The sequence below is a fragment of the Alexandromys fortis genome, unplaced genomic scaffold (genome assembly GCF_014885135.2).
Source record: "Alexandromys fortis isolate MF-2015 unplaced genomic scaffold, M_Fortis_MF-2015_v1.1 scaffold_162, whole genome shotgun sequence".
In the NCBI taxonomy this organism is placed as follows: domain Eukaryota; kingdom Metazoa; phylum Chordata; class Mammalia; order Rodentia; family Cricetidae; genus Alexandromys; species Alexandromys fortis.
In genome coordinates, this window is record NW_026068033.1 from 3,558,798 (window position 1) to 3,630,886 (window position 72,089).

Here is a 72,089-nt window from a genome sequence, read left to right on the forward strand (position 1 = left end):
GAATACTAACAACTGAAATTTTCAAAATGATAGAATGGTTCTCCTCAGAAGAAAATTCACTTTGACTACGTCAGACAATGGTCCACAGAAAATTCTCTAGACAGCACACACACTGCCTCTCAAAACATCTATGCACGCTCATTTTGGCGAGATACATTTTAAAACTGTAAATCCTCTGTCATGACGGGATCTCTTACATGAAAACTGAAAGGAAGCAATGAAAGCTGCTGCTAGCTTCCAGGGACTTCTGAGTACCAGAGTTCCCTGCATACACATGTATTCACAAGCACACGAGTAACCCAAGTGCTGCAAAGGCCCTTTATCTCTGGGATATTTTTGCCATGGTTTCCATAACCTGGGATACTTCTTGTAAAATTTATCTTGACAAGCTAACAGATTTTCCCAGAGAGTTGCCAAGAATAATCTTAAAGAAAAAAAAAAAAAGCTTAACCCAGTTTTCTTGTGTATTTAAGAAAAGACAGGATGTACATTTATACCCTTGAGGGAAAGCCATCCACCCCTTTTTTCTTTCCAATGTGAGTTTAAACATGTTTGGTAGAAGAAAAATAATTCAACTAGATTAAGCCTGCCATTTTACTTTGCCTGACGATCATGGAATTCCTGAAAGCTGAGAAATGGAACCCCCTAAACATAAATTATTAAAAATTCTAAGATTAGCCGGGATGTGGTTGTGCATGCCTTGATTCTAGCACTTGAGAGGCTGGTAGGGTGTTGTGAGTTCAAGGCCAGCTGGGTCTACAAAGAGAGTTTCAAGACATTCAGAGTTGTTATACAGAGAGACCCTGTTATACGAAGAAACCCCCCAAAAATCACCCATTCCTGTTACCCCTGCAGCTTCTTCTGCTACACCCCTCCACACACGGTGTCCCCTCCCAACTGCATTCTCCACACATGGTGTCCCCTCCCAATTGCTCAACCCTCCACACACAATGTCCCCTCCCGACTGCTCAACTTTCCACACAGAGTGTCCCCTCCCAACTGGACACCCTTCACACAGCGTCCCCTGCCAACTGCACACCCTTCACACACAGTGTCCCCCTCCCAACTGCAAACCTCCACACACAGTGTCTTCTCCCAACTGCACACCCTCCACACACAGCGTCCCCTGCCAACTGCACACCCTTCACACACAGTGTCCCCTGCCAACTGCACACCCTTCACACACAGTGTCCCCTGCCAACTGCACACCCTCCACACACAGCGTTCCTTCCCAACTGCATACCCTCCACACATGGTGTCCCCTCCCAACTGCATACCCTCCACACACGATGTCCCCTCCCTACTGCACACCCTCCACACATGATGTCCCCTCCCGACTGCACACCTCTCATGCCCAGTGTCCCCTCCCAACTGCACACCCCTCTTCTGTTTTACTTGACTTAATGTGTCTCATAAGTGCTGCCCATATGTGCATGGGTGGAGAACCATCCACTAGAGCAGGGACACAAAAGAAGACGGACCCTTCCCAGTTTCCATCAACTTCCAATAGTTCCTTAGATAGGGGTGGAGGTACTCATGAGTCCCTCCCCCACCCATGTTAAAATGCTGCCTGGCTTGATCTCCTGCAGGACTTGGGCAGGGAACCACAGCTGCTCTGAGTTTGTGAGCACAATACCCCTGCCATAGCTTCCAGCTGTTCTCAACACCTGGCTCCTGGAATCCATCTGCTCCTTCACCACTGTGCTCCTCAAGCCCGACCTGAAAGTCTTTCCTTGAATCTTTCCAAAGCCTGCCTGCTTTATTTAAGTGCTGTAATGTGAGTACTTTTCCGAGGCCCAATAAATAAATAAACATGGCTGCTGTCAACCCAGGGGGTCTGAAGAGCTGTGGGTGGAAAGGATGCCTCCAGTGAGCTTCGGGTAGATAGCCTTCCTTCCTGACACTTGCCTTCCTTCTCTGGAATGCAAAGCAAGACTGCAAAGCACATGATCCTGACCGGAGATGAAGGAGCTGAAGCCAGGACTCTGGCAGTCCAGTGTGGTGGCACTCTTTGTGAGCACTGTTCTGTCTTCAGGTACCACCCACACTCAATCTCCAGCCTTCTGAGATTGCGGTTACTACACATTTGATGGCTGGGTAAAAGAACTCTACAGATGCTCCCTGGAACAGGCAGCTTAGAGAGAGCCAGACGAACATCTGGAGAGGCCCATGGCCTCTGAGAACAGGCTGAGGAGCCCACAGTGGCGTCCACTTGCCTGACTCTATGGAATGTGGAGATTGCCCAGGCATCCATGTAGAAACTAGAAAGGCATGGATTCTGAAGGCTGCATGTCTCTGGCTGGGGCGATGCTCAGTGGAGATGGTGCCAGCCATGCAGCATGTAGATAGCAGTTCACGTGGACCACACCACATAAATGCCAGGCTGGTGAGGTAACTTGTCTGTAATCACAGCCCTCGGGTGACAGAGGCACGGGATTCCTAGGGGTAAGCTGACTAGCTAGACTAGCCAAATAGGCAAGCTCCCAGTTCAGGGAAGAGACCCTGCTATGGTCAATATAGTTGGAATAACCAAGGAGGACATCCAGGGTCAATCTCTGGCTACTACTACTACTACTACTACTACTACTACTACTACTACTCACACACACACACACACACACACGAGCCCATTCACATTCATTCACATGTGTGTCCAGACACAAGGGAGCATGCATACACATACACATACAACACACACATCCAAAACAATGAAGGCTGTGCTTTGTGGCAGAGTGCAGAAAGGAAGGTAGGGTGGCTTTTTTAGTGATTCAGGGAGTCCTATAATCAGTCTAAAGAAGATGTGGGGGCCTTTGGGTCTCTCTGAGAAGCAGCTGCTGGAACATTTGAGCATGTCCCAGCTGTACCTCACAGTGCTGCAGCTTGGTCCCCCACCACCCAAGTTGGAGTGTGAGGGCTGTCAGTAGAGCAGACAGAACAAGCAACACATCTCTTACCCCGTGGTGCTCTTTAAAAGAACTGAAGCCCTCACAGGAAACATCAGCTGTTTTGACAGATTCTTACACTCACTTTTCAGGGTAGCACAGTTTTCTATTGTGTGGCAGGTGGAAGCCGTGGGCCCTCAGGGGTGTCCTTCATTTTTCATTTCATCTCAGATTGTTTACTCCATTCCTCCTTAGACTTAAAACTTTTGATTATTACGGATGCTTCTGTATTCACTTCTATCTATTCATTAAAAGTTTATTACCTGCATTAATTTATTATTTACATTGTTTATCCAAGGTTTTTGTTTCGTGGGCTTAGTTTGTTTTGCTTTGCCTTGGTTTTTGGCAGTCCTTAAGGATCCACACAAGGCAACCACCACCCTCATCCTGCTACACCTATCTGTTTATTTGGTTATTTATTTGTGTGCTTATTTATTTATTGTGTGTGTACTATTTAGGTATGCATGTGGGTGCCCATGATACACAGTGTCCATGTGGCAATCAGAGGACAGCGGGGTGCCAGTCTCTCATTTTACCTTGTGATCCTTGGGATTGTATTTGGGTGGCCAGACATGGCAGCAAGTGCCTTAACCACTGGGCCATCTCACCAGCCCCTTGTCTCATTGGGAATAAAAGCCAAGAATGAGACTTAGAAGGACCCTCAGCAAGCCTTAGGGAGGACCATCCCAGAGGCCACCCGAGGTTTGAGACGTGACAAGTGTATGGTGTGTGACAGCCATAAAGACCCCTGAGATTTCTCTAGACCTGCCCTGTTCTACCACCCTAACTTCTGTGTGTTCTCCCTCTGCGCATCCACTGCTTTCATTGTACTTCATATCTTTCCTTAATGAAGGAAGACAATAACAAGTCAACAACATGCAAAAGTGAGACCAATAAGACAGAATTTCTCATCCAACATTAGCTTCGCTTTGAATTCTAATTTGGGTTGTTTAAAAAGACACACTTCTCAGGTCCCAAGTCCCTCCGTAGTACATGTGTGAAGTGCTCGCCAGGGGTTGATTACTAACCTGTAGCCCAGTCCCCCACTACGACTGGAGCAGTCCCTTTTAGACATTATATCAGCACTGTCTCAATTTTTATCTGTATGTATCTGTAAAAAGTGAGATTCCCTATAAAGGCAGAACAAAATCTCTAGACACAAGTTACAACTTGAGGCCATAAATGTGTGTCTGAGGGTATTCTGGCAAACTGTTCTCCATCCTGCTATCTGAGTCGACTGGAAAGATTTCATACAACCTTAGACATGAACTTATCTGAATGAGGAGAGTGCATGAAGACTTCTAAATGGGCTGTTTACAAGCCAAGATGCTCAGTGACCAGTTCTGCTGTGGACCCTGCTGTGATTTCTCAGGAATTACTGTGAAGTCTAGAAAAGATCACTCTGCCACCTATTGGTTTCCATGTGAAGTGTATCTGGTCCTACCTGGCAGAAGGGCATTTCCAGGACCTCAGACTTGGACAATGTTACCATGTCAGCAAAAGTCAGGCAATCCATTTGGTCTCCGTTCAGTATTTGGTGAGGACAGCGTAGTCCCATGGTACAAGGCTGGCTCCTTCTGAGAGGGAGCACACCACTTCCCTCAACCATGCCAAAAGGGACAAGTGCTACAGTGCTGAAGGCCACACCTGCTGAGCAAACACTAGCTGGTTCCTCCAGGGCACAGTGGACCCCACACTGAGCAATCTCTGATTATCTGGGCATATCACAAACAGATGACACCTCATTTTACAAACATGGGAGAATTTGCCTTGATGCCGATTCTTGGCCTGAAATTCTTCAAATTAAACAGCAGAAGAATAAGAGAGTTTGGATGGAAGAGTCCAGAACTGAATGACGACACCTGATTTCTTTTTCCGGCTCACGAAGGAGCACCAGCCCTGTGTTTTAAAACTACACATCAGGCAGTCATGCAGCCTGTGCTTTGAACAGTGCATTGATTAATGTGTGAGACTTGGAGTTCCTCACATCTTCTTAGGTATGTCTCTCTAGCCTCTCCAGCCTCTCTAGCCACAGGGCCAGTGTGCTTTTCCTCCAGCCTTACACTGCACTTGAAGGTCACAATTGCACTCCAAGCGGCTTCCAGAGGGGTCTTAGCAAGATTGGAAAGCTGACTGTAAGCCTCCTTGTGCTGCCCTCTTGGGTGGCTCCCTTGCATCAAAGGAGACTTAGATTTCTATCCTGGGATTTCATTCTCCCCTGCTCTGTCCTCCTCTGCCCCCCCCCCAGTCTAATGCGCAGTGGGAGTGGGGGAGAGACAAGAGCACAGAGTTGAGACTGCAGATAGTGTGGGAAGCTGGAAGCATTTCACCTGGATATTGCCATTCTCAGTGGAGGATGGAGATTTCAAAGGCTCTTCTAAAGTCTGTGAACAGTTAATAAAACAGGAGAAAATTGAATACAGGACAGCAAATCTTTGGCATTAACACTAGAGTAGGGGTGGGGGAGCGTTGGAATGCAATTTCACATTTTTCAGGAACTTGTAAAATTATGTTGGCCCTTTCAATAGCTTATATTCAAAACATAATCTCCGGGCTCTAACATCATGGCCATCACTCCACCGAACTAACCCTAAACAAGTACAGCTAGGTCTATAATATCCATCTATTAAGGAAAAATGCACAAAATATCAAAGTATTGCCAAGTGCATTATGGAGACTTATTTATGTCTTCTAGAAGATTATCCCCTATGCAGCTTGGCATGATAAGGACCTGGGCTGACTTTGTTCTACAGACTCGGAAAGCCTCTGTCTTAGACGCTGCTCTGTTTCCTCCTTAAGTGGAGTCGAAAGAACAAAGCATTTTCCAGAAGGAAAGGAGCTGTATCTGTCCTCAGAGCTGCCCAGAGATCAAACAACTCTTTTAGCAGTTTTATTAGATGTCTTCAGAGGCCTTCAAACAATGCTCGGTTTTATAAGCAGTGAGAGCTGGAGGGCGGGGACCTCCTACGTATAAACAAGTGGAGCTGTCAATCATGACTTTTGAAAACATATATATTCCATAACAAGACTGCCTAGATATGTTTCTGGGTTCCCTTGGATTGTGGGATTCTTTTACAGTAGTTTAGAGGTGAGCTCTCCAACCCCTGAATGACTCTTATTTATCTAGGGAAGCAGATTACAGTGGTGTAGCATTTGGGGTTGATAGGCAGGAAAACGTACAAAGAAGATTCTGCCCCTGCGCTTGTTTCCTGGAGTGGTCCTGAGAAAGCACCACAGTTCAATGTCTTAAGCACAAGCTTTTGTTGCCTCAGGATTTGTTCCTTCTGAGGTTCTGAGGAAGAACCCGCCCCAGGACTTTCTTAGACTCTTTTGGTTTCTGCTGGTCTCCATTGGTGTGTCTTGCATTCTAGAAGCATCTCTTTTATCTCCATCCCCATCTTAACTTGAGAGATGTGGGGGAGGTAGGAGAAGGCAGGGGAGGAAGAGAGAGAAGGAGAGGGAGAGAGAGAGATTGATTGATTGATTCATTGATTCTGGGGAGCTCAGGCATCTCTCTGTAGTCAAGGTGGCCTTCACAATTTAGCCCACCACAGCCAGGAAATGGCTGGAGTGATTTTAGGGGAAGAAGGTTTGCCCAGTACGCACAAGGCTCCCATTCAATCTCCAGCTACAAAGAAAAGGAAAGACATCAGTTACAGCTGACACCGTCCTTGTGACCCCATTGCCTGCCTTGGTTCTTGGACCATCTGGTGACATCTCAGAGCCAGCTCTAGAAGTGTCCAGTGACAAAATATCTACATTGTCCAGGCCATTCACAGGTTGAGATTCTACAGAGAGGAAAACTTAGAACAACGGAGGCTTGATTTCTTTGCCTTTTAAGATAAAAATAAGAAATGGTAGCACACACTTTTAATCCCAGCTCTTGGGAGACAGAGCAATTGAGGCCAGCCTGGTCTACAAAACTAGTTCCAGGGCAGTCAAGGTTACACAGAGAAACAAAAACAAAGCAAAACAAAACAAAAACAAACAACAACAACAACAGTCCAGAGTAATAAAACATGGAGAAAAATAACTATTCTGGACACTCTACAGCAGAGACAAAAGCAAAATAACAAATATCCACAAATTCAATGCTATTTTGCTACTTTTACCTAGTTGTTGCTATCTATTTGTTAGGAACAGGAGTTCTGTCATCAGAAAAGCCCTTTGTTGGGGCAGGAAAGACAGCTCAGGGCTTGAGTACTGGTCCCTCTGGAAGATGCGAGTTTGGTTCCAAAGCCACATAGAAGTCCAACACCAAGAGGATGGGATGCCTCTGCCTCTGTGAGCACCCACCCTTGTGTGTACAGACCCACCCACAGACACAATTACGTAATCAAAAATAAAATATATTTTAATAGAAGAAAGCCCCTTTGCCATATTATTACACAGGCTAATAGCTTCCACCACATAATCATCAATATCCAAACATTAAAGACCAAACAGGTTAGGAACAAATAATCCACTTTCCTAAACAATGGTTTTGGTTATGGCTCTCTCCACAGATGGAGATCCGACTTTCTCTCATACGGAACTACCTCTTCAAATGCTTACACTGTGCTAATTGATCTTTTAATTGGTTCAGTCAACACAAGAGTCTTTGCACACAACAGAGACTAATTGCTACAAGGGATTGCAGTCAGGCTGGCTCGGTGCTGAGAAGACACACATCAGAAGAGGCCAACTGGACCCCAGGAGAAGCTCTAGGGAGACACACTGTGCTTCTAGAAAGGGTGTTTCCTAGCAACAGGTAGAGTTAATGATGGTGGGACCACACAACACAGGAGTTCACACCAGCTTCCTAATTTACACATTGCTTTTTTTCTTATGGGACATGATACCCTGTGGCGGTATTTTGCTTGTGCTCTAAGGAATAAAGCTTGCCTGAGGGTCAGAGTGTGGAGCAAGCCACTAGTTAGTCACAGAGGCCAGGCAGTGGTGCACACCTTTAATCCCAGCACTCGGGAGGCAGAGGCAGGTGGATCTCTGTGAGTTCAGGGCTCCCCTGGGCTATACTAGATTAATCCAGTCTCAAAGAGAAACAGAGTCAGGCCGTGGTGCTCACACCTTTAATCCCAGCATTTGGGAGTCACTTGCTTTTAATCCCACCACTAGGGAGGTGGAGACAGGAGGCTGGACTGGAGAGAAATATAAGGCAGGAGGAGACAGGAGCTCATGGCACTCAGTCTGCGGATTCCTGGAGATAGGATCTTTTCCCCTTCAGTCTGAGGATTCAGTAGAGGTAAAAAGTCTCTCTACTGGCTGGCTCCTTTTACTTCTCTGATCTTTCAGCATTTACTCCAATACCTGACTCTGGGTTTTTGTTACTAAGACCAATTAGAATTCATGCTGCCTTACCTGTTGACCATTTCCTTTATTTCTTCAACATCTCTTGGACCACAAAACCTTAATCCATTTCCTTATTACCAGGTGTGCAGGTTAATACTGTCCACTTCCTGGGACCTAGAATCGCCCAGGAGGCAAACCTCCGCCTGTCTCCCATTTTCCTTTCCTTTCTTCCTTTATCTTATTTTATTTGGACTAAGTTCTCCAGTGCCTTAAATCAAGATAAATTGTTTCCACTTAAGCACTGTGCTGGAGAGAATAGTTTTTAAAACCTGACATTGGTATCTCAGCTTGGTTAGCTGGTGATCTTTTAGAAAAAGTTGTATCTTCATTTTAATTGTTTCTGTGTGTGTGTGTGTGTGTGTGTGTGTGTGTGTGTGCGCGCGCACTCATGTGTGCACGCATGAATGCCAGTGTCCATGGAGGTTGGAGGTGTTGAAGCCCTTGGAGCTGGAGCTACAGGGTGATCAGCTTAAAATTTCAGGGTTAAAAGTCATTCATCTATGAAGGCATTTAAGCTGAGGTGTTTAAAAGGTTGGACTTTCACTGCTGACATAATTTGCTACCACCACCCTTCACACACACATACACACTCACACTCACACACAGAGTCTCCACCCTCCCCTCTCTCTCTCTCTCTCTCTCTCTCTCTCTCTCTCTCTCTCTCTCTCTCTCCCTCCCCCCGCCCCCAAGAAAACACACAGGAATTGAAAAGAATGGTTACTTATACACCGAGTACTTATAATTACTTTAAAATATTTTGTGTCAAAGTACTGGACATCCCGAGCCCAACAGCACTGTGAATGTCTCCGGCAGTGCATCCTGCATTCCATGGCCCTCCCCCATGCCATGTCCTTCAGCACCAAAATTGGGGGCTCCTGTGTCTGTTTTCTCTGCTTTACCCAGGGTTTGTTAGAGTAATGGGTATCAACTGGTTGCTGCCCCACTACCACTGCCCAGACCCAGTGTCTGCTCCCTGCCTCCTCCTCCACATTTACAGAACGTGCCTCCCATCACTAGCCTTGCTGTGGCTTGCTCAAGGATGGGATGGGAGCCAGACCGTGTAGAGACAAACGAGACTGCGCAGAGGCAGTGGTGAGGACCCCGAGCTCACAGGGTCTCTGTGAAGAGACACTAGCTGATGTAAAGGGTTCCAGCCGAAGGGCACATCCTCTTCTCCAACAGTGAGTTTGCAGAGCTGTCCTGTCTGAACTCGTGTAATCCTCCCAGGCTCATTACCACAGGAAATACCCCAGGACTGTCTGGGGAAGCTGTCTAGATGTAAAAATACATGTGTTGGGTGTGGGGGTGGGGATTTCTGCCTTACTCATTCCTACTGTGTGCTGGATAATAATCATGAGGTAAATGACTCATATTTGTGTGTCACAGAGAGTACGTGTGTGCTGCACGTGCATGTGTTTATGTGTGTGGAGGTCAAAGATAAATGGAGTGCCCTCTGTTCAGTTTTGTGAGCTAGGACTCTCACTGGCCTAAAGCCGGCAGATTACACTGAGCTCTGTGGCCAGTGAGCCCCCAGGGTTCCTCCTCTCTCCAACCCTCCTCACTGGGATTAGACTCACATAAAACCTCTTCTGGAGAGAAAATATTTCATAGATGAAATTGAAGCAAAGAAGTCCACGCAGAGGTCACATGGTTTCCGCTGACTCCAAGTCCCGAGCACAATGCTTAGCTGCTGCTTGATGTTAGCTGTGCAGCTCAAGACCCGGGCACTTTTCTCTGAGGCTGAACAGGCCCCCTTGAATTCCACAGCATCCTGTGGGGTGCACACACATAATGTCTAGGGGGGCGATGTCACGTTTGGGTACCTTTTCCTTTCTCCTACACTCCCCGTGAGTTTCATGCATTAATCATCTGTGAGTCACCTTCAAGGACAATCATTGGGCACCCATTCCTGTACTATTGTTAGGTGCCTTTAAAGCCAACATGTCTACACGGCTTTGGGCTTCCATGATTGGGAGTGTTGGATAAAATCATGATTGGGCCTTTCCCTTTAGACTCTAGAGACAAGAGTACAGCTCAGATGAAGATGGGCTTGGCTGGACCATGAAGGCTTCTCCAGAAGAGTTGAGAGTTGGGGCTTTGGCTGGGTAAATCTTTGATAGAAATGAACATTGAGATGACAAAAGGGAGCCAAAGCTGAGCAGAGCGTCTAGACATGGAAAGTATGGGAAATGCTTATTGTGCTCCAAAAGGACTTGCCTCAGCCTTGGCTCAATGCCAGCTGCGCCCAAGTGTCTATTTGAGGCTTTGTTTCCCACCTCTGAACACACACTTACATTTACAATGGATCAGAAGAAGACTAAATTTATTCCACAGCCAACATTCTTGCAGTAAAAGATAAGAGAAACAGACTCTTTGAAATGGCCACGTCCAGCAGATGAAGACATGGAGAGGGGAATTCCTTGGCCAAGCTGGTATAGCTCTAGTGAGGAGAAATGTCATTGAGACACAAGAGCACGAGTGGGGTGTGGGGCAGAGACACACCAGTGTCTGCTCCCTTTCCTGTGGGAGGAAAGGAAGAGGAGAAGAAATATCGAGATGGATTATTTTTTACCAAAACCACAACAACCAACCAAAACAAAATAGGGGTGAAGGAGAAACATCAGGAAACAATAATGCTGAATCCCCTCCCAAGGGAAGAGATGAGAAAGGAAGAGAATCTTTTTCTAAGTAAACCCCTGTTACATTTTGATTTCGAAAGGCATGATGATGGATCTCATACTCGAAAATGAAATAAAGCAGTAAGAATAAGGAGAGGGCAATACTAATTCCAAAAGCAAAGTGATAGCAAAATAAATAGAGTTCTTTCTGAAATGAGAGTCAGACCATGGTAAAAAAAAAGATAGAGAAAAAAATGAGAGGAAGAAAAAAGGCAGTGGAGAGAAAGGGGGAAGGAGGAAGAGTGATTGGAGGAAACGTGTGTAACTGGAGGTCATGGGATTTGGCTATGTGACCTCACTTTGGGAAGAACTTACTAGATGAATATCTTGTGGTGGGTGCAGCACTGGGGGTCAGATGGGGACACTGTTTAACTGAGTAGACATCCTGGAAGAACTGAGTAAATGTGTACAGACCGATACTGGGAAGCCAGAGTTCTCACTGCGGGAAACGTCATATCAATATGTCACAGAGGGAGATAAGGGAGAACTTTGCAGAGGTAAGTAAAGCATGGGTTTCTAAACCATGTGTGCTTACACAGGAATACATGCATATCTCTTTGCTAGTACAACTCTCTCTCTCTCTCTCTCTCTCTCTCTCTCTCTCTCTCTCTCTACCAGTTGAACAAAAGAACAAAGACATTTTGTTTCACAAACAGTAACTCTTCCCAGTACAGTTAGTCCTACAGTACAGTTGGTTTTACTTTCCATGACTTCATTTAGCTCTGGTCAGCTATAGTCTGGAAATATTTGATGAAGCGGCCTGTAAATAAATAATTTGCATCATAGGATGCTTAGAGAAACCTAGTGACATTTGCTATCACTCTGTTCTGTCCTACCAATGAATAAACAAGTTTTCGTCAGTGTGTCCACACTGTATAAGCTACCTGTCCATTAGACTGTTATTAACTGTCTTGGCTAAAAGGCCAATTGTACACCTGAGATTTGGTATTCTGCACAGCTTTTGGTATCCATCGGAGAGCTTGGAGTGTATCTTCCAGGGATACAGAGGGGCTACTCTATCCAGATCTTGATTTTAGGGCTACTGCCTATTCAAAGGAATCAAAAATCTATAGGGAAATAAAGAAATCCCAGGGTTGAAGCATGGTAGAGACACAATGATCTACAAAAAAAAAAAAATGCTCAAAACAAATGAGACTATGTCTATGTCGCAGGGACACAACAACCACTCACAGGAGCCACTGTCACCAGATCTGGGTAAGGGGACCACCAGAGAGTTAATGAACAGGCAGGGAGACACCGAGCCCCTGGTCGATGCTAAGGTCTTCTAAGTGAGATGGGGATGGGAAGTCGAGTTGGAAAAACGTATTTTACAGTCTTAACCCAGTTCATTTCAGGAATAATTGCCAGTAAAAACTAAATACAAGAGGGAGTAAATGAAGACCAAAAGGTTTGCCCGACCTTGAAATGCCGTGCCATTGTTTATTAGACGCAGAGAAGACTTTAAAAAAATTCAAGATAACTTAATTAGAAAACCAGTGCTAACACCAACAGCGAGGGGTGTGGAGTCTTCTCTGATATCGTCAAGGAGTGGGTCACTGAATCTATTCACGAGGAAACATCAAAGTCCAGAGGTCAGACTGAAAACAGCAGGTGATGGAAGTGACTTAGAAATGGTGTTCCAAGCACAAGCGAAGCCTGAAAACAACCCTTTCCAATAAACAGAGAGGCTGCAGAGACAGGGCAGTAAATGAACTACCCGACTCTCAGAGGCATGCTGGGGAGAAGTGCTCTTGCAGACAGTAAGTCAACGGGTAAATTTGGAACAGAAATGATAGATCAGATAAATTACTTTATCAATGTTAGTTACTGAGGGTTGTAACTGTGTGATAGTTGTGTAATGGAATGTCCAATGAGATGGAAAACTTACCCCAAGATAGTTCGGGAAAAGTGGTGCCTGCATGTGTGTGCCCATGTGTATGTGTGTTAGAGTGTGTGTGCTTGTATGTATATATGTCTGCGTGTGCATGTGTTTGTGTGAGACAAAGAGAAAGTACAAAAAATAAACAAATGGTAAGACTGCGAGTGGGATGATGTCTGCCCCAGGAACTCTTTCCTTCTGTGACTTCTCTTACATCTTGCTGTTATTTCCAAAGAAGAAGTTGGGAAGCGACGCTCATGTGAACTGAGTGAATCTGTGGGTGGCTCCAACGGGACAGCATGGTAGAAGTTACAGAGAGGCCCTCCCCGCTGAACACACACACACACACACACACACACACACACGCTTGCACATACATGCACACACACGGGCATTTCATTCTGATTTTCAGGTCAGCTACTACACTACAGCTTGCTTTCTAAATGCTCTTTTCTAACTGGCACTATGAAAATCTCTAAGGGTGTTCCGAGATGGTGTATATCCTGACTCCCTAATATACAGGGTCTCTAGTGGCCTAGGAGTCTCCGTTTGTTAAAATCCAGACAGGGGGCTGCATACAGCCTGTTAATATACACACCATGCATTACTGCACAGTCTCTGTATTTTCGGTCATACTCAAGCCATGCACGTCTCCCCTCCTGCTGCATGTCACACATTCTGTTCCTACATACAGAGCTCTACAGCCCTGCAGGCTACTGATGTCTCATCCACACCTGCCTGGAGCCCACAGGTCAGTCTTTGGACCTCTGTCTCTGTCTCTCTCTCTCATCTTTCCCCCCTCCACGCCGCTATGACTAAGCTGTCACACGTCCGCTTTCTTTTCCCTTTGGATCTCAGTGACCCAGGAATAAAGCCTGAGCCACCCTCAACCTGCACCCTCCACTGTACGGATGAGCGAACGTCAGTCCAGGCTTTCCTATCCCCCAGGCGCCTGCCTCTGTGGTCCCAACTGTGCCTGCGACTTTCTTCTTTCTTGTCTTCTTTTTCTTTTCTCCCCCCTCCCTCTATCTATCTCTGTGTGTTCTGGAGATACATTACTCTGGTTTCATCTCTGCAACTTGTTAATCTCCTTGTGTCAATCTGAAGCATCTGTAGTGGGAGATAACGATAGTTTCACAATGAGGACGGTCAGCCACTCTGGCGATCTTTCCTCTTCACTGCCTTCTGGGACCTCCTAGATAACGGCCTGTTCTATGAGAAGCAACCACAGTGCACCCCACCCCAATAGCCCACAGTCATTCTCCCCAAAACATTTGTTTAGGCACTGATGATATTTTCCTTATTTGAAGGCTTCTTGAACTAGTTATGCCATTTGACTTTTATGCCAGTTTCTGTGCTTGAACTCAATCCTTAAATAAAACCTCATCCAAATAACACAGCAACAACTCAAAAGCAAGTGAGCTTGGTCTATCTTCTAGATAGAAGCGCACCTTAAGCAGTGTGTGATGCCTCTTGGCTTGCAGGTCTGGCATGTTCTGTGTTGCACCGAACACATTTACAGCTCAAACAAACCAAGGCAAGGTCAAGAGGCTTCCTAGGAGAACACGAAGAGGAAATTTTTATCCAGATTTCTACCATAACAACACAGCAGTCAAGACTCCTCTCTGGAAGGCGAAGGGACCCATACACAACTGCCTGGACTCATTCTCATCCATGACTCCAGGAGCATCATGACAGAGCCACCATCCAAGACCTCTGTGACAACATGTGTGTTCATGTCAGAACACGTGGCTCACCTGACAGCGATCCCCCAGATGCTGAACAGAAGAGCCAGAGGTTAAACCCAGGTGGCTTGGCCCACAGTCGCCACTTCCATCTCTGTAATAATTCACCTCTAAAACAATCAGGGCTCAACAGCAAAGGTGTGAGCTGCTCAAAGTGTCCATGCATCCAGGAGCGACCCTTGTACAGGAATCTGAGAGAGGCATGATGCATGCACATGTTTGCATGGAGCACCCCCACTGCTCCAAGTATAATAAGGACTCGGGGGCCTTAGAATAGCAGCTAGAGCTGCCCTTTACTGTGTGAGACAGAGGTACAACCCTGTCTCTTGCAAGGAAATATGCACCAGTGCATTGGCCAATATTTTATGCTAATTTGCAAAAAAAAAAAATATTTCCTTAAGAGTTTATCTGGCACCATTTTAAATGCCAAGCAGTATAGAGTGGAGAGCTGGAAGACTCAATACACACTTTCCATTCTACAGAGAGCTCACTTGGGGAGCAGGGCAGGTAGGACCTGGAGACAAACAGAAGTCAACACGGGTTATTGCAGCATGCTGTCAGACTCAGCGAGGCTGAGAGCTTCAAAGAGACAGGCACCCTCGGGGAGAGACTGTCCAAGGCAGCCTCCCCAAACCTGCAGCTTTAGCTGAAGGGTCTGCTGGCCCAAGGATTTCCTCTCAGCATGGGTTTCTATCTTGGCAAAGGAAGAGTGTCACGGATGCAGAAATCGTGCTAACAGAAAAGCCACACAGTATCTTTGGCACAAGTGTATGGGTTTGGTATTTAGAAAATGTTAGGTAAATGTGGACAAGGGTCCCTAAACAAGAAGACATTTGATGGCTTTGTGTGCTGGGCATCCATAGCAACTGTTGCTATAATGAAGACCACCCTTACATCCCCTCAAACCTGATGTCACTGCTCACACCGACTCTCACGGGAGACTTGACAACCAGTCAAAGCAGCTCACTCCTCAGGAGACACTGATGACTTCACAAACCAGTACAGCTTTGCCTCGCTGGAGCCCAGACCCCATTTTGCAAGCTCCAATGTTGCAAAACAGATATTTTCAGATCCTGTTCATCTGTCAGATAGTTTTTGAGAGAGGGTTGAAATTCTACAAGTTATGAATCACTATAATGATACTTTACATTAGCTCAATATAATGGCTCTCAAAATTCTTATGCTGAGTAGGGAGGCTTTATCGGAGCTTGCAGAAACACCGCAGATGTAATCCTTGGTAGATTGATACGAAGAGTACTTGGGAGATTGATACTGAAAGTACCAGAAAAATAAAATGTAAAAGTCTTTGTTAAGTCTTTCAGAAGACCACTGGAAACTTCTAACAGAAATAGTCACCCAGAGTTATGTGCATTCTTCTCGCTAGGATATGGTCAAATCACCAACAATTTTGGAAAATATACTGTGTCCTTTTATTGTAAAAAACACAATCTTTAAATGCAATTTACAAAGCTGAAACCATAGCAAGACTGCAACTAACTATATTTCATCAGAATATATTTGTCTTTCTTAAAAGCAGAGAAACCCACCTGATCTCAGTTTACGTTCGCAGCTTTGCCCTGTCTTTATGAAAACAAACCAAAGAAAAGATTACCAGCTGTACTGCTCGGGCTTTGCTGTCAACTTGCCACCCTCCTAGGCTTAGAAAGTAAAATTTGCCAAGTTAAATAGATTAGATGAGGAATATTCTGTTTTTGAAAATAAAGTACACACACAAACACAAACACTCCCTATCCTTTGCTCTGTTGAAAGCCTTGCTGGTTTGTTGAGAATGAAGGAGAGGTAAAGTTACATATGGTTCAGAAGAAGTAAAAACACGGTGGTAGTGATACAGACTTAAAATAGTCCCAAGTGCCCACGCCTTTGCAGCACACATACTGCCTGACCCCCTCAGAGAAAGCCCTGGAGGTCACGGCCATTTTGAAAGGCTCTAGAGTGACCAGAACCTCGCCTCATTTCAGAGCACCACACAGAACGTATCTCCGAATTCCAATAAGCACAATCTCTGAAGAAGCCTCTTCCAAGCTTAGCTGGCATGATGGCATTCGTAAGTAATCTCGCCCCCAAGCAGTTCATTTTCAAGAATACACTTACATCACTAATTGTTCTCACTCAGAAAGCTATTTAATGCTCCTAGATGCCCCGGCCCCGCCCACTGCCTGCCTTTCAAAGTCTAAGTCTTCTCGTCAGAAGGATGTGCTTGTAGCATCGCATCAGGAGGCGGCCCTGCCCTCTCTTGTCCGAACAGGGATGGAGGACCAGGGTGTGGATGGAGGCAGCAAATGGCTCCCTCTTACCGGGGAACGGTAAATAGAGCACCTCACGGAATGATGACTAAGGTGCAGGGCAGACACAGTGGGCAGCTATGAGCAGACGCGTGACTCAGAAGCCATAAAGAAACACATCCTCAGTGGGTAAAAATGACTTCTCTAAACAGGCAACTAGCGATTAAAAAGAAATCAACCCTAAACACAAACATTTTCTATCCCCCCAAAAAACAGTGTTGACCCTGGAATGTTTTCTGTGTTCATATACAAGTCTGAAGTTAAAAAAAAATCCCAAATGATTGATTTTTTTCTTTTGAGCACCTCAGTCCTGGGGAAAAAAAAGGGTGATAAGTACATGTGTGTGGGTACAATTTGCCCTGCACTGAAACCACTTCAAGAAGGCCTGAAGTAGTTAATATTAGAGATTGCAAAATACTTAAAGCTGCTTCTCAGCACTCAAAGAGGAAATTAATATATTGAGTGAGAAACTGAACCAATAATTTTCAAGAATTTTCTTGCATGAAAAGAGTGGGACTAAGGTTCCCCCCATCAGGAGCACGGGAAGGCAGCATGCTGGTTAAAACTGGCTGGTACTGGCCTTTCTGCAGGATGATGGCAAAGACAAGCAGACAGTGATCTGCCCGGCCAAGTCGGAGCTCCACCTCCCAGAAGCGAGCAGTTGAGAGAGTGCTTTATTCTGAACACAGGAAGGAAAAACTATGCTAAAAGAGACAGGAGAGTCATCCTCTGGCAGGCCCACAGGGTCCAGCTCGTGACTTGGTCAGCTACAAGCTACTAGAGGTTTTACTGTCCTATAAACAATCACAGCCAAGCGAAAGCTGAGCTAAGCACAAGGAGACCCGGTTGGGTCCCTAGAACCTTCTGTCAAGGGGTTGGATGTGGTGCTGCCGCCTTGTAATCCCTACATTGGGGGTGGCAAGGGTGGAGATAAGGACCCCAGAACCTTCTGTTAAGGGGTTGGATGTAGTAGTGTGACTATCTTGTAATCCCTGCACGGAGGGCGGCAGGGGGTGAAAATCTGCAGATCCCTGCGGCTCATTGGCTTGTCTTGTTGGCAAGCCCCAGAAGGATGAGAAAGACTTTCAAAAAAAAAAAAAAAAAAGGAAAGAAAGAAAGAAAAAGAAAAAAAAGGTGAATGGTGCCTGTGGTATAGCATCCATGCCTGCCCTCTGGACCTCCCATGCATGTAGCATATGTGCATGCACCCCCTATTCCATGTTTGCATACTTTCTCTCTCTCTCTCTCTCTCTCTCTCTCTCTCTCTCTCTCTCTCTCACACACACACACACACACACACACACTGCTTTCTTTGTGTCTGGTTCTGAAAGTCAGAGAGATAGTTCCTTCCCCATGGGGCTTATCAGCCTCCTGGGAACAACAATCCAAAGCCCTGGGGATGAATATCACTTGGAGACAGCCTGCTCAGGAAGAACTATAAGGATGGACCCACATGTGGTATGAATTCCAGAGAAAGTATGGTAGGAGGCTTCACGTAGTAGCAGAAACTGGGGTGGGGGGGACGGAGACGCACTAATACTGGTTTTCTTAAAGCTTTATTTGGAAACAGTGCCCTAGTTATGGAAGACTATTTTATCTCGGGACCTGATTTCCCAATTATTACTTTTCATTCACAAAATCGTCCGAGAGCAAGAAGCAGACAAGCTGTCTCATTGCTAAGCACCCGACTGTACATTTCCCAACAAGCCTGTGCTCTTATGTAAGCCAGGTGCAGTTATCAAAATCAGAAACAGGCCTCGATACGGCCCAGTCATCTAACCACAGAGACGATGTTCCAACCGTCCTGCTGGCACGTGCTCTCTGATCCTGTGGGTAGCCGTGTCTTCAAAGGAACTAGGGGACCTCTGTATTCCTAGTCAGGTGCTAGGAGTGGCTCAGGGGAAAGGCTGCTCTCATACCATGTAAATGTGAGCAGAGAGGTCTATTACAAGATGCCACTCAACACTCTCTTGGTACAACATCTGCCTCATTCTGCAGCCCACTCCTTTCTCAGAGCTCCTGAAGACACGATTTTAAAGGGCTCAGTTGCCGCCAGAGGAGTCTAGTCGGGCAGTTTTTCCCTTCCAGTCCCGTTTCCCAGTGCCAGTGTCCTCCCCCTCCCTGTCTGCCCTCTGTCTGACACTGAAGCCACATCAGACACCGTAGAAGAGGCAGACACTTACCCTGTCAACGCCTCTCTGGCTGCCTGACTGTTAGTCGTAGGGGGTCATGAGCAGACAGAGCCCTTCTAATACCAGATGACTTAATCCTTCCAGCTGCTGAAGGGAAGGACCCCACTGCCTGTCCACCAGGTGATGGGAATCAGGCAGGAGCAACCGTGGGGACATGCCCTGCCCTGATGTGACAACCATCGTACCTCCTCTCATGGGAGTCCAGCTAGTCCAAGATTCCAAACACCAGGCAGGCAGAATCTTCAGCAGTTAATCTGGGATTTTCATTTTTCAAAGAGTTTCTGGGCCCTTCCCTGCAGATGTGGAAATCATTTCAACATGCTCTTCTCTAAGAGACTTGCTCCCAGCCGACTTCTCACGCTTAGTAACAGACACGCTTTAGGACTGGCCCCCAAGATGGCCTGCTAGCCAATTACACCCATGTGACTTCTGTAATGACGCTGCTGGACCTTCCAGAAATATGAAAGGATGAACGATGTAATGACCAGTTCCTGGAATCAATCGCATGTGCTTTTCCAGAACTTTCTCACAGTCTACTACAGATTTGTTCCATTAACACAAGGCCTAACATTTTCTCGGGCTAACAAAAAAGGTGGTAAAGAATGCACAAAATCAGGGGGAGGGTGCAAAGAGAGCGTTTGATGAGGCTTGCGTAGTTTTCATTTATATTCAGTATAAATGAGAATTAGCCTAGACACTATTCGGTGGGATTTACAGCAGCCAACTTCCAGGTCACCCGGGAGCTGCTAAAAAAACACGAGCCCCACCACAGCCCACTGAATCCCACAAGAGGCCAGCCTGACCTGCACACAAGTCAGAGTTGCAGAATCCCCCAGTCGCACACGGGCTGTGCGTGAAGTCAGCAAGCGTTCCATCAGAGACCAGTAACTCATGCTGTACCGCATTTCCAGAGCGGATTACACAGATTGTGGAAATAAAAATATACCACACTCATTCAAGCTTCAACGTGAGATAAACAATGAACAAGATTATGATATATCCCAAATAATACGTGGACATACCTGCACTGAAAACATATCTGTAGTTAACCAGAAATTCACGTCACCTTGGCACCCACTGTTTAATCATGCTGAAGACTCCAGAGCTTAAAAACTGTCTGATTCCTTCACGTGTCTTTTTATTAGCCAAGCAGAAGACAATGGTGGACCAAGAAAGAGATGGCAAGTTATGATGCTCTCCAAAGGGTTTCAGTTATAGAATTTGTAGAGAACAACCACCCAACACAACCCTAGTGTGTGTGTGTGTGTGTGTGTGTGTGTGTGTGTGTGTGGTGTGCATGTGCTCCCACAAGCACAGGCTAGGAAAGCCAACCTTGGACTCTGTGCATGCTCACTGACTACTCTTAGCACTAGGTTATATTTCTAGCCTGTAATTACCTTAAGAACACAAAGATCACTAGCTGCAAATGTTATTTTTGAATTAATGAAACTTGTGAGAATCAAAGATGACAACAATCCAATCTGCTCTCTGTGCTGGCCACGTTACTTCCTTGTCTGGTTTTAAATATGGTCACCTCTTGGACTGCCCCGAGTGCTGGCACCTGTCTTTCCCTGGCACAGTTTGCCATCTGGTTACTAGTCTGCAACCACAGGCTCTGTCCCTGGGACTGTCACCACCTGTGGTCCTTCAGCCCCCAGGTCATCCAAAGAACAGAGCACCTCCCACACCTGTCAGGCTAACCTGACCTATCCAGAGGCAGATCCACACTGAACTCTGTGACACCACACTGCTGCCCTTTTTGTTAACCCTTCCCGCGGACTGGAAGGGAGCCAAGGAAACCCAGATCTGAGAAGGCTGTGGAAGTGAAGGTCACTTCCTTTTACTATCATTTCCTGGAAAATAGCTTTGGAGGACAAGTAAGCACTTCTGAGTGAAGATTTCCTCAAGACTAAAGGATTTCTCTAGAGCACTGGCCTCTGTCTTTACTTATCTGCCTACCTTTGGTCCCTTTCTCTCCTCCTTCATGTCTGAAGTTCACCTCGTTCTGCATGGATGCCTGAGACCAGAGGAACCGCATTTGCTGCCTTTCCTGAGTCCTGGTAGGAAAGTGTTGGTTTGAAAGTTGCTCACGCTTTGAGGAGAGGTTTTACCGCTGAAGAGGGGAGCCCTCCAGTTACCCCCATCAATGAAGTCTGTCGTGCCACACCTCTACATATGCACATTTCAATATTGTAATGTACTGAATTAGTAAATGGCATCCACAATGAAGAAAAGGGAATGAATAAAAAAAAGAGTATTATATATATTCCCAAATCAGAGTTCCTCCAGAAGAGAAAATATGAACATTGATAGAAACTCAAGGTCAGTGGGTGTGTGGGAATGGGGACAGACACTATGTGACTAAGGTCGGTGAGGAACATAAAATGCGCAGGACAGTCACAGGAATAGAAAGAATTCAACTATGTGTTAAACGGACAGGAAAATAGAAATGAGAAAAACACATAAAAGTATCCCAACTAACAGAAAGTCTTAATTGGTTTTTATAGTTACAAAATGGTAATACCATCAACTGGCCATGATCTTCAGAACACTGTCAAAACAAAGCAAGGAAATCTTGGAAGCCCTGGCCTCCAGTTCCCACGCAACCCTAAACACATAGACACGGGCAGCTGACATGTTTTTCTGTCCCAGCAGAAGAAATCGGATCCGGCAGAGAACCAGTTTCCATGCCCACAACTCACATCTATCCATCTTTTTCCTCCAGCTGCTCTTCATATCGTATTTTAAAAAGTCCCCTTTTTGAGTCTTCCAAGGCAAGGTCTGTGAAAGACAAAACTTGGCAGTGAAGAATGTTGACTCAGGACTGTGAGTGGGAAAACCATGTTCTTCATCTGCTACCAATGTCCCAGAAGAAAGCGCGATGATGGTAATAACATCTTCACACCGATTTGTTTAAAGGGGCACACACGGGGCAGAGCGCAACTGCAATGGTCTCCCTGGTGCAAAGCCCGTTCCAAAGATGGCGTGCTGAGTGTTCAGTGTGCAGAGAAGAAGAGTCAGGGACGAAGCGCTGCAGTATCAACAGCATCCTCATTTGAGCACAGGCACTATCAAGGGTGTAAGATCACCCGCAAAAGTGTTCCTGCAACCCCAGAGGACATGGCTACTTCTAAACTTCAGACGGGGTGATGGAGCTCACAGCGCACCCTTGGAATACGGCCCCACTGGCAAAAGCTCACTTTGAGATGGTGACAAGTGATCCTCAACAGATGCAGTCGCTCTCTTGGCTGAAGCGGTGATGCAGCAGTGGAGGAAGCGTGGTTGTTGTAGCAGACACGAGCTTGGCTGCAAGCACCCCACCCGTGTCAGCGGGCTCAAGTCACTGTGACTCCAGCTCTAAGGGACCCCATGCCTTTCCTGGCCTCTGCAGGTACCCGCACTCATTCACACATACTTGATTTTTAAAATTAGTAAAACTTTTTAAAAATGAACTTTGGGGGATGGCCTGGAAAGATGATTCTGCAGTTAAAAGTGACGCTCTTCCAGAGGACCTGAGTTTGGTTCACAGCACACACTCATGTCAGGTGGTTCACAACGGCTGGAAACTCCAGCGCCAAGGGATCCAATGGCCTCTCTGCCTCTGCAGAACCTCATACACACACACAATTAATAAAAATAAAAAAGAAATGCTATCTGCCTTCCTTTGTCAGCCTAAAGACATCAATTAATTTTATTAGCATAGCATAACAGAGTGAAAAAAGCAACCCTGATCCCTGGAGACAAAGCCAGCAGCCCACATAAGGCAGACTCACTGCAGTGACTCAGGCTTTCCCTGAGCCTTTTCCAGTTGGTTCAGGGATGCTTTCCCACAACTTAGTGCTAGTCCATAGAATGAGAGGGGCACCCACTTGTTTGCACCTTTTCTGCTGGTGAAATCCCTGTGAATAAAGAGCCTGATGTGGATAAAGCGAGGCTGCCTTTTCTCCAGTGAACAGCTCAGTTTCTGTGCCACATCCCCTGACCCTAAGCAGACAGAAAAAAAGCTGGATGCTTGGGCTTCCCTTCCAACATAAAGATGCCCAACTCACTTGGATCTGTTCTGAGATTTAATAACTGCAGTTTCCTTCCAAGCCCTGGGACTCTTCCCTGTAGCCTGGATACATTAGAACAGACCTAACAGCATGTCAATAGCAGCTGCTGACCAAGAAAAAAAAAAGGTTTAACCACCACCCACTGGTGTTGCATTCCCAGAAGCCGGGTGTGTGCCCTAGAACTGCCAAGCTTCTGGCTGGATATGAGCCTTGGCTTCCCCAGCAATTGCGGGAGGTAAGCTGGTGCAACAGGGTCTGCGTAGGTCTCCCAGCCTCAGATCTACTGCCCCCTCTTGTTCCGTGTAATTTCCCTCACAGAAGACAAGAGCTTTCCCTTTCACAACCACAGAGCAGACACCTGTGAGAAAGGTTACGCTGACAAGCCCACACTTGGCTTTAAATGGTTAATGGAACATCTTCCCCAGAAGAGGATGCTGAAGAGTCAGGGAGGACTAGGCAAGGACCCGGAATAGCCACATAGTCAAGCCATGGAGAGGCAAATCCTCCCTGCTTCTGAGTCTGGTGAAATGCCAGCCACCACAAGGTACCTATCCATGAACCCAAAGAAGAGAATTGGTACATGATTTTTGAAGTATTGTGTGGAAAGAGAGAATTCATTTATCCATTGCTGTCATAGAGTTTTTGAAATTGGGCAAAAGTATTAAAAAAAAATGGTTGATTCCATGAAGTAGAAATGTGTAGTCTAGAAATTTTTACTCTTCTCAGCACCAGCTACTGTAGAATCCATAACTACATCTCAGTATAAGAACACATAATCATATAGTTTCTCCAAGCTTACTCTTTAAGTAAAAATATGTAAAATTGCCAGCTCACACTTCAGCCTCCATGGTTATGGCTACAGTACACACTACAGCCTCCATGGCTATGGCTCCAGCTCATGCTTCAGCCTCCACGGTTATGGCTCCAGTACACACTACAGCCTCCACGATTATGGCTCCAGCTCACACTATAGCCTCCATGGTTATGGCTCCAGCTCACACTCCAGCCTCCAATGGTTATGGCTCCAGCTCACACTCCAGCCTCCACGGTTATGGCTCCAGCTCACACTATAGCCTCCACGGTTATGGCTCCAGCACACGCTCCAGCCTCCATGGTTATGGCTCCAGCTCATGCTTCAGCCTCCATGGTTATGGCTCCAGCACACACTCTATCCGCCATGAAAAGACCCACTCCACCATGCCTACTCCACCTTGGTGAACCAAAACTATGAGCCAAAGAACTCTTTCTTCCTTGGGTTGTTACCATTGGTCATGCTGCTCACAGCAATACAGAAGTCATGAATGTAACATCCACATGAAGGTAATTTCAGATTTCTTTGCTCTTGTGTTGTTAGGCGTAGGTGCCACTGCCGATAATCCAGCCCAGTGAATCAAGGTTCAACTCATTTCGAGTATTGCTTCCTTGTGGTTACTCCTCAGTTGACTCATTCAATTTGTCTATTGAGTTAAAAGATTGCATCCTTTGCATTTCATTTTATAATTTTATAAAACACTGGCATGTTTCCAAATGTACAAAATAAAATGCATATTTATTTATTTGTTTTTGCAGGTAAGTGTTTTGTCTGCACCTATGGATATGTGCCATGTCCCTGCTCGGTGACTGTAGGTGCCAGAACAAAGGGCATTTATTTGATCCCTTGTAACTGGAGTTACAGATGGTTCTGTGCCACCATGTGAGTGCTGAGTATCCAGCCCAGGTCTTTTGGAAGAGCAGCCAGTTCTCTTAACTATTGAGCCTTTCTCCAGCCACCAAATGGTTTTAAAAGCTTTCCAAGTTATTTTAACTGTTTTCTCCTAGGAGAATTCAGAGTTGCTATCATTTTCTGTGTCCTGTCATATCATGTTTAGTATGTACAGTACATGGCCACTTTTCTTAGCAAAAAGGTAGCACACTGCAATACTGCAATGCTCACTCTCACTGTTCTCCGTTCTTAGATGTGTGTAGCATGCATGCATGTGGTATATGTACATGTTCACATGCATGTGAGAGTCATGAGGAACGGTTCAATTGAGAGAACTTGCCACAATGAATAAGCTGAATGCAAAGCTCATTCATGTGGCGAGTCTACTGGGCCATAGCCCATGTTTGCACCCACTGAATTACAGGGCTAGAATTACAGACAGGCCTCTGTGCCCTTTGGCATTGCCATAGGTGCTGGTGATCCAAATGGAAGCCCTTATACTTGAGCAGCAGGCCCTTTCCTACCAAGCCATCCCTCCACCCCTCCAAAGGATGCATCCTAAACGTTATCTTTTCTCTCTCTTAGCAGCCATATAATACTCCAACATGTAGCTATAGAACATTTTCTTCACGCCATTCCCTCCTGATGAGCATTTGAGTTACCACAGGTTTTCACTGTGACAATCTGCACCACAGCGGACAGGCCTTGCTGTTCTCATCTTCATACTTTACAGCTCTGTCTTCACTAAACACCTAGAAGTAGGATTATCTGATTAAACGTTAAGCAGAGATTTAACAGTGCTAAACCTCTCCACACTAGACCGTACCACTGTGTATGTCCACCAACATGAGGAAGAACACGTATTCCTGCAGTCTCCACAACAGAGAATATCCTTTGACGTTGGAGACCAATGAAAACACAAAGACTTAAATTAAGAGAGACAGAATGAAGCTCTCACTACTTGAGATAAAACTAATAAGAATATGCACATCATCTCGTAGGTGTTTTAGATAAAAACCCAAGCACTTGACCTGAAGAAAATGTCATAAGTAGAACTAGGAAGAACAAACTAGACAACGTGGACTCCGGGGAGCTTATTAGTAGTTGGAACCCATGAGTACAAGTCATCCCTGATCCTTGGTTTTCTGTAGCTTACTGTGCATAGACTAATCATGTCCCTGTGCCATAGAGAGGAAATAAAGGCCACATCAACAGCACATAGCTAGTTTGCTACCAGGCTGAGACTTGACCTCGCTTGATATTCTTTCTTGATGCTTCTGTAAGACTGGACAGAATAGGAAGGTAGAGAGCCCTTGGCCTAAGGAGGTGGAAACTGGATCCTCACCTCAGCCCCACTGGGAGCGAGGTGTAATCTGTGATAACTGCTTTCCCCTCTCGGTTTCATTTCTCTCTGATGCAAAGTCAGGATTAGGACTCTTGTCTAACCTGCTGACAGCTGCCTTCCAGGCCTCTCAACTGTGCACAGGAAGTAGCTGTACATGAGCCGTGGGGCAAGGATGGGAAATGCTGGGGAAATCCCCTCATCCACACTGGACCAAACCCAAGGGAGTGCTATCTGCTAAGGCATCCACATTCTAAGGTGGTGTCGCAAGGTCGGGCAGAAGGTGGGGGGTCTTCAGCACGCACGAAGCTTCTGTTGCAGGCTACGCATTTACACTTGCTCTGTTCTGTCATAGTTTAAACTTGTCTTGCAAATGAAGAAGTGGTCTCAGAAGGGCGAAATGGCTTGCCCCAAGTCATACATACAGCAGTTTGGACTCCAGTCTCGCCATTGCTCTGAGCTCCATGCTGCTCTAGAAACTACAGAGATACTGTCTAGCCCATGCAAGACAAAGACTGTATATTGAACAATGTTTTCTTTTTTTAATTAATAAATTTATTTATTAAATATTTCTGTCTCTTCCCTGCCACCACCTCCCATTTCCCTCCCCCTCCCCCAATCAAGTCCCCCTCCCTCGTCAGCTCAAAGAGCAATCAGGGTTCCCTGCCCTGTGGGAAGTCCAAGGACCACCCACCTCCATCCAGGTCAATATTTTCTAAAACCTACATAAAACCTGAGCTTTCTGGGCATGGTAGAGAGCCTCTAGTTCTCTTAGAATTCCCTTGCAAAAGTAACTGGACTGCTTCATTTTATGTCAACTTGGCACAAGCTAAAGTCATCTCAGAGGAGTGAGCCTCAGTTGAGAAAATGCCTCCATAGAATTCAGCTGAAAGTAATTTTCTTCATTAGTGACCATTGTGGGTGATGCCATCCCTTGGCTGGTGATCCTGGGTTCTATAAGAAAGCAGGCTGAGCAGGCCAGGGGAAGCAAATCAGTAAACAGCATCCATCTATAACCTCTGCATCAGCTCCCGCCTCCAAGTCCCTGACATGTGTGAGTTCCAGCCCTCGCCACGTTTGATGATGAACTGTTATACAGACCTTTTATATGTGAAACAAACCCTTTCCTCCCCCAACTTGTTTTTAGGGCATCATCTTTCTTTGCAACAACAGAAACCATAACTAAGATAGCAACCAAATGCATCTACCTGAAAATTCATTAGGAAAGCAGAATAGTTCCATCAATCTATTCACAAAAGCTAGATGATGTAGTGTTTTTAGACAAGAAATCAAAAGGGGAATCAGGGCTGGTGAGACGGCTCAGCAGGGAAAGGAGCTGAGTTAGAGCCCCAGAGCCTCATGGTAGAAAGAGAATTGACTCTTAGCGGGCTCGCGCTCTCTCTCTCTCTCTCTCTCTCTCTCTCTCTCTCTCTCTCTCTCTCTCTCTCTCTCTCTCTCTCTCTCACACACACACACTCACACACACACACACACACACACACACACACACACACACACTCACACACACACACGATATATATTGCTGGGAGCCGATTTGAGTGGCTGCCATTACAAGATGGCATTTGGCCCCTCACTGGGTACCAAAGCTTGTCCCAGCGTCCCGGGATTTCGGCACCAGTTGCGGCGAACTCCCTGACCAGCAGGAAAGAACAGCCACCAGACAAGGATTCTTCACAAATCACACTTTATTGGAGCCTCTTGGTTGAAGGGAGAGCAGAAAGCAAGGGGCCCTGAGCTCTGATTTGCAGCTGCTTATATAGGGAGTCTGCCTAGCAACCTTTGATACTTTGATACTTTAACGGCTTTTCTGGAGACCCACCAGCAGGAAAGAAAGCAGGGGAACATCCCTGTCAATTACAGACCACAAGGAAGTTCCCCTGCCTGTCAGGGGAAGTGTGGGCAGCTAGATCGCAACAACTCATTCTGTTTTCTGGTGGAAGAACTGCAACCTTTATTATGGTATCAAGCGAGGCTGGGGCCAAATGCCATCTTGTAATGGCAGCCACTCAAATCAGCTCCCAGCAATATATTATGTATAATTTTTAAAAGGGAAGTCAACAACTGATTAATAAGAGTACAGCAAGCATGATGTTTCATAGAACTCTTATAAAGTAAGTTTTATTTTCTCATTTGACAATTGAAATCTCTAAGGCCGAGAGAGGGAAGAAATCTCCCACGTCATCGCATTTTGGTGATGGTGGAACCATGATGTTTTCATGATCCCTTGTGATTCCAAAGTCCACTCCCTTAATCCAGCTGTATTTAGTCAATTCAAAGGATACCTGGAGTAGGTACAAAGCCGGACATGTTTGTCTCTAGTTCTCAGTGGTCAACTGTGAACCCAGGATGTCCTATGAGGACTTTGGACTCCAGTGTGGCCCTCTGCAACATGAATTTTCTCAAGTGTCATTCTCTGAAACCTTGCCATTTCTCCTTTGCCTTCTCAGGGGATGGGGAAAGTCTATGGCTGTAGGGAAGCCACCCTGTGATGTGACTTCCCCTGTTGGCCCAGTGATGCTCTCCCACTCACCTCACTCTAGCTCTTGGGTCCCAGGCTCCGTGAGTCCCTTCAAGCATCCAGGACACTTGAGGGCACTTTGGGGCACTGATGCTTCTGCCTACAGCTCAATCCTTCTTGCTCACAACCGCAGTCCTGAGTAACCATGGTCTACCCTTCAAGTTTGGTTCAGCCATCTCTTCTTCAGAGAAGTCAGGCTCGACTCTTAGGCCGAGTCAGATAGCCTGCTGGCAGTATCACATAACACATCTTCCTTTTTCTTTGGATAAACAAAAGTCATTGCTCAGGATTTAATTTCTTTATTTGCTATGCTTCCTGTTTCAAAGTCCACCTTTTTTGAAAGCTCTGCATTGATAATAAAATGACTATTTAATTTCATGGAGAGATGTCTCCCTACAGTCGGTCTCACAAAGGGGTGTGTAAGATGAGGGTATACACATACCTTCCTGATGCCCACACTCTGTTCCTGGCCCCTCCAGCTCCAACAGCCAGAGGGAAGACCTGAGCTCTCCTAGGGAACATCCTCTGGAGTAAGCACATCATCTATCACTGGCAGAAAAGTAAGTATCCATTAGCACCAAAGTAAGAGACGGGTATGAGTTTTATATATAAACCCAAAGCACTGATGGGTAGACCAGATGACAGACTGAGATGAGACTTCCAGTCTTTGTCCTGCAACAACGGCTCCCACAAATTGTCAAATCAAATCCGCTAATAATAGAAGGGGGTCACTGTCCTTTTCTTCTATTTTGTACCAACTTAATCGGATATACAAATGGATAAACTTCAATATCAAATGGGACTTACCACTTATTAGAAGGTAATAAATAGAGCAGGATGGCTCATGAGTAAAGGTGTTTGCTGTAGAGCCAGACAATCTGGGTTCAACCCTTAAGAACTCTGTGGTGGAAGGAGAGAGCCAGTTCCTGCCAGCTGTCCTCTGACATCTACATGCGCACCATGCTGTGTCTTCCCACATACAATAAATAAACAAAAGTTAAATAAAAGAATCCATTCCATTAATGTTTTTATGGCGGCAAATTTTTCCACATCCACGCCTTTAAGCACACAGTTCTGTGGAACTGCATTGCTATGTCACTCTCATTAATTCTCCAGTCCCAGAACCTCGCTCACCATCTCAGACTGGCCTGCCACCCACTAACCCACACCTCCCCATTCTGCCCTCATTCCAGGCCCTGATAAGAACCCTTCAGCTCTGTATAGTCTTACTATACATCCCAGGTTGGCCTATAACATGCTAAGAAGTCCAGGCTGGCCCTGAGTTCCTAGTCTTCCTGCTGGACTATAGCCATGGACCACACCTGGCTGCAGTCTCATGAATCTGACTACCATAGCCCCTGCATGCCAGAGGAGTTACATATTGTGTGGACTTTTGCAGCCATTTTCCTTCACTTGGCATAGTGTCCTCAAGGCTTGTCCATGTTGAGGCACGTGTCTGAATTTCATCTTTTTGCGAGGCAGACTGATATTCCATTGTCTGGCTACACTTCATTTTTTTAAGGATATTTATGGCATTTACAGGATTACTCAATATTAAATAAGCCAGCAAAGGAGATAGACGGTAGGGGCTCCTAAGAGACTCTAAGGTTTGAACGGGCTCTCACATTCAAATCACTTTCTGTAATAAGCAAAATGTCTGCACTCCCCTGTGTAGCAAGCCTCTGCAAATGTATCTCCTGGGTTAGTGTCTTGAAGAAACAGGGGTTCCCCCAGCACCCACGAGGCAAAGTTGTGGGCAGCACCGTCTTCACATACGGCACCACTCACTCTATATGCACTGCTTTTGTTTGTGCTTGCATGCAATCTGCTGGATAAAAGTTTCACTTGGCCTCCTGCATACACTCAGTTGCTTGCACTCTTTCCTGCACTGAGCCGATATTCCTGAACGCAGAGCTGCAGCGGGATGTCTCACACGTCTTGCATGCTACTTTCAAAGCTTCCCGCAGCGGCTTGGCGAGGATGCTTCTCTTGTTGTCCGTGCTGCTAGTGAAGACAGTGAAGGCCAGAGAAGTTGGGAACGAGCCCAGCAGACATGGGGCACAGCCAAACCCAGGTGGGAGCTGCAGAGCTCGCCAGGAATTCTGTCTGCTTGTGAGCAGGCCTAGTGCTTCACACTCAGAGAGACACACTTCTGCGATAAGAAGTATATTCTCTGAACTCCAGTGCACCTTAGGCTCTCAAAAAGTCTACGTCATGGGACACGGTGTTCCACAGATAAAGATCTGTTAAACCCAAGCCATCTGGAGAAATTGTCCTTTTACTTGTCTTTTGAATTATGTTTATTTATGATTGTGCTGGAGACAGAGCACACATGTGCCACATGGCACATTTATGGCCATCAGAGGACAAGTTGAGAGAGTCGATTCTTGCCTTCTACTGTGCAAGTCCCAGGGATCAAACTCAGGCCATTAGTCTTTGGTGAAACAGGTCTTTAGCGCCAGGCAGTCTCCCCTATTTTCATTGTTGTTCAATTAAATAAAATAAAAAGGTAGTGCTCTACATACAAAAGCAGAGGGTGTCTCACTTAAAGGGGAGTGAGGTACTCAGCCGTACAACTCACGACAGCATCTGACCCTCAGCCTAGCCACTTGTAGCTCTCATCCGTTAGGTGGGGAATAAGAACCAAGCCCATTATAGATGGAAGAAGAAAAACATACTGCCTGTTGTGGTGAGAAGAAATCCCAACCTATGTCAGGCAACGGTGTTCAGAGTCAACCTATGTCAGGCATGGACACATGGCAATGGTCTTCAGAGTCAACCCATGTCAGGCATAGACACATGGCAACGGTGTTCAGAGTCAACCCATATCAGGCATGGACACATGGCAATGGTGTTCAGAGTCAATCTATGTCAGGCATGGACACATGGCAAAGGTCTTCAGAGTCAACCCATGTCAGGCATGGACACATGGCAATGATGTTCAGAGTCAACCTATGTCAGGCATGGACACATGGCAACGGTCTTCAGAGTCAACCCATGTCAGGCATGGACACATGGCAACGGTGTTCAGAGTCAAGCAGCCATTAGAACTCTCTAGGGAGCTGACGGAGCCCCATACTACAGGATCTCTGATTTAGTGGGTTTGTAATGGGAGCCAAGATTTTTCATTTCTAGCAAATTCTGCCGTGTGCTCTTGATGCCACTGGTATATGGCTCAGACTGGAGAAACACCTGTCTACTCCATCAGTGCTCCATGTTTCCAGACCATGTCTGTGGCAAATGGAATGCAGAGCCTCCTCTACACCCAGCACACCTGCACTGTAGGCACACAGTGTACCTGCGTACCACACACACACACACACACACACACACCACAGTGTACTCAAGTTACGAGTATCCAGGCATGATTGTCATGGGATGGTTAGTATTGTCAACTAGACAGACTCCTGATCACCTAGGAAACAAGCCCCTGGCATGCCTGTGAGGGAGGAACTGGACTAGGTTGGTCACTGTGTACATCTGTGAGAGGTTCCTAGACTCCATTAACTGAGGTAGGAAGACCCAACCCCTCAGTTTCCCTTCTGTTGCTGTGATAAAATGCCCCAACAAGAAGCCACTTAGGAGAAAAGGGGTTTTGAGCTCACAGCTCCTGGTCACCGTCCATCACAGTAGGGAAGTCAAAGTTGTAGGACCTTGAACCAGCCAGTGACACCCATAGTCGAGACCAGAGAGAAAGTACACACGTACTTGTGCTTTTGAGTCCCACAGAATGATGCCACCATCTTTAGATTAGGCCTTCCCACATTAACTTACATCATCAAGACAATCTGCCAGAGGCATGTCCACAGTTATGCCCACAGGCATGTCCACTGGCATGTCTACTGGCATGTCCACTGGCATGCCCGCCAGCCAACCTGAGCTAGACTTTCTGTGTGCATCTATTCTGTCAAGTTGAGAATGAACACTAACCCTCACACCCACCATCGTGGGTCCTGGCATGAGAGGAAAGGAGAAAGGGAGCTGAGCACCAACCCTCCTCACTTCCTGCCTCCTGACTGGAAAGGCAGCATGGCTCGTGCCTCACATCCCTGCTTCCTGACTGGAAAGGCAGCATGACCCGCTCCCTCACACCCCTGCTTCCTGACTGGAAAGGCAGCATGGCCCGCTCCCTCACACTCCTGCTTCTAGGACTCTCCTACCCTGAAGAGATGCACCCAGAAACTTTGACCCAAATAAGCCCATTTTTCCTTCAGCTGCCTTTTATCTCAGGGTATTTTACCTCAGCAACAAGGAAAGTAACAACACTCAGCACACATCTATCCTCTATGGTTCATGTACACACCACACAAGCAGAGTGCATCCACAACACACTCCCTACACACGTGTGCACATATACACCATCTGTACATACCATGCTACCTCTCCACACAGCACACTTACCCCATGCCAGCAGCACACCACCCTCTGTAGATGAGGAGTTACTCACCACATCCACTCTGCTCTGAGTTACCTCCTCTACCCGACTTTCTCTCCTGCTCCTGTCTTGTCCCAGTTTGCCTTATGTGTGGTTTGCTTCTCCCAGAGTTTACCAAAGTAGTCCCCATCGATTATATATCTCTATTTTTCTTTCCACTTACATGTGACCTAGCTATCCTTCAGGAGTTTTTTTTTTTTTCTGAATTTTACTTTTAAAGAAAATGTAGCAAGCATCTGCATAGCCCTACATAGTTCTACTTGTTTATTTTGTTACCTACAAAACCCAAAGACACTGGGAGCAGAGAACTTCAGCCGCAGAGACAGTCATGACAACAGATACATTCCTTGAAGAGACCCACACACTAGTGTGTGCTGTCATGGGGTAGGGAGTTGGAAGGCTTGATTTAACTTCCCCATGGCTCAGATCTGTTCTGACACTTGTCCTCAAGCTGTATCGAGGGCGACAAGGGTAAGTAGTCCCTTGGCCTGAAGATACTCCCAGGGTCATCTCCCACTTGCCCTGTCTGCTGACCTCGGAAGAAAGCCAGCCCTGCAGTTAACATCTGTGGTCCCATCAGCGGGGCTAGAGTAAAAAGGTACTTAACGCAGGCAGCTCGTTTTGCAAGGTTAGAAAGAATCGATAGGAGATGTGTTTAATGCGGTATCACTATCAAGCCTCATCGTGCTTTTAAAACTGAAATACCCACGGTGGTAGAATCTTAGTCTCGCTGGACAGAGAATGGGTTGAGCGTGGCCTCTGATAGCTGTCACACCCAGCGAAGGTGACGGACACCTGCACAGAGCTCTCTAGAATTACACTGTCACTATTTTTTCTCCCCACCCCCTTTCTCAGACTGTGTCTCTCAAAGCAACTCAGGTTTGGTTCAGGCTGGCCTTGCACTTATGGCAATCCCCGACTCCCACCTCCCTTACACATTTGCACCATCGAACCCAGCTGCTGTTCTTCCTTTAGTCTTTTTCTTTTGAATCTTCTCTTTTGCTCTGAGCCCCTAACTCCAACACCTCTGCCCTTCCCTCCTTCTCTGTCATCCGATCCCATGGAAGACAGCCTAAGGAAACCAGTGTGTCCCCTGCAACTTAATTTCAACAGCACTGGGCTCCAAAATTATGGCTTGCAATATATACGAAGCAGAGCTGGTTGGGAGAAATTAACCCCAGATCTAACACAACCTTCCATGAAATTATATTGAAAAGGAAACCTGTCAGGGCAGAGCAACATTAAACACAGAATACCCTTCTGTTGTTAAGTAGGCACAAGGTAAAACTCTGGAGTGAGATTCATACCAAACATCATGGGGAAATTATAAACAGCAAGGTCAAGATTGTTTGTGGCAGTGGAGGTCCTGCTCAGTTTCCCGACATCCATTGAGAAAACTGGTCCATGTTGAAGCCACGTGTCAGAAAAGATGGAAAAAGCAACAGCAAGCCCTGGCTGTCCGCTCGCTGTCAGCCTTTGCCCACGTGTGTGGAAGACACGTCTCTCTGCTAGAACTGAGCAGAGTTTTTGACATTGGGGATTTAAATTCGGATGTGCCTGGTGCCTTTACTCCAGGTGATTGTTTAGATGAGTGATTGATTTACTAGGTCTGGACCCTTCTGACAAGGACTCTTGCTGGGTTTAACTCAAATGGCTAATATGAGAATTAAAGAACTCTGCATTTTCTAGGGTTTTTATAAGAAAGACTGCATATCAGGTGGTTTAACAGAAATGGGCACACAGCTCTGGTCCCTAGAGATTACAAATCAAGGTCCAGGTGGGTTTACTTTCACCTGGGAGCTGCCGTCTTTCTTTCTAGCTTTTTGGAGCCTAGGAGTTGTTCAATCGATAAATGACAATCTCTCTGGGCCTCCCCATTATTTTTGGTTCTTCTATGTCTGCCTTGATGTCCAATGTCCCCCACTTCTTAAGGACGGAGGTGGAAGTGAATGCGGATCCACCCTCACGGCCTCATCTTACCTGGCTCATTTGCAGGGAGTCTACTGTCAAATAAAGTCAAACCCATGGGGTCTGGATGTTCTCTTTCCCCAGGTATGAACCTGGAAACAGTGCCTCCCACAGTGGGCAGGTCTTCCGACCCTAATTAACATATTTAAGATAAGCCCCACAGGCAAGCCCAGAGGCCCTCTTAGAGTCTGTCCAGTTGTAAGAGTAACCATCACAATACCAATAATTACCAGGAAAACAACCCTCCCAGAGAGTACAGATTCAAAAAGGAGGCAGGGATGAAGTTGTGGAAGACACATTCTCTCCCTTGGAGAGGACCTACTAGTGGGATCCAGTAGAGCTTAACGTTACTGCAGTTCATGTAAGTGATATCAATGCCTCGTTATCACGGTACACAGACAAACTAGACACAAAAGTGAGTAGGTGGTGTGTGAGAAACAACACCTGGTGTTGCCCTTGGCCTCTACATCCAAACACACACACACACACACACACACACACACATACACACAGGCATACGCAAACACAAAAGTAAATGAACAAGGAGCTAGACATGGTGGTTCATATCTGTGATCCCAACACTTGGGAGGCTGAGGCAGGAGGATTGCTATAAGTTCTAAACTAGTATCAACTCTGTAGTGGGTTGCAGTCTGGCCTGGACTACATTATGACCCTGTCTCATAAAAATAAAAAGAGCAACATATACATAAAGTTTCCAGCTTAAAATTTTTACAAGCAGTCTCATAAAAGAATATCTTACCCCTGAAAATCAAAAGTCCCATGTTAAAGAAGATTAGAAGCAAATGAATCACTATCAAAGTCTGAGGAATGAATATTCAGGAAGGAAACTGTGTGTCTTCGTGAAGACCTATTGTCCTGAAGAAAGGGGAAAGATGTCAACTTGCCATTTATTCACAGTAAGAGAACTTGATATCATTTGAAATATCTAGGCAACCTTGATCTCCTTGTAGCCTTTGGTGGTCACTGCAGTAAAATGAATGTGTGTGTATGTGCATGCATGTGTATATGCGTTCATGTGTATGTGTGTGTGCACCAGCATATGTGTGAATATGTGTGTGTATGTGTGTGTGAGAGACTGTCTTTAGGCTCCTGTATGGCCACAGCAGAAACCATCAAGTCTCTGTGAACTTATCCCATATAACTTAATATATACAACATAAACAGATAAAAACTTAGTCACTCTGAGTTCTGTCATACCCAATCCTCATGAGTGTAAAGACTGGCAGGCACCTGGCTGGGAGCTTCTCACTGCCTGTTGTCCCGCCACTCGAATGACTTTGGAACCATTTGCCCTCCTGCCTCCTCTCCTTCATCACTCTCATCCATCCAAGTGGTTCTTCAGCCCAGGTCCACTGAGCCCTGTGTGTCAGCACTGCCCCCTTAGGTGTTTCCATCCCCCTGATTCCCCAATGAGCTTCTCCTGGTGCCCGATTTCTCACCAAGGCCCTCGCTGCTCTCCACAGATTCCAGTCTCTATGCTCTATTCAGAGTCTTTTCCTTTTCCTTGCTACACTGAAATGGAAGCGAAAGCGGAGCGACGGAGGCTGAAGTGAGCAGCTCTGTGTCCCACACCTTTCACTGTGATATCCATCTCACTACAAGCTCAGAAACAATGGAACCAGGCCACCATATGCTGAACCCCCACCGAAACTATAAACCAGAACAAGCCTAGCCCCCACAACGTGCAGTCCTTCTGGATTTATCACAGTGACATCAATGACACAAAGCAGCTGGAAATCAAATTTCTAAATCTTCAGGACATTCTCCTCAGAACACGGGTGCCTCACACTTGGCTTTGTCACACCAACAGTGCACAATGACGTCAAAACTCACACCATGGGACGTGACTCCAGAACCAACTTCTTCTGTAAGCTTCCTTACACAGATTTAATGTTTTAGGACAGTATTTTTATCTGTTTGAGTAAATATTTCTACTGTTTCCTTACACCTCCTGGGGGAAATCTGATCCTCCACACTCACAAACTAACCCGACAAGTGCGCGGAAAAACTGTCACACTGAGTGTATGTGCGTCAGATGCCATAGGCTGAGGGACCAAATCAACCACGGGGCCACCGTTTCCAACACTAATCCAGATTTGTGGTTGTGGACTGTGTCCTGAGCATTAGCTGGAGATCAGGGGTTTCTAGGACACCCCCCACACACACACACCCATGTTTGCTAGCTGCAAAGATTCCTCCCAGAACCGAGGCAGGGCTCTCTTAGGCTCACTTGCTCTTTATAAAGAACACTACAAGTGCACAGATGAGAAGCCAGTTAAAGAGGAGCAAAGGGGGGACTCCGCACAGCTGCTGTGACAATACCTTCGCCCACACACAAGAAGAGTGAGAACACATTACCACAGATCTGCGGCTTTAATCAGCAGAGGGTCAGAGAGCTGACGCACGCCCCTGTGAGTAGGGTCTGGGGTCAGCATGGCTGTGCTCCTCGCGGGGAGCTCTGGAGAAGAATCTGTTTGCTTGTCCCTGCTGTCTGCTAGAGCCGCCCATGACCCCTCCTCCACCTTGGAATCTAGAAAGAGATCCTAGTGTGTCTCCCATCCTGTCATTGATTTCTGATCCTGTGTCATTTTCAGTTTAAAACTCGTTGAGCTCAACTTGGACACCAGGATAATCTCCACCTGAGGTACAGTGCTGTGAATGAGTGTGTCTCCCAGAAGCTCAGTTTGGACTCTTAGGATCCAGTTAGTGGCACCGTTTGACGAGGTTCAGGAGCTGTGACCCCATCAGAGGAAGCGTATCTGTGGGAGCAGGCGTTAAGAGTTTAGAGCCTCTGCCACTTCCAGTTTACTCTCTCTACTTTGTGAGAGTGTTTGTAGATACGAGCTCTCAGCTTCCTACCCCTGCTGCATGTCAGTCGTGCAGTGAGTCATGACGGACTCTCATCCCTCTGGAACTGAGTCCAAATAAATGTCTTTCGGCAACAATGGACAAGCGCCTGACACATGAAGCTTAGCCAACACCAACCTTCGGACACTGGAAACTCCATTCTCTTCCACCATCTCTAGTAATCCCACAGCAGGAAATGACCCGCAGAATGTTCTGAACCAAGGTACCAGAACCTGTGCATACAGTCTGAGATGAGTTAAAAAGAAAGGCTAAGAGACCTTTCTTTCTTTCCCTTCTTGTTTCTTCCTCTTGTTTCTTTCCTTCTTTCCTCCCTCCCCCCTCTCCCTCTCTTCTCTTTCTTACTTTCTTTCTTTTTCTTTCCTCTCTCCCCTCTCTTCTTTTCTTTCTTTTTTTCCTTCCTTCCTTCATTTCTTCCTTCTTTCTTTCCTCCCTCCCTCCCTCCCTCCTCCCTCCCTCCCTCCCTCCCTCCCTCCCTCCTTCCTTGCTTCCTTTGTTCGTTCCTCCCTTCTGTTGTTTTGGTCAGTAACAAAAATGAGAAAAAAAGTAACTAATACATCCACTAATGGCCCCCAAAGCCAGTTTGAGCAGAGCGTGGTCTTCTTTCAAATGATGCCATGGTTGTTATAGGCCCATNCTCCCCTCCCCTCCCCTCTCCTCTCCTCTCCTCTCCTCTCCTCTCCTCTCCTCTCCTCTCCTCTCCTCTCCTCTCCTCTCCTCTCCTCTCCTCTCCTCTCTCTCACCCCCTTCCTCATTTCAGGTTAGAAAAAAGAACTTAACCCACAGTTATAGTACCAAAACTTCTAATCTGTATACAAAGGACCCCTCTATTGATAATCAAAGGCCATCATACAATGAAACTCATCCAGGTTTGTAAAAAAAAATATATTATCCAAGAATCCTGTAACCCAAGAAGCTTTCTTTTGCATATGGAAATAACCAAAAGATGTCTCCAGCAGTCAAACAGACATCTCTGTGCATATTTGTTTAGGAAATGTCTCAATTGACTGAAGGATACTGTACCATAAAATAATAAAATTCACCAAGGTTAATAATTAGTGGTTATACAAATAGCCCAGACTGCTTAGCTATCACACAAAGACTGTTGTCAGCCCATGTTATCTGAAGTCAATCAACATCTAGAGTCTTCTAAAGACAAACTTTTTAACAACATAATTTAACAGAATTTTCAATCAGAGCCCTCCTGTGCCCCTCCCATCTCCCCTTCTTCAGATCAATCCAACTCTTGATCCTCATCTGAGAAGTATCTATCTTGTGCGAGATGGTGACTGATCAAGACACCCACAACTGGTCAGGGTCCAGAGAGCACGAGCCTGAAGAACACCCAGCCCTAGAGAGAATGCATATACATCCTTCTCTCCCAAAGGTCAGAGATGACTGTGGAAGAGGGGGAAGAAATAATGTAAGAGCCAGAGGTGGTGGCTGGCTATAAATAAGGACACAGTGTCTTCTGGACACAGCAGGGCAGAGGTGTGTATGAACTCACAGTGGTTAGCACAGCATGAACAAGAACTTTAGAAGCTCAAGCCAGACAAAATCCAGCACCAGGATGGAAACTGGGCATAAAATCAATCAATAATTCTGCCGTTTTGGGCAATTGTGATGCTGTAAGAAAGAAAGACAGTTTTCCCTAGGAGGAAGAAAAGCCCAAGAATGTTTGGGCAGCACAAATTGGTATTGATGGGGTAAAAAAAAGGACACACAGTTGGATATGGGGAGGGGTGTGTGGAAGTGAGAGTGGATCTGAGAAAAATTGGGGAAGGGTGAATATGACCAAAACATACAAAATTCTCAAAGAAGTAATAAATAAATGAATAAAAAATTAAAACTGAATTGTTGGAGAAAAAAAAGCACAGGAAGTGTATTCCATTTGAAAGAAAAAAAGAAAAGAAAGTTTTAGAAACTAAAAATATTAAAGTAAATAAAATAAGATACATGACTAAGTCTACTAATACATGTGGTAATAATATACACCCACATATAAATTGTCCCATTCCTTAAACTGTGGTAGTTAATCCCAATTATCGCCTTCACAGACTCTAGTACTAGCTAGGACATGGGCCTTTGGAGGACTGTTTTAATTGCATGAATTGAGGTGAAAATACTTGCTCACTATAGGTGGGACCATTCCTTAGGCAGGGTGATTTGGGATTTCCCTCTGTGTGCTGTGATTACCATTGATGAATAAAGAACTGCTTTGAGCCTATGCAAGGACAGAACAGAACTAGGTGGTAAAAGCTAGGCTGTACGCTGGGAGAAAGAGGGCGGAGTCAGAAGAAGTATAGAGCTGCTGGAGACAGACGTATATCATAAATAATGTCAAGAAGAAATTCAGCAAATTTAATCCAAGAAAACTGGTATGGCTGTATTCCTGTCAGAAAATGGGGAATTTAACATGATTTCTTCACATGAAGACATTTCTATTATTTCAACAATAGGTAAACTCAAGAAGGAAAACATAAAAGCCTTTATATTCCAAAACCACTCCTCAAAATATAGTAACTACAAGTTGTTGAAGGCACAGAGAGAAGGCAACAGGAACACCGAGATATCAGAGACTACTCTCTCTGCTCTTCTGCCTTTTATGGTTGAAGTGTGCAAATATGTAGGCAGGTGGTGAGGATGGGGAGGCTCAGAGAAGAAAGTTACAAATGCCAGCAAGAATTATTAGGTTTACAGAAAGAGTGTAGACTGGAGTGTAAGAAAATGCACCTCTGGTCAGGACTTATCGCATGTTGGCAAACACTAATTAGATAGTCAGGTATGACCCCATTAGTCAGTAAATAGAAACATACACAGGCTTTAATTCTTAAAGGCTCTGTGTTGTGGGATAATTGTACACTGTATGAAAATGCATTGCTGTGATTGGTGTAAAAAAAAGCTGAATGGCCAATAGCTAAGAAGACATTCAGCAGGACCCCCGGGGACAGGGAGGACCCTTGGAAGAAGAAGGGCAGAGTGTACAACCGAATGAAGAGGAAACAGGAGAGACAAGGTAAAAGAGGTAGCACCACGTGACAGAACACAGATGAATATAAATGGGTTAATTTAAGTCAGAAGAGCTACTTGAGGCAAGCATCTGCTAAAGGCCAAGCTTTCCTAGTTGGTAAGAGGTCTCCCTGTCTTTATGTGGGGCTAGCAGCGGAAAAGAAAGTCTGTCTACAGGTCTAAAATGATTAAGTCATTTAGAAATCATTTAGAACATCATCTGGAAATGAGTGACAGAAAAGCATGGGATGCGGGCACATCTGGGGGATGCGGACACATCTGGGGCATGCGGGCACATCTGGGGCATGCGGGCACATCTGGGGCATGCGGGCACATCTGGGGGATGCGGGCACGTCTGGGGATGCAGGCACGTCTGGGGGATGCGGGCACGTCTGGGGATGAGGGCACATCTGGGGCATGCGGACACATCTGGGGCATGCGGGCACATCTGGGGGATGCGGGCACATCTGGGGGGTGCGGACACATCTGGGGGATGCGGACACATCTGGGGCATACGGGCACGTCTGGAGGATGCGGGCACATCTGGGGCATGCGGGCACATCTGGGGCATGCGGACACATCTGGGGGATGCGGACACATCTGGGGCATGCGGGCACGTCTGGGGGATGCGGGCACGGGGGATGCGGACACATCTGGGGCATGCGGGCACGTCTGGGGGATGCGGGAACATCTCGGGGAGGCGGGCACGTCTGGGGAATGCGGGCACGTCTGGGGGATTCGGGCATGTCTGGGGGATGTGGGCATGTCTGGGGGATGCAGACCAAAGTCCACACCAAAGCAGATTTCTGGCCATTAGGGCTTTTATTAGGGCACAAAAATTATTCTAAAAAAAAAATGGGAAAAGATTTTGAAAAAAGCAACAGCAAACAGTGACATTAGAAAATGAATAGATAATAGAAATTAACAAATTTAAGAATTTATTCAACAAAAACTTAGTCCTAATGAAATATTAAGAAGAAATAATCATATGAAATGGCAGAAATATAAATAAAATAAAATTTAACCTAGGCCAGCTCAAGACATAACTGAGAATGGTGCGAAACCTCAATCTAGAGATGTTGAAAACAAACAGATTGTTACAGAGAATACAGAAGATGATGAAAATCCAAACCTAGAAATAACTAGAGAAGGAAAATTCACAGATGTCTATAATTTCCCACCAAGAAAGCTGCAAGACTTTTCAGTTCTTTGGGCCAATGTTTATATTGCTATATGAAAATTTCCAGAAAACTAAAAGTGTAGTCCCATTCCCTCTAGAAATGTACATTTTAAACTTCTAAATAAAATATTGTTATTTTAAGCTAATGATGACTCTAAAACTGCTAGCTTTTACCTAAAATTTTATTGTAAGAATTAAAGAATGAAGTACTCTAAAAATATGACAATAATTCATATTTGCTAATAGTTTAAAAGAACAGAGGTTCAGAAATATTAATTCATTAATGAGAAATTATTTAGCAATGTTTAACACCTAATTATACTTTTTCTCAATCTTTTAATATATTTTGAATGACATTAGCTGATAATAAAGAACACGGTCGCTCATTTTCAGACGTCTTTCTTTACTCTTAAAAACATGTACCCACATTCTTGTTTGAACAAAACATCACTCTTTGAGATGGAATGACTTTAAACGCATCTGCTCTTCCCACCTTCCCTCTGTATCTCCCACATTTTCTGGGGAGAATTTACCACATAAAGTCAGAAAAGTCATCCAGTCCATCCAGCACAGGACCTAATGGGATGGCTCGTATGATATTCATTTTGATTTAAGTCAAAGTAATTTTTGAAATTCTTATAAATTTTCCAAATGGTCCAAAGGAAAATGCACCATGTGCAAATAAGCACTGAGGTTTGCATAGAGGTGTGCCTCCTTGGGTAAGCGGAGCCAGGGTGGAGAATGAGCTAGGCACAGATGTCAGATGTCACCAAAACTTTGTAGATTGGAATAGTGACGTTGCTACTGTTTTGAAAATGAGTGAACTGTCTCAGAGAGTTAGGGAGATGCCCATGGAAGGGCAGAATCCACAGAAGTGACCACGTCTCCTTGGCTTTCTATCGTGAGTGCTGAAGCACAGGTTGGTCTCTTAGACACTTGATGAGGTATTGGCAAATAAACAAAGGCAAAGCCTGTGCTATGATGCAGTCATGTGACTTCGGAGAATCTCCTGACCTTACAGTAGCTGCGCTTCATCAGTAAACAGGGATAACTACACTTTCCCGACATATCCTGTAGAATTGTTATGAAGATTAAGTATAGGGAAAGCACTTGCGAACATAATTTATCATTATTATTATTAATACATGATCATGTCTATTATGAATCTATTATAGCTCAGGCAGTGCTGGGGTAAGTGCTGATGGGACCTAGGTGGGCGATGAGAAAGACACACGACTTACTAAGAAGCAATTAAAATGCACCCTTGTTGTTTGCAAGTCCGTGTCCACGGGCAATTAGCAATCAGCGGTGCACACCCAACAGCGGTTTGCTGGCTATTATGCCGGTTCTGTGTGGCCATCTTATAAAGAGAACCGACACACTGCAGAGTTCCCAGCTAGCAGACATATTTGCTTTCACAGGAAATTCCATCTCATTTGTGGATGCAACTTAATCCTAATCATTAAAAATCTGAAAGAATTTCCAAGTCCTTTCTTTGATCACTGCACTCACCATTCACCAGAGCCTGACTGAGGACCACAGGACTATAAAGGGACAGTATTTCATCTTCTTGGATTCTACATGCCTCACACCCATAACCATCAGAGGTCACTTCCTTTTCTAACTCCCCTGATGTTTGCTCCCTAAGGGAAGCCCTCCATTTTCAAGCGCGTGAATGAAATATTGAGTTACTCTTTAATCTGTGTCAATGGTGTTCAGCTAGAGGCCATGTGAGCTCAGTGAGACTCAGTTCCTTGACAGTATCCTGGGCATCATAAAACTTGCCCTCATGAAATGGAATCTCTACTACACACAGTGCACTACAGACATGGAGGGGGTCATTCTTTATAGCTTTTAAATGTTCCTCAGCCATTTCTTTCCAGCCACTTCTTTGTGGCCAATACTCTGCGCCATCAATTAGCACTGAACCATTTGCCTCTCACACTCTTGTTGGGTCCTTACTGTGAGCTGTTCTCACCTCTTTAGACAGCACTCTGTTCACTGTTCTCTGGGGGACAGGGCATCTGGACTAATTATCTACTTTCTTTCTATGGCTGCCACAGAGAGTAGTTAAAGCTCCAAGCTTTGTGTGCCATCCTTCATCTTTAGTGGCTCCGGAGTGATGGTTATGGAGCCCAGAAGTGTGAGCTCACTCCAGGCTGTTCCTCTAACCTCTCAAAGGAGCTGGTCCTCGGGGATGGACGGGATTTCACTGCACTCCCCTGTTTCATTTCTATAATGAAATCATCATTTGCCCTTTTCAGTCTTAAGGTGGACTGTTCAGTAGCCCTCCTTCACTTTTTCTAAAAAAAAAAAAAAAAATTAGAAACTTTAAGTAAACTCTCATGGCGTCCGTCTCAACACTTTGACCGCCCCTCCCCCCCCGTACATTATCACAGTACATGTACTTCTGCGTGTGTCTATGCATGTGGAAGTAGACTGTGCGGCTCTCTAATGTACATGCTTAGTCAAGCTCACATTAGCTGCAAATGTATCTTTTACGGCATGTCATCACATCATCCGGGTGCAGCAGAGTCGGTCCTAAAGAGCAGCATTCACCCAACCTCAGCCTTTCCTGGAATCCACTGGGACACTTGTTAAACTAGAGGCTACTTGCTTAACTACTTTCTGCATTACTGTAATAAATACCTGAAGGAAACAACTGAAGAGATTGTGTGTGTGTGAGAGAGAGAGAGAGAGAGAGAGAGAGAGGGAGAGAGAGAGAGAGAGAGAGGGAGAGAGAGAGAGAGAGAGAGAGAGAGAGAGAGAGAGAGAGAGAGAGAGAGAGAGAGAGAGAGAGAGAGAGAGAGAGAGAGAGAGAGAGGAAGAGAGAGACGGAGAGAGTCCATCATGGAAGACAAGGCAGAGTGGTGGGTGGCTGCATAGCAAGAGAATGAGGTGGCTGCTTGTTCACATCTCAGTGAAACAGGAAGTGGCTGAGGACTGGAAGTAAGGCTTCTCTACAAATACAGAGATCCATCCTCCAGTGCTCAGTTCCTTCCAATGGTTCTCCAACCTCCAGAGACAGCACCGCCAGCTGGGGACCAGGTGAGCGACATTTCACATTCAGACCTTAGTAATGACCAGAGTCACTGCAGAGCTACTGAATCACACTTTGGGAGAACTTCAAAAATATGCAATCTTATAAAGGCTATCATGTTTGAAATCACAAAACCAGGCAAAAGTCCTTGCCTTACAGGACTGCTTCAGCTGAATGACTGAAGTATGTCTACGTTATGGACCACTAGGAGAAAATTAATATTAAGTCCACAAGTCCTGCAAAAGAGTCCTTCACTTAAGATTCCAGCTATTACTCCCCTCCTCCGCTAGCTACAAGTAATCTTGGGTGCTGGACTTGTATAAAAAGTAGAAGGTTAATTGAAGGTGAGACTTCATAATGCTGCCCCACAAGGTCATCATCTGTAACAGGGCAGGACTTTATGACGATGTAGCTGTTTAGGGATTACCCACACTCCTGTGAGGAACCCTTCACCCATGCTCTGTGAGAAAAGCTCATAAACTTATTGGTCTCACCAAATTGGACTTTAGTGAAACAGTACTTTAGTTTGTCATTGTTGTGCATCTAGGGTGAAAAGATGTTCCTTCTGGAGTCCCAAGAAAAGTTAACACACCAGACGCAATGATAGAAAAATGTCCATGCAAAGGCTATGCACATCTAATGCACTCTCATATTCAACACTATATCATCTACTCTTTGAGAGGAGAATCTAGGAATGCACACGGAAGTGAGGGAGTTGTTTGTGCTTTGTATCAGCTTGAAATGAATGTGAACACTTTTCTGAGCCAGAAACAATGCAGGAAACCCAGATCCTTCCGGTCACTGTCATCCTCTTTGTGTCTTAAGTCTAGGGTGGAAAGTCATTTGAATAGACATGAACAACTGGACTTACTGAGGTTTCCTGCGGAACACACAAATCATAACAGTGATCTCTCACACAAGGACTGTCGCTAGAATGATGGCATTCATCTCATTGAACACTCATTTCTTTTTCACACAAGTGACTTGCCATGTGACCACAGGTGAGTAACTACAACTTTCTAGGGCCTTTCCCCATCTCAGTATAAGCCAAGAAGGACCTGGGTTAGGTGATAACCTCAAATTTTGTTAATCATGCACAAAAGTGCAGGGCATTGTGTTCTAAAATATATTGAAGCATGTAATTCCTGCAGACATGGAAAATGAGATGGAATTCCTGTGACAGAGAATGGGATGGAATTCCCTGGAATGTCCATCTGCAGATGACAGGAAGATAGACCAGCAGGAGAAGACAGTCCTCACGCATGTGGCTTATGGAATAAATGGATGAGGCTTCAGAACCCACAGCTGATCTCTAACGACACTCCCTCTAGCGTTAAAGGTGAGCAAGAAGAACTACTGGGTACGTCACGGTGCACCCACCCATTGTAGTCCACACAGTGACAGATGAAAAGCACAGAACACACGAGGCCTCATGATAAATGAAAGCTCCAGCATGTTGGCCATGCTCAATGAATCCAAGTCGGGAGTAAATAAATGTAACATTAGCAATAAGTCTTAATCAAAGGTAGTAACTCATATAAATAGAAACAATGATGCTTCAAAAACAGTATTGACTTGACAACTAAGCTGCCTGGGAACTTGGCATGCCTCCTTTATTTACCCCAATACAAATGCAGGGTGAGTGAAAATGAAGTCATTAGAGGGTTCTCCACCTTCCCAATGCTGTGTGACCCTATAAACCAGATCCTCATGTTGTGGGGACCTCCAAACCATAATATTACTTTGTTTTGCTTCTTCATAACTGTAATTTTGTTACTGTCATGAATTGTAATAGAAATACCTGTGTTTTCCAATGGTCTTAGGTGAGCCCTGTGAAAGGGTCATTTGACCCCCCCCTCCAGAGGTCAACTCACAGGTTGAGAATCACTGCATTAGAGTATGATGAAAGCATAGGAAAATATCATCTCCAGGCTGGTGAGATGGCTCAGCAGCTGGTGATGTTTGTCACCAAGCTGAGTTCAATCTTTGAGCTCACACTGAAAACGGAAACGGAAGAGACCAACTCTTACAAGTTGTCCTCTGACCTCCAATGCCATAGCATAAGCCCACCCTCAACAAAATGAACAAATAAATGTAATTTTAAAAAAAAATTCTAAAAGTTTTCCATTGATAATATAAAACCCAAAAGTCAAGAACAATATTTGAGCAATCTGACTGTGTCAAAGCACATCTTCAAGGCTGCTTGCTTCTCTCTTCCAGAATACATGAAGAAAACCCAAAGACAAACAGCACGCGGAATAACACACTTAAAACAGAAATAGAAAGGATAACTCATGGTCAGGGTCTTGAGGCAGAAACACGTCACCACCATAAACTGTCTGAAGCCACTGAATCCAACATCAAAAATTTGCCTTAGTATTACTCTTACAGCCAGCCAATCAGCAATAGCCCTGCCCTTCTCAAAATCAGCCAATCAGCAACAAGCCTAAGCTTCTCAACCCATAAAAAGCAAGCAAACTACCTTTGCTAAGTTCCACACTCAACCAATCCCTAGGCATTTTCCACACAGTGTTCCAGTCACTGAACTCAGTGCTCACAAAACTCTACATAATAATCAGTCCTTACTTTGTTCTGATACCACCAAAGCATTTAAGGGATAGCTAGAGAATCTTCTTAAGCACAATGACATCAGAAAACAGAGGAATTAGAAAAATCCAAATACTACTCACTAGTGAAACTGAGAAACCAGCTTCTTCTACCACTGAGAGGCTTCAGGCAAAGTCCAGAGGCTCCAACGAGGCTGGGACTAACATAGCCCTTCCAGCCACAGAGAGGTCGATGTGGACGCTCTGCAGTTTTTAAGTAAACCTGGAAAAAAGAAATTAAACCCTTTGTAGGTGGAGACTGCTTATTCATTTCCTGGCCACCCAGACCCGAATTATCACACAGAAACTATATTAATTACAATACTGTTTGGTCAAGAGCTTATGCTTATTTCTAGCTAACTCTTACATCTTAAATCAATCCATTTCTATTAAGCTGTGTATTGGCACAAGGGTGTGGCCTACAGGTGAGGGTCCAGAGATAGTCTTTCTCCTTCAGCAACCACGTGGCGTCTCCCTGCCTACTCTCTCTATATGTATCTTCCAGCCTGGCTATATTCTGCCCTTCCATAGGATACAGAAAAAAATCCCATATCATCCTTTGCTTCATTTGAACTCAGTTCTGTCCTCTGTGACACACTACAAATCCAAAAGAGTCCACTTACAGTTCAATGTCCAACAGAAATGTCCCCGAATCACTCAAACACGCCAAAGAAAGTCTTTGTTTTCTTATGGCCCAGATGTGTGATCTTGAAATCTCAGTGCCAAGCTGCACATTGTCTTTTTCAGATGGAGAGGTCTGTAAGGGCAAAAGGGAAGAATAAGTGAGAACATGCTGCTTAGAGCCCAGGCTGAGCTCTGGCTGAGGGTTAAAGCCCCGTGTAAATGATCCAATGTCTTAAACAGAGAACACTGCTCTCAGTCCCTTGGTGTCTACCTCTGTTCAGACTGTGCTGTACCGAGTAGTAGAGTCAGGTCCAGAGTTTCAACGTGTGTGTCAGGGCTAAGGCTACTTAAAAGATGCTTTAAAATGATCACACCACTTAACACAGGTCTAACACAGACCCTTCTTTGGTTTTGCTTCTTAATGTGGACTATGTTGCCAATGGAAGAAAATGACACCAGAGACACAGTCACTTTCACTGTTCGCTCATTGATGGCTTCTCTCAGAAACATGATTTAAAGGCTCCAGCAACTGAACTGAAATCCAAACTTTCTCCAGCACATGGAGTTGCTATTTTTAAGACTCAACTTTCGAATATATTTGTGTTTCTTTTCCTGTTAAAAAAATCATTCAAATAATCCCATCCGTTGCCCACTGAGGTTTCAGAATCCGACAAGCCTTCCTTAATGTAAGCGCTATTTACAGTTTCCCTTGGATGCTATCATCGGGTCGGGTAGTTATCTTTTTAAATGAACAATACCCATAATGCGGTTCTGTTTCTGAGCATCTGTAAGTACTCGACTACCAAGATGCCGGTTGCAGCCTAGCATTCTGGGGGCTAAGAACTAGAATCTGTGCAAATGTCCATGCTGAGAGAATGGCAGAAGAAGCTTGTGGTAGATGCAGGGCCACCCTCACCAGAAGTCAGTAAATACCACTACACTTGATGAAAATTTAGTCTTGATTTTTTTTTTGGTGTCATAATTTTGAGTTAGAAGAAACAAGATCTAGAAGAGTGTACCAAATTATTGTCTCCCCAAAATGAAAATTAAATGTAAAATTAGGCTTTCATGTTTGTTGTTCATGCACAGGCACTTGGAACACCCGACAATGACGAATTTGGTCTGTCACCACCTGCAGAATGGCTGGAGAGAAGGCCCAGCAGGCAAAGCACTTGCCACATGAGCAAGGATGAGAGTTGGGATCTTCAGCACTTGTGGAAGTTCCACCCAGGCGTGGTGGACTTCCTGTAATTCCAGCTCCCAGAAGGCAAAGACAAAGATTCCTGGGACAAGCTGGCTCGGGAGAGCAGTGGTATTAGCTAGGTCTGGGATCAAGTGAGAGACCCACCTCAGTGAATAAGGTAGACAGCGACGGAGAAAAGCTCCCGGGAGCAGCATCAGGCCTCCACATGCACACACATGCACATGCACACATATATGTTGCTGCACATATACAGATGCACACAAAACAAAACAAAAACCTTAAGGGAGAATGCCAGTAGCAGCTAGTGGGTGAAGATCAAGGATACTGCTTGGACACCCTGCAATGTGCAGGATAATATCCCAAGGGAGGGACTGTCGGGCCAAGCGTGACAACATTGCTGAGGCCGAGATACATTGGTACATGCAATGACCATGATTAAGTTTGAAAATGAAAAAAAAAAAGTATGGCAGCTAGCACCCCAGGTGTTCATATAACTCATCTTTGGAGAACGGAGCAGAGATGAGGGCTGAGATACTGACAGAGGGAATGGAAGTGCCCGTGCTAAAATATTATCTTACTTCTCTGGCCTCACCAAAGAAAACACTACCCACCATTGCCTCTGCTGTCTTCATCCTCGATCCTTAGACACAGCTCAGAGGGAACGTCACAAAAACCGGACTTTGCACAGATTCGGGATTATAAATGGGAACTGGGGCAAACCCAATTTAAAGGTCACACGGGTTAAGGAAATGGTAACTTGGCCACTGTGGACTTTGGCAAATCTGTGCACAGCAGTGCCTGAATTCCCGTGGACAATCTAAATTAACATGAGCTAACCTCCGCTTCTTCCAACCTTCGTATCAGGAGTCTGGTATTTTTATTGCACTCGAGGGAACTGGGTTTTAAACAGAGCAGCATGCCACGAACATGGCAAGTGAGTCACTGACTGCATACATCCGAGCTAGCTGGGTTTGCTCTTCATTTCCTGTAGGTTAGCTTATATTCTGCCAGGGAGCACATAACTGGCACAGAGCCCTTTCTTACCGGGGTCTGCATCCCCATGCATGAGCTGAAAACTTACACACGCTGCTTTTCTCCTACACCTACATGCTAATGATAAAGCGTGAACTTCAAGTTAAACACAGTAACAACAATCGCCAGCTATAACTATGAGCAATGATAACACACCAGGACAGTGACCACATCCCTGTGTTTGGGCTTTGAAGTCATTAAGTAAAATAACCAACAGAGTTTTGGGAGACTTTCGCAAACATGTAGAGCTCCAATGCGTCCTATGAGCTCTGCATGTGTGTGTGCATGTGGTCATCTCAGCATGAGCACACATGTGCACATGTGTACCAAAGCCAGGAACGACTTTAGATGCCACCTGCTTTGCTCTTCGAGGCAGGGTCTCTCACTGATCTGGAGGTCACTCACTAAGTGGGCCAGAGAGGCCCACGGGTCTCCACCTCCCTGCTGCTCTTGATGTGAGCTCTGGAGATCAGACTGAGGTCCTTGCACTTATGAGGCAAGCATTTTACCATCTGAGCCATCTTCCCCGATCTCTAAGGTCTTTCTTGCTAACAGCCCCTGGGCATCCTATGTAGCTAGAGCTGTTCCCAGCCAAAGCAGGATGCAGAGGGCACCTTGAAGCAAGCCATGAAGCAGCAGCACTCAAGTGACAGATGGGGAGAAGCCACAGGGTGACAGCCGCCCACCACCATTGAATGTCACCTGTATGGACACTGCAGGAACACCGCCCACCACCATTGAATGTCACCTGTATGGACCCCAGGAACACAAAGGCTGCTTTGGGAAGCAGATACATTATCACGTCTGTATGGAAAAACATAGAACTGTTATGATTTCTAACTCTTCCAGACTCTCAGCCTTCCACGGGTGTCACACTCCTCCTTGAGGCCCCAGTGTAATCAAGTCTCACTTTGTCATTCTCACCGTCATGCAATGCCATGTTCTCATTCTCTGTCCTTTCCACCACCACCATCCTTCTCTCCCCAGCCCCTCACCATTTAATTTACATGGGATATTTCCTCACTAGCCTGGACACTCTGTGGTTCTCAGCATGTGCCTGGGTTGTGTACATGTGAGGCCTCCAGCCTTCAGTGACATCTGGAGGGAGTCAGACCCACCGTACACATCCATCACCCCGAGACACACATAATCCGAATGCTTGTTTCCTAAAGTCCCTTCAGTGTGGCATCTTCTGACCTACGGAAACTCAGTATCATTTATGTCTGTCCTGTTCTGGTTTACAGAGTCTGTCTCACCTCTCTTTTCCATGTGACAGGACCCAGGCATAGAAACAACAGAGGAGATTCTGAGAGTGGGCTCCCAGAAGCCAAAGCTCCAGATGCCCCATGGTCACCCATTGGTGAGTTTGTCCTTGGTAAGGTGTCAAGGATACACAGTGGAGGGAGGTTCCAGGATGGACTGACAGTCCTAGCACTGGAGCAGGTGGTGGTGGCTGCTATGCTTGGCAACTGTTCATTGTCCCCAAATCTGTCTTAAGGCCTCTTCACACAAAAAACAGAACTCTAGAGTACACATGCGCTAGCGCTTATTGTATATGCTTGAGGCTAACTTTAAGGTCTGGTTATGCAGGCAGGTGTGCATGCATACACGCGCATGCGTGCACACACACATACCATAAGCAATTGGTTGTATGTGTATGTATCACAGAGATGTCATTAATGCTGGAATCTGGAGACAAGAAGGCCATTGGAAAGATCTCCTCGCTCCTGCCATTTTCAACCTAGTCCATGTTCCTGTGTCTTGAGCTCCTTTCCCTGCTCGGCAGAGATGACTCCCTGGAGGCCACCTGCAATGTGATCCTTGACAACTCCCAGGACTTTTTCTGAAATACTCATGCCTCCTCTCAGCACTGTCTTGGCCATACCTGACCTCCAGATTCTCTCACCCTAGACAGACTCCATCCAACCTCACTGTTCCTATAGCACCTGACCTCCACCCTAGACAGACTCCATCCAACCTCACTGTTCCTATAGCACCTGACCTCCACCCTAGACAGACTCCATCCAACCTCACTGTTCCTATAGCACCTGACCTCCACCCTAGACAGACTCCATCCAACCTCACTGTTCCTATAGCACCTGACCTCCACCCTAGACAGACTCTATCCAACCTCACCGTTACTAGAGCACCCGACCTCCACCCTAGACAGACTCCATCTAACCTCACCGTTCCTAGAGCACCTGATACACCATCATCAAGGTCTACTGGGCCATGGGCTTCCTGTCCTCATCCTTCCTCAGTTTGATGGTTAATATTGATTGTCAGCCTTACAGGACCTAGAATCATCTAGGGAACAAGGCCCTAGATACGTCTGTGAGGGGCTCTCTAGACTAGGTTAACTAAAGTGAGAAGAACCATGGGTGACTACCTCCCATGGACTGGTGTCCTGAATTGAAGAACACTAGGCAGAGGAGACCACCAGCATTGTTCTCTCTGTGTCCTGACTGAGGATCTAATGTGACCAGCTGCCTCCCATTTCTGCCACCATGCCTTCCCTGTCCTGTGGACTGTATGCTCAAACTGCTAGCCTAATAAACTCTACTGTACTGACTGGTTTTGTGTGTACTTGACACAAGCTAGAGTCATCAGAGAGTAAGGAGCCTCAACCGAGGAAATGCCACCATGATACCCAACTATAAGTCATTTCCTCAATTAGTAGTCAGTGGAGGAGGGCCCAGCCTATGGTGGGTATCCCTGGGCTGCTGGTCCTAAGTTCTATACGAAAGTAGGCTGAGCAAACCAGGGGAAGCAAACCAGTAAGCAGCTCCCTCCATGGCCTCTGCAACAGTTCCTGCCTCCAGGTTCCTGCCCTGTTTGAGTTCCTGTACTGACTTCCTTCAATAACAAGCAACAATATGGAAGTGTAAGCCAAATAAACCCTCTTCTCCGCAACTTGCCTTTGGTCACAGTGTTTTGATGCAGCAATAGAGACTCTAAGACACCTTTGTTAAGTTGTTTGAAATGCAGCAATGAGAGAAGAATCTGGCACAGCCCACATCCATATTGCATTGAAAATACCATTGTGGGATGGGCTTAGATTCTTTGTGCACTGGAACCCACTAGTACCAGACACAGGATCGTGGGACTCCAGTAATCTGTCTTACACAGGGGAGAATGAAAGGTGCCAAGAGATGAGATGGCCAAAGTCACTCAGAGAATAAAACCAGAATATTTTATTTAGGTTCACAAAACTTTGCCTTCAAATATTACCTCACATTCATTTTGCTTTGTTTCTGAAAAAGGAAAAGAAAAACAACTGGTATAGATGGTTCTTCCCCAAAGAGATCCCAGCAAAGTGGCTGTGTATTCTGTAAAGAACATCACTAGTTCAAGGAGCTCTGGGCTCTGGCCTTCCCTTCCTAGGGTGAATTAGAGACAGTGGACGGTGTACACACACACACATGCTGTGGATTGGACTCAGGCCTCCCTCCTCTGCTGCTCAGGCCTCTAAACAGTTAACACTGAAAACACAGGCATGGGCTTGACACATCTTATCCCACACCCTGGGGCAATTAACCTCCTTCCCTCAAGGCCCTCATATTCTTCTTTTCTTTAATTAAATTTGTTCTCTGACAATTTCATGTATGTACATGATGCATTTTAATTGGCCTTCTATCTCCCTCCCACCCACCAGCCCTCTCTCCACCCTTTCCCATTTGTGTGCCCTTTGTTCTGTTTTGTGACCTACGAGGGAGAGCACGGGTCTGGTGCTGTCCAGTGGACTCTCTCATTCTTCACGTGTCCTTCTAGCTTCCTCGTGCCGGGTTTTGTTACCCAGTCCTCGGCACCATCTCACTGCTTTGCACTTAGTTGAACATACAGGGAGCATCCTAGATGTTAGGACCAACCAGCACCAGATATTCTACATATTACAAAACTGATTGCATCATCTCAATATTTCACAGTTAATATTTGTTTCCAGTTATCAGCATGACAAACTCTGAGTATCACGGAGATTAAACAGCTTGCTTCTTGAGAGTACAATGCATACGAGTGGCTGACCTCTGAGTTTGCCCTCTTTGTCTTACTGTGCATCAATATAAACCATGTTGACCTGCATGTACTGCAGTATGGAGGAGGACAGGTTGGACCAGACCAGAGCGTGAGCACTGGAAGGGATTTTCTGTTGGAGTATATGACTTACAGGCAAGGTTAACTATTTTATGCTTTATAGCCCTCCCCTAATACATTCATCACTCTTTGAGATAAGATCTTGTCATGTAGCCCAGGTTGGCCTCAAACTAGGGACCCTCCTGCCTCATTCTTGCAAAGGCTGGGATTTTAGTGTATACCATCATGCCTGACCATAATTCTTGCTTTTCAAAAAACAAATTATACCTTTCTTTCAAGACCAAGTGAGACAAAACACAAGAAGTATATTCTCCCTGTGTCTGATCAAAAAGGTTGTTGACCGAGGTTTCTGTCCTGCCCTATTCCGACAGTCATTAAGTCCCAAAGAGGTCTACATTAATCATAAGCGGATTGGCCTAGTAGTTCAGGCTTCTTATTAACTCTTATAACTTATATTAGCCCCTAATACTTGTCTGTGTTAGCCACATGGCTTGGTACCTTTTTTGGCGAGGCAGTCACATCTTGTTTCCTCTGTGCCTGGCTTCAGCGTTTTTTGTTGTTGTTGTTGTTGTTGTTCTGTTTTGTTTTGTTTTGTTTTGTTTTTTGTTTTTAAATACAAGTTACAGGGTACAGACCATTGTCCCACAACAAAAGGTAATACAGAAATATATCAGGTGCTAAAATATCCAGGAGTGCCCAAGTGTACATGCACGGGTGTGTCTATGTACAGGGGTCAGACCTGTGAGCCTCTGTGAACCAAACCTCTTAACTGTCCTCGGTGAAGAGCTCTGATACATTTGACCTTGGAGAGAGAGGACCAGGGTCAAATATGATATTCCCAGCTGATAGTCTCAGACCCAGCTGCTTCCAGACACAAAACACTATGCATGCTCTCGGGGACAGCTGGGAGGATGGACTGTCCCATAGTAAGTGCCAGAGACAGTGGGAAGAGCAAGAGCCTTTCTCCACATGACCATGACACAAGGACACTACTGGGAACAGGGGTCTCTTAAAATGCGGTCGGTCCCTTTTCCAAGGAGCAGGCTTTGGGGGACCCTGTCTTTAAGTAATTCTAATGGCTGTAGACAAATCTCTCTTGTGGGTCAACCATCATAGATGCCACTGGAGTTGGGACCACTAGTCCTCAGATGTCACAGTGATGGCTACTGAAACAGCAGGGAGGCACAGGAAGGTTTCTGAAGCCACTGCAGAGTGGCTGTCCCTTCTCCCTAAGTCTTTCTACAATATGGACAAAAACCTCTCACTCCCAACACATGAGATGTCTCTCAGATGTAAGTCGTTCATTTTCTCCTAACTTACCATAAAAAATCAGATATTGACACATTTGATTTCTTGCTCATGGGTGTATAAAATAAACAATCTCTTTCTGTCTTTAATCACTCCAGTCTCTTGTAAGCCACTCATTAGTCCTGGTTGAAATTCCTCACAAGGCCAGTCCTGTCTTTCTTTGCATTATCAAAAGTAACCATTCTGGCCTTCAAGGAATCACAAATATTTAAGATTTCACAAGGACTGTATTTTCAAAGTTTGGAAATTCTAGATCTGTACAAAAGATTATTTCAAAAAGTTCCAAATAAATGTCCATGAGTCAAATGTTCTGTGAATGGGGCTAAGGCAGCGTGTCTACATGGCGCAACACTGCCACACAGGTCCTGTCTTCCAGCTGAAGATGCAGCTGGAGACAGCCAATGAGTGGCTCCCATTATTCTGTTTCTCTGCATATCTGTTCTACCCTCATGAAAGCCATTGTTAATCTTAGCTCCTACTCAGAAAGGAACTGAGTCACTGAGACACATGGCCCGGATATTTGAATGTGTGTCTCAGTAGAACACAGGTAGACACACATTTAAAAGATACCACCATCAAAGAATTATGTCCATATACATCGGCAAGTGGAGCCAGAGAGCATGCTCACTTGGTGAAGGGCTTATTGCACAGGCATGAAGATCTGAGTTTGAATCCCCAGCATCTCTTGGCTTTTGCACTGGGCCCTGTCTCAGATGAAGGCAGGCTGATCCCTGAGGCTCCCTAGCCAGTCATTCTAGCCAAATGGTAAGAAAGACAACCAACCTTGATTCTCTCTCTCTCTCTCTCTCTCTCTCTCTCTCTCTCTCTCTCTCTCTCTCACACACACACACACACACACACACACATACACATACATATTCTAAAACACACAAAAAACACACACTAAATCACACATATACTCTAAAACACACACATGAAACCACATACACACACTCTAACACACACACACATACTTCGAAACATACATACTAAATCACACATACACATATATTAAACCACACACACACATACACTAAACCAGGAAACATAGTAAATTATTCACACGTTGAGTAAAGAACCCTGTGAGATGCCTGGGACCCTGCATCCTGAGCCTTATCTGACCCCAAACAAGAGGCTCTCAGACACACAGAAGAATGACTGTGTCCCCCCAGTGACTACTTGAAGTCTATAAAGGTCCTGGCAGAACTCCAGCGGTGGCTCAAGATTACAGATCTCAGTAGATCTTCCAGTTCGGACTAGAGATGAAGAAAACAGGGCCTTGGACTGTGTCACATGCTAGAGTGCTGGCCTATGCATAGAGCCTTAAACTCGACCACAACAGTACATGATCCAGGCACAGTGGTGCGAACCAATAATCCCAGCACAAGGGAGGTACAGGCAGGAAATCACTTCAAGGTCACCTCCAGCTACACAAAGAGTGTTAGGCCAACCCAGGTTACATGAGATCCTGTCTTGGGTGGAAAGACGGAGGGAAAGAAGGAAGGGGGAGAGGGAGAGTGGAAGGGAGGGAGGAGTGGGAGAACAAAGGAAGGAAAGAAAAAAGAACTTGAAAGCAATTTATTTCCCATAATTAAAACAAGCATGTCTACTCCCTCACACACACACTTTCCGAAATGAAGACATTATCAAGAAGGAAACCACTAGCTAAATGATCAAATCTCCTATCATGAACATCTTTATTTCGTATGATTTTCCAAACTACACACACAGACCCAAGAATGAAACTCTACTGTCCTGGAAGATAAAATACACAGACATTTGCTGACAACCACCCCTTCTCAGAATCCTTTCACACCTTCCTGCCCATGAACATCCCAGATGAACAGACGATCTGCCCACAGAGAAGGTCCTGCACCTACGTTGTGACTGGCTACCTTAGGGCCAGCTCTCAGAGGGATACACTCCTAGCTGTCCACCATCACCCCTGCTGGAGAAGGAACACCGAGATGCTCAGTGCCCGTCTTTGGGGCTGTGATCGAAAGCATGCCACTTGCAAATGGAACTTGAAAGGTTTGCAGAGTGGAGCAGTGATACCCTGAAGAGGAAGCCATTAGGAGACTTGGAGACATCAGTGTCTGCTGAGTCCCCGCCTCTTTCAGAGGGTGAAGGCAGCAGGGGCAGAGAAAGGGGAAGGGAGAGGGGCTGAGATCATGAAGTATCTGTTCTCCTCAGAGCACACAAACATTTCCTAGAAACCCGGGTGGGAAGTCGGTTGGTAGAGGTCCCGACATTTCACAACCTCTGGGGGTGTGCAGGTGCTTAAACAGACTTGTCTTTGAGACGGCATCTTCCTGGCACCTGGACTCACAGGAATACTGTGTCCACTTCTCTGGGTCACAAGAATGCTTGTCCCTGGAGTCCCTGACAGTCACTTCCCACACAAAATGATCTATGGAAATGAAAGTATCTTGGAATTCAGAGTGAACTTGAGTTATCTAAACCTCCCATAAGATTTATTTTTCAAAACATGACAGCTTATAATTACAAAAAAAAAGACCTACAGTTTTGAGGTCATGCAGAAAAAAATTCAATATCGCATATACTCCAATATGCTAGTATTTAGGGAACTTTGATTAAGGATTCTAAGTTATAAAATATTTTTCTCATTTTTCTATACCCAATTTCATTTTTTTTTTCAAAAAAAAACTAGTAATAGAAACACAGTGGTTTAGCTAAGGTTACAATGCAAACCTCTGCATTCGAGTGCTTATCAATTTGTAATTAGGGTTGTTTTCTGTGGGTGTTATAATTCCCAGTAAGAATGGCACTTGAGTATCTGGGGAGATGATGCAGTGGGGGTAACTTGATACACCGACATGAGAGACTGAGTCTGGGTCCTCAGAAAGAACCCATGTCAGAGTCAGACATGGCAGCACACCTCTGCAGTAATCCCAGCATTCCGCTGGAGCGATGAGACGCGGGAACAGGAAAATCTCCAGAAGACCCTGTCTCAAACCAGGTGGGATGTGAGGATCAGTCCGTGAGGCTGTCATCTGACCTTCACACGCATGTCATGGCATGCTCATTCGTGCAGGCGCATGCACTGTCAACTTTACATGCATATCATGGCACATTCATTCGTGCACGTTCACACACTCTGACCTTTACATGCATATCACAGCACACTCATTCAGGCAGGCACATGCACTCTGACTTTTACATGCATATGACGGCACACTCATTCATGCATGTGCACACACTCTGACCTTTACATGCATATCATGGCACACTCATTTGTGCATGTGCACACACTCTGAACTTTACAGGTATGTCACAACAAGCTCATTCCTGCACACGCACACATGGGACGCAGTGATGGAACCATTAAATGGAAAATTTAGTAAATATCTGATTTAAAATTAAGATTCTAACTGAAAGAAATTTAACTATAATTTTAGGCAAAAAAATGCTACCCTAAGGTAATTTTCTTCTATGTATATATTTTCTTCTATATGTAACATTTGGCAAGAGGGTTTTCTTACTTAACTTGTACTGGAAGTTGGCAGAGCACAAGAAGACTTCTGCCTCACTTAACTGGTGCTCAGTGACCTCTGTACCCAGAGATGTGTGGTTGTGTGTCCGTCCCCTTGGCCAGCAGGACGAGGAGAATGCACCAGGTTGGCTTTCTGTGACCAGACAGGACTTTCTTCTGTGGTTTGTCTTCTCACAAAAGGAGCATTTCCCAGGCTGTTTGAGGAAGTTGGGCTGCTGCATGACCTCAGTGACATGTGATGAGGACCTTAGTTCTCCATCTCAGTCACCACGTTAGCACCAGGGCTGTGACAAAAGGGTACTGTCCTCAATACGTATTACCAAGGGTCCCTGCAGCTCTATTTTCTGAAAGTGGAGCCTGGCGCGGACCTTCCATGTTTACGGCTTGGCAGGCTTCGGCACACATTTGTCTTAGCTTTGATTGCCCACCTCCTCGCCCTCCTGAAAGAAGACCTAAATCCATTACTTTGGCGATTTTGCTTACTTCCTACTGTAAGAGGGAAATGAAGAGGGAAATGGGGGATGTGGTGCCTAGGATACAAGGCCAGGGTTGTTTCCACAACAGCAACAAAGAGAAAGAAAGAAGAATTGTAGGATACTCAATTAGCCCAAATGGAATGCAGAAATAGTACGCAAGCCGCATGTGCTGTGTGTCTTCTCAGAAAGACCAAGAAGAATCGACACAGGTGAAAGTGTCCATTAATATGTTAACTTTGAAAATTGAGGAATTGTTTTAGCAAGCTCAGAGAAGAGCGAGGAAGGCTGCAGAGATGGGCGGATGGGTTGGAGGGATTTTGTTTCAGACTTTACCCAAGAGGAAGGCTGGAGAGTTGCCTCATCCTGGTATCATGTTTCCGGCTGTGACAGGAAGAGACCAATATAAGAGATAAAAATAAAAAATGTGAAAAAAATCAAATTTCTAAGAAAGGCTAGACACAAGGTCCAGTAGCCTGCCCCGTGAAAGGAAGCAAGGAGGCTCAATCCTGTTCTGAAGGGGATGGGGGATGGAGGACTGACAGCTGAAAAAGCTGAAGGCCTATGCACCATCACAAGCCCCAGGTCTGCGTGAGCAACATGATGTCCCCTTGGAATGTCTGGATGTGATATCCAATCAATCCCGCAATAATTTGAAAAATCAATTCTCCATCTGAGCTGCAATAGGAAAGCACAAACTCTACCCGATAATGCCTCAAAACTCAGGCAGTGTAGCTATGCTGCCCCAGTTCCTCTGACCTCTGGGACCAGTGAGTCATGATCCAAGCTGTAAGCGAGCATTCCCTTGCACACAAGCTCCCATGATAAGGGCTTCAGCAAAAAGCTGCATCCATCCCAAGGACACGAGAGGGATTCCTAATTAAGAAAACACAATGCAAGCAATTGTCTATTTAGCATCATCCTCCTCAGGAGAAAGAATGCAAAGTCCTTACAAGCAACCCCTGGCTGCCCAGCTCAGGGGAAGCCCTGACTGTGGGTTTGCTGGATGTCTAGACCCCCAAGGGAAAGTATTAGTTGGCAAATATTCCCCGGGGCAGAAGGTGCCTTTTCTCATGAACCCCTCTGTGCTGTTCACATGAGACACAAGACTTCCCAGAGAGATGGACAAGTTAACACTGGGAACGGGGGAGGGGAGGAGGGGAGCCCGTGTTCTTGGAAAAACACGATACCAGTAAGAGGAAGGGGAAGTGTGGCCACCGTTTGTTCTGGGGGAGCTGGGCCTAAACCAAACATGCCTGATGACTCTGGTGGATGGCATCCCAAAACAAAGACAGAAATATTTATTGCCCAAGTTGCCAGGAGGATTTAGGATGAGCAGACTTGTTTGTGCTCCCATTTACAAATGAAGTACAATGTGCTTAAAAAAATCATGTGGATAAATTAGAAAGAGATTGCCTGACCAGTGAGAAATTCCCAAAATAGTAATTCTGTTTGCAGTGGACCTTTCTTCTGACTGCCCTTTCTCATCAGAGCATTTGCAACAGAGGAAATTCATATTTACTTTAAAAATGTGATGGCCAATCCCAAAGCAAGGTCCTGTCCCTGTCACTAAGCAGACGGTGTTCATCTCTGGGAGTGCCTCACTGGCCACCGAGTACATACAGCCAGTTCACACCTGCAGCCCACACACACCAGACCACACAGACCGGGGCTATCTCTTCGGTCTCAGCAGAAATTATTTTTTTAAATCAAAATCATGCTTTAGTGACAACAGTATCTGATACAGTTTACATTTTGTATGACACTTTAGAGTCTGCATGTACACATGTCTGCATATCAAGATGAATGGGTGAATGGAGATAGATAGATGATGGATGGATGAATAGATAGACAGACAGACAGACAGACAGACAGACAGACAGACAGATAGATAGATAGATAGATAGATAGAAATGCAGACAGACAGACAGATAGACAGAAAGGCAGATAGAGAGATAGGTAGGTAGATAGATACAGAAATACATTGCAGTACAAGGCTGTGACATTTCTAGGAGGTAGGGATGCTACATATTGCCACTTCCTGCTTAACAGATGAGGATCACAGGTCCAGGAGGATAACCTGGCTTGGCTCCTGTCGTCTGGTCAGTCAGAAGTCTGAATCCTTGCTCAACTGCCTCAGAGAGGTGAGCATCTTCCTGACTGTGATGACAGAGCAGCCATAGCTACCATCCTGCTCTCTACCTAAGAAGGAGACACCTAAATTAGACTCAGAACCTAGACACTCAGCCTGTACTTTATCAAGAACTTAAGGTAGGCACAGTTGGAGAAAATAGACTATTCAAAAGAAGCAGAAGGAGTCAGTCGTGTGGCTCAGTGGGTAAAGTGTGTGCCGTGAAGGCATGAGTTCCCCTTCCCAGAACCTGCACTACAAGGCAGATGTGGTGACTCACGCCTATAATCTGAAATCTAGAGAAGTCAGGAAGGGGATCCCAGATCTCACTGACAAGTTAGTCCTGCTGAGCTGGGACACTCCAGGTTCAGTGAGAGACCCTGTCTTCAAACAACAGTGGTGAGAAAGACCCTTGACATCCACCTCAAGCAACCACATGCACACACGCGCACATACACACATGCACATGCATGCACACACAGAGACACACATGCACACACAGACATATGCATGCGGGCACACATGCACACACAACACGCATACATGCACGTGTGCACGCACACACAGAGAGATATGAACATGCCATGCACTATCTTATAGAAAATATTTCAGACATCTAAAATAAGAAGCATTTTTGAGGTGGTCTGGCCTGATGAACCCACAGCCTAAAGAAAGCTCGTGCTAATAAGTCATTAGCATGCAGACCTTCCTAAATTATATCGGAACAGAGTCTCTGTTAGAACACCCACATTCTTAGAACTAAGTCATTGAGGTGGAGCTGAAAAGCAATCCCTGTCACTCCTGTCTGCTGTGACCTTCTGGGTCTTACCTAAGGGCCCCTCCACTGTGCAGTCCCTGAGTACTGAGGAACGACACTGAAGGCAACTGCCCCCACCACTCCAGAGACTTGTTTAAACTGGTTTCGTCTTTCACTGTCCAGGTTTACATAAACAAACTATTTTTAATGTTAATATTCCACAAACACGATGTGGAGAAGCAATGTCCCCAGGGCATAGAATTTAGTGAGTCAGGACTCTCTAGAATGTGACCAAAAGTTGACACATTTTTATTATTTATATTTACCAATTTACGCATTCCTTCATTTATGTGGTGTGTGTGTGTGTGTGTGTGTGTATCATGGCATACACATGGCCCTCACAAGGGGGTCATGTCAGAGGACAGCTTGGTGTGTATGTGTGTTTGTGTGTGTGTATCATGGCACAGCTTGTAGAAGTCAGTTCTCTCCTTCCAGGTAAGGTTCCAGGTAAGAGGCTGGAACATCAAGCTTAGTGACAAGTGACTTTACCCACTGAGTCATCTTGACAGCCTAAGGGTTTAAACTTTTGAAAGAGACATTCTCATGCATGACTGACTTTATGACATGAACCAGAGAAAAACCTTTTGGTCACCTGGGTTAGCTTCTGTGAACACAGGCAACTTTCAGGCCCAAGGTAGGGTCCAGAATCCTTCCAGGTACCTCTAGTACTGACAAGGTAGACCAGGTCATTATAGAAAACCCAATTCAATAAAGCAATAGATAGAATTGCCACAGTGTTCACATACGAACAAAAGCAAGAGTAAGAATTCTAGAGTGGAGAGAGGGGCAGAGGCAGTGGCTGGGACTGAACCACTGTCCTGGTGTGGGAGAGACGGGTTGCAGGTGGCCTCTCAGGACTTGGAGGTTACCCCTTTTCATTCGCCTTAGTAAGAATGTTTATGTCAAGACATTTATAGAAACTCAGAATTATCAAATGTCCTCACACCAGTTCCCCACTACCAGAAAGTCAGAACTGCAGGGAGGAGTGTCTACCTGAACAAAGAGAAAAGATCCATGGGAAAAACTGAAATCAAACCCAACATATTGCAGAGGTTGCGGGCAGGCACTCACTAAATGTCAGGCAGGCAAGTTCTCAGAATAAAAACACAACAGAGAGTTTGACCAGCCTGGGAGAGATGCTGGGACCCTCAGGGTAAACAGCCCAAAAACTAGAACCAGGAGGACTGGCTTAGCCCTGGCCACAGGGAAAGGCCTTCTCACTGAAAGCGTGTGCTCAGAGGAGACCATCAAACCCGTCAACACTGTTGTAAATAAACTCAGGCCACAGACAGGCAACACCTAATACAAGTGGACAAAACATATTCAGAGAAGTCAGAAAAAAAAAAAAACAACAACACAAACTAAAAGGAAAAATGTTGTTTCAACGACCATGGTGGAAGTGCCGTGCACAGAGACACCAGGCATGACTCAAAATAAGCAAGGACTCAGTACCTCATATGGCGCTATGTGTGTGTGACATTTCCAAACATGGCTGCTGTGACAAACGCTCAAGTCTCAAGTCCTTCTATGGTTTGGAGGTGGACACTCTTCCCAAAGAGCAGCAGCGTCTCTGACGCCTCACCCTGAAGCTGGATGAAATGGTGCATCTTTCTTGGTCAGTAGATCAAGCTGGGCTATGTCAACTCAGAAAATGAGTCCTTAAAAGTATCACGTCTGTTTGACTTCTCCTGTGCCTTGCTCCTGGAGCCTGTGAAAGTCACTCATCATGGCTGTCCTGGCTGGACTGAGAATCTCCATGAACACACACCCCTTGGTGTGTCTATCAGGGAATTTCCAGAAAGGTTTAATAGGGAAGACACACTGGGAGTTCAGAGGATACTCATCCATGAGCTGGAGGTCCCAGATTTAAGAAGGAAAAAGCATCCTGAAATCCAGCATTCCCTTCTTCGGGCTTCCTGCCTGTGCTTGCAGTATGGCAGGCTGTCTCACGCTCCTGCCACCGTGAGCTTCTACGTTGTACACAGAAGGCCCAACTTCATTTCTGGTCTTCTACTCAACAGACACAGTGGGTGAGTGCTAGCCATGGTTGATCCTGGACTCATCAGTGACAAGCAGTATAACTACTGCCTCTCTGGATCTCAGTATAAGTCTTGAGTTCAGATCCATACTACACTTCTAACTATTGTGAGTTTCCTTAAATGATGAACCTAAATTAACAGCGTATATCACTCCAGTCAAATGACACACAAATGTTCAAGCACTTGCCGAACTCCAAAGACTATCATTCTGCTCACAGGAGAATCCGTGGAACACTCCAGTCTATCCGTGCTACACAGTACAGCAGAAGAATCATGAGTGTCAGAACATCTGGAGATGATTCAACCTGACCACAACCCGGCCATAAAATTTGCATAGCCCTATTTTTTGGTGGTGTGCATAATAACTAATCATATTAGTCATTGACCTTGGAGGCCAAGCTATTAAAGCAATAGAATTCTTAATTCATTTAGTGCAGGGTTTATCAGTCTGTCTACAGAGCCCACTACATCACCCAAGCATGCGGTTGGATAAAGTCACCCCCCAATACAGCAAACCTTATCTCGCACCCTGCAGTTTCCAGAAGCAATTCTTCCTACGCTGGAGATCTGTTATCTGCTGGCTCCTTCCTAATGTGTTTCCTGGAATAGGTCATGAGTAGTTGAGTCAAAAGCTTCCATAGAATTGGCTCCACAGTAAGAGAAGAGGCTGCCGTGTGACCCTCAGATATACAATCTCCAAAGGCATGCCTCAAAACTAGACATCAAATGTACCAAAACGGACGGCAAACTATGTAGCTAAAATACTAATGTTCGCTGCATCCCCTGCGTTGAGAAACTATAGCACCAGAAGCACTGTGTAACCATGCTGTACCAGGTGTGTAACCATGGAAAGTGGCTTGCCTAAATAATCGCCACTTGCTAATTACTTTGGATCACATACCACACTTTCTAGTTTCAATCCACATACAAACCTAGTCCCGTGTGGTATGTTGAGAATGTGAAACACGTGTCAGCCCTTACATGCCCTCACACTTTCCTGTGGTCCGGGCTCATGGGAAACACTGACATAGTCTCCACCTGTCTCATCCTCCACTGCTGCGTCTCTTCCCCCCTTCAAGCCTCCCACAGAAGAATGAACACAGTGTGCTTTATAGAAAGAGTCAGGTGGGACTCCTAGGGGGTGAGGGTCTTTGCTGCTTATTTGGCCAAGAACAAGCAAAGGGCAGGTTGGGCTGCGTCCCTGAATAGTCCTACTGTATAGACCTCTCATGACTCTTTCCCTGGCCTTGATACCCCTCAGAGGACTCCATCTCTGCCCTACCCCAAACCCAGAGGACACAAGGAGAATCTCCATCCTTTTCCTTTCTCCCCACCTCTACCTTGGTCCTTTTCTCTTTGGTGTGTGGGTGAGAAGAGGGGTGCGGTGCACAACTGTGGTCAGAGAGCAATGGTGGATGTGGCTTCTCGGGTGGCTTCCATCCTTTTTAAAGTCTTTATTTTTATTATGTTTTGACGTGGACATTCTCTCTAGCTTGAAGCTCTCCTAAGGGTCAGGCTGGCTGACCAGCAAGTACCAGGGACCTACCCGTCTTTTCTTTATCAATACTGGGATTGAAGGCTGGGGCCATCATGCCTGGCTTCTTTCCCCATGTGGGTCCTAAAGACAGAACATTGGTGCTCGTGTTCACTAAGGAAGCACTAGTCTGAAATATCCCCCAGTCCATCCATATGAATCTTACTTTTCCCCCATCTCTACAGCGCACATCATTTTAGCGGGTAACATTTTCATTTGGGCTTTTGATTCTGTCCTCCTAATCTCCCTGGAACCCGGCCCTGGAAATCACCCCCTCTTGCCCTGCGTTCCAGCCCAGAGGCACTTTCTGCCTTCCTGCCATGCACTTAGTCTTGCCCATGCTATCTTTGTGTTTTAAATGCACTGTGTGTGTTTGCATCATCCCTTGCCCTTCTTACTTCCACATTGCCCGGACCCTCTTCCCTAACGCCCTCTTGAGGGAGTTATCTGAAGAGCTACCTACCAAGCAATGCGGCCTTGTCTGTCATAATTTACCTTGGGACTCTTTGGGCCATCTTTTCCACCTTCTAAACCCAGTCTCCCCACTCCTCATCGTCTCCTGCCCTTACAGCTGTTCTCTGGGGTTCCCAAGCTCAGGAAATCCGGATCACTCCGCTCCCCTTCCCTGGCCTTATTCTCCTTCCTCTCCATTACCGTTTTCAAGCCTGGCCTGGTTTCTTCCCATTCTTCTCTCTGTCTAGCAGATGACAAGTACGTTCTAGACTCCGATGACTCCTCCCCATTCTTGCTGACAAGGATAACTTACTTTCAAAGCATTAAATGCCACACAGACACTCACAGGCCTCAAGGTCAAGGGCCTATCTTTCAACTTGTATGTCTTCAACGTACTCGCCATCTCAGCTGTCTTTTTTCTGACATCCAGAGGTTCATCACCCAGGGCCAAATCTTTACCTTCTCCATGGTGGTCCCTACATCCATCTAAATATAAATACCAAATCTTTTCTCCCCCAAGTATTTACTTCGTCTTCTTGCCACATGTTCTGGTTTGTTTTGTGTGGCTGTGATAATTGCCATGACCTAAAGCAACTTGGGGAGGAAATTATCTGTTTCAGTTTACATTTCCAGGTCTCAGTCCGTCATCATGGGACGTCAGGGCAGACACTCAAGCAAGAACTAAGGCAGAGCGCTGCTTACTGGCAGTGTTGCCCACAGTGGGCATGGCCCTTCTACACCAATCACCCACCAAGACAATAAATATGCCTACAGGCCAATGTCATCAAGTCAGTTCTTTACTTGAGGTTCTTTCTACCCAGGCAATTCCAGGCTATGTCACGTTGATAATAAAAAACTCACCAGGACACCACAATTCTTTCTGTCCCTGTCTCTGGTCTCTACTGCATATTAAGGGATTCTAAGATTATCTTTAGGGCACACTAATCATCTCTACTAACAATACAGTTACAAAGATCAAATACTTTCTTCTTTGTAAAAAATATGCCTGAGCTGGCTTTCAATTACTTTTTATAACCCAACTTCCCATAATCCCTAGCATTGTCATCACACCCTTCCGAATGACCACCTTGCCAAGTTCCTTCATTTCCTGAACTGTAAGGTGGTCCTTCTGATGCCAACGCTTGCTGTGCATCTGCACCTGGGCAGGTCCTGGTGCCTCTAAAGGCCAAGTCAACAGTTTCTTCACAAACCACATCCTAATCCTCCCAGCTCGCCCCATCCTCTGCACCCAGTTGTCACTTTTATAACTTGATCCTGCTTTTTATAATACCACGATAGAGGCATCTATCCCCTCACCACACACTCAGATTAGAAAGTTCCAGAAACAAACTTAGCTTTTCTCTCCTGTGTCCACTTCCTAACAGTGCCTTGCTCTCATCAGGCGTTTAGTAATGTTGATGACTATGTCAGTCGTCCTCACAGTTGTTAAGAGTCAGGCGACACCTTTGAGCTGATACTGGACTCATGGGATTCTTGTCCAATGACATCAGGCTCTCTGGGCTTAGTATTATACACATAAGATGTAAAAAAAAAAGTCTGTTACAGTATAGGGTGATGGTGAGACCTAAGCAATGCCTGATATGTGATGTTGTTAGGATGTATATCATGAAAGTTTGTTTTGAGTCAGACTCTCAGTAGCCCAGGCTGACCTTCTCCAGTTAAAAAAGGATAACCCTTAACTTCTGATCCTGCTTCTGGAGTCCCAGCAATATGGGCGTGTACTACCTACCATGCCTGCTTTGTGTAGTGCTGGGAAGTGAAACTGAAACCACGCATGGTGAGCAAATACTCTGCCGACGAAGCTGCTTTTGCTTTGTTCATTTTTACTTTGCCAAATCTTATTAGAAGATTCAGATTTATGTAATAACTAGTGAAGGGCAAAAGGCCTCGAGATGAAGGTAAGACTGAAAGTGGATGGAAAGAGCGGGAACAGGACCGAGCATTCTCAGCAGCACGGTAGCATTGTCCAGAAGAGGAAGCACGCGTGATGGGGAAAGGAAATCTTAGTGGGGATTTGATGAAAGCAAAAAACAAAACAAAACAAACAAAAAAAACCCACTATCAGTAATTTAACATTTTCATAAATCTCATAAATTGCTGCTTATTTTTATTTTATTTATTATGTTTGGGGCTTTGGGGGACAGGGTATCATGTAGTTCAGGCTAGCCTGGATCTTTGTAGCTGAGGATGTCCTTGAACTCTTGGTCCTCCTGATTCCGTATCACAAATGCTGGGGTTACAGGCATGAGCCACTGTGCCTGGCTCCTCATATTTATTTCCGTAAATAATTTCCCCCTCTGGACCAAAGGTATTAACATTCTTCATAAATATGCATGGTATTTGAGCTTGGAATTGAGCTTCTGGGAATTTACATTAAGTAAAGTTCAACACAACGAAGGAGAAATGCACCCACTGCTGTACGACCGAAGAGGGAAACCTGCTTTAATTGCCATAGAATGACATAGATGAAATAAACCTTACCACATCTGCAGAAAGAGGCACTTCCGGTCCTCCCGACTCCGCACCCGGGATGCTAAGCGTGTGCTAGCACACCCAGTCTGTGTTACAGGGGATGCTGTCCGGGGCATCCAGTCCAGGCAAACCTTCTACCAACTGAGCCAGATCCCAGCGCCTCACACTTGGAAATAAGAAATAAACATTACCAATCACTCACATCTTTATTCATTCTTTCCTGTTCAGACTTGCCTCCAAGGGGATCCTGCCTCTTTCTGCTTCCTTATAGCTCCCCAGCTGTCAAGCATTCTTCCTGTGGGCTATGGATTAAACAAATTCAGAAAAACAAAGCCAACTAGAGGAAATCAAGACAAATCTCATGGCAAGTAGCAAGTCTGGAACAAAAGTCTCACTGTAGAAAGGTATACAGGTGGTATGGTTTCCAGGTCAGAGTCCCAAGCACGTTGAAACCAAGCCATTGTTCTGGATGGTTCTATCATAGCCTAGCTATTACCCATCACAACAATGGAAGAGAACCCTAGATTAAGGTCATAAGCGTGTCCGATAATGAGAACTCTTTAGAGCTTCTATTCAGTTCAGGAGAACAGCATAACATGCGAGAAGACAGTGGGGCAGGACATGACCCCATTTACAAAGCATGTATTGACTTTGGCTATCAAGCCAAATTGATTATTAAAATTTAAGTCAAAAGTAAGACTACAAGAGACACTAGAACTGCATAAGTACAAGCTGCACCCACACGTGACCCTTCAGATGCGCCCAGTGTTCAAAGAACAAGCAATTTGCACCAGTGCGCAGAAAATCAGAGTCTCTGATGTGAAAGTTTATTACTACTGACCTAGGAAGTGAGTGTGTCTGGTGCTACCTCCATGCCAAGGAGCAACAGATAGAAACGGTTCTTGTTTTTCAGACTCTGCAGAAACAGAAGCTTAATCCAGTGCAGTAAGTTGAATAAAGCGGCTATGAAAACACAAGCAGAATGACCAGACCAAAGGCGATTCAGGGTCTTTCCCAGGAACCTGCACTGGGTGATAGTGAGCAAGTGACACATGGGTGGGGTTGGGGGACATCCAGACGCTCCCAATGGCCACAGTGCCATTCTGACATGAGAACCGAGACCTCTAGCTCTAATGAACATGTGCCACCTGGCCAATGTCAGATCTAATTACTCTTTTTACTATTCCAGCCTTCATGGATATGACGATCCTTTCTCAGCACATAGCAGAAGCAAGATGACTAACTATTGGATATGCAAGCCAAAACTCAACTAGGAAAAAGCAAACTTCAAATGTGATGTGGGATGCCCCTCTGTAGGCTGTGAATATGTTTTATTACCATTGGTTAATAAAGCAGAAGCCATCCACTGAGTTTTAAGACAGGGTCTCTCATGGGCAGGGAACTCACCAAGTTCTCTAGGCTGGCTGGATCCCTAGGGCTCTCTGACATGGGGACTGTGAGAACACGCTGCCAAGCCAAGCCCAGCTTTTTTAAAACGTGGATTCTGGAGCTCAATCCCTGATCCTCATATTATAAGGACAGTGACCTCCCAGCTAAACTATCTCCTTGGCCCAGACACTTGTGATGTGACACCATGACCCATGGCTGATGGGGACAGGCTGAAGAGCAGCTCCCCCTTCCCCAACCCACCCCAGGCAATGGTGTCTTCTGAGCAGGGCAAGACAGGGCAGTGACTGAGCTTCACAGCAGGCTGGTAGACACCTGTGGGACTCACACTTTACCTCAAAGAATTGATGGAGTGGATTCTCCACTTGCCAAGAGCCACAACAACTCGAGGCTAAGGAAGACACAGCAACGGGGAGCTCCCCCACCAGACTCCATACAAGTGTTTTCTCCTTCCTCTAGGGCATTAGAAAATGAGACAGGGGCACATGCGCTGAACCCCTGAAAGATGGACTTTTAAGTGCTTTTTCCCCTTGGGGACAAAAAGGAGGAGAGGGAGGAAGAGCTAGTTAGAGTGTGGAAGGGGGGGGGGTGAGATAGCCTCCAGGAGCCATTTAATAAATGACTGCTTGTCCCTGAGTATCTGAGCAATGTTGGAAAATAAGAAAGAAGGCTAAAGGGCAAACTGAGCCCTCTGGCCCAGCTGAGATTTGCAGGCAAGGCTCTCTCACGAGGAATGGAGGCTGAGGAGAAACTCCACCAAAGAACCAAGCCAAGATCCTCAGGCTGATGAGGAATTTCCACATTACCCTGTTTCTTTCTCCCCTCTTCAGCCATACAATGCACATTTTAATTGCACTGGAATTAACAGAGACCATTTCCACTGGGGAGAGATTAAATACTATTCGGTTTTGTTTTTGTTCCAAACAGAACTGAAATAACTTTTTAAATTTCAAGTGGCCTTAAAATAAATATTTTCATGGCTCATCTTAAGACTGCATTTTCACAAAGGAAAACACCTTTGAAGGCCAAGAGCCTGGCAGGAGAACAGGTGTTAATTTTTTATTACATTTATTTATCCATTCATTTATGGGGGTGTGCAAAAGTAGGTGCATGTATGGGAG